The following is a 72089-nucleotide window of genomic DNA, read 5'->3' on the forward strand; positions in this document are numbered from 1 at the left end:
ATCATACACCTCAGCTGCTGCAGAACCTCATACTATACACCTCAGCTGCTGCAGAACCTCATACTATACACCTCAGCTGCTGCAGAACCTCATCATATACACCTCAGCTGCTGCAGAACCTCATCATACACCACAGCTGCTGCAGAACCTCATACTATACACCTCAGCTGCTGCAGAACCTCATACTATACACCTCAGCTGCTGCAGAACGTCATCATACACCTCAGCTGCTGCAGAACCTCATCATATACACCTCAGCTGCTGCAGAACCTCATCATACATCTCAGCTGCTGCAGAACCTCATACTATACACCTCAGCTGCTGCAGAACCTCATCATACACCTCAGCTGCTGCAGAACCTCATCATACACCTCAGCTGCTGCAGAACCTCATCATACACACCTCAGCTGCTGCAGAACCTCATCATACACACCTCAGCTGCTGCAGAACCTCATACTATACCCCTCAGCTGCTGCAGAACCTCATACTATACACCTCAGCTGCTGCAGAACCTCATACTATACACCTCAGCTGCTGCAGAACCTCATCATACCCCTCAGCTGCTGCAGAACCTCATACTATACACCTCAGCTGCTGCAGAACCTCATACTATACACCTCAGCTGCTGCAGAACCTCATACTATACACCTCAGCTGCTGCAGAACCTCATCATACCCCTCAGCTGCTGCAGAACCTCATACTATACACCTCAGCTGCTGCAGAACCTCACACTATACACCTCAGCTGCTGCAGAACCTCATACTATACACCTCAGCTGCTGCAGAACCTCATCATATACACCTCAGCTGCTGCAAAACCTCATACTATACACCTCAGCTGCTGCAGAACCTCATCATACACACCTCAGCTGCTGCAGAACCTCATACTATACACCTCAGCTGCTGCAGAACCTCATCATACCCCTCAGCTGCTGCAGAACCTCATACTATACACCTCAGCTGCTGCAGAACCTCATACTATACACCTCAGCTGCTGCAGAACCTCATACTATACACCTCAGCTGCTGCAGAACCTCATACTATACACCTCAGCTGCTGCAGAACCTCATCATACACCGCAGCTGCTGCAGAACCTCATACTATACCCCTCAGCTGCTGCAGAACCTCATACTATACACCTCAGCTGCTGCAGAACCTCATACTATACACCTCAGCTGCTGCAGAACCTCATCATACACCTCAGCTGCTGCAGAACCTCATACTATACACCTCAGCCGCAGCAGAACCTCATCATACACCTCAGCTGCTGCAAAACCTCATACTATACACCTCAGCCGCAGCAGAACCTCATACTATACACCTCAGCCGCAACAGAACCTCATACTATACACCTCAGCCGCTGCAGAACCTCATACTATACCCCTCAGCTGCTGCAGAACCTCATAGCAAACACCCCAGCTGCTGCAGAACCTCATACTATACACCTCAGCCGCTGCAGAACCTCATACTATACACCTCAGCTAATGCAGAACCTCATCATACACCTCAGCTGCTGCAGAACCTCATCATACACCTCAGCTGCTGCAGAACCTCATACTATACACCTCAGCTGCTGCAGAACCTCATACTATACACCTCAGCTGCTGCAGAACCTCATCATACACCGCAGCTGCTGCAGAACCTCATACTATACCCCTCAGCTGCTGCAGAACCTCATACTATACACCTCAGCTGCTGCAGAACCTCATACTATACACCTCAGCTGCTGCAGAACCTCATCATACACCTCAGCTGCTGCAGAACCTCATACTATACACCTCAGCTGCTGCAGAACCTCATACTATACACCTCAGCTACTGCAGAACCTCATACTATACACCTCAGCCGCAGCAGAACCTCATCATACACCTCAGCTGCTGCAAAACCTCATACTATACACCTCAGCCGCAGCAGAACCTCATACTATACACCTCAGCCGCAACAGAACCTCATACTATACACCTCAGCTGCTGCAGAACCTCATACTATACACCTCAGCTGCTGCAGAACCTCATCATACACCTCAGCTGCTGCAGAACCTCATCATACACCTCAGCTGCTGCAGAACCTCATACTATACACCTCAGCTGCTGCAGAACCTCATACTATACACCTCAGCTGCTGCAGAACCTCATCATACACCTCAGCTGCTGCAGAACCTCATACTATACACCTCAGCTGCTGCAGAACCTCATCATACACCTCAGCTGCTGCAGAACCTCATACTATACCCCTCAGCTGCTGCAGAACCTCATAGCAAACACCCCAGCTGCTGCAGAACCTCATACTATACACCTCAGCCGCTGCAGAACCTCATACTATACACCTCAGCTAATGCAGAACCTCATCATACACCTCAGCTGCTGCAGAACCTCATCATACACCTCAGCTGCTGCAGAACCTCATACTATACCCCTCAGCTGCTGCAGAACCTGATCATACACCACAGCTGCTGCAGAACCTCATCATACACCTTAGCTGCTGCAGAACCTCATCATATACACCTCAGCTGCTGCAGAACCTCATACTATACACCTCAGCTGCTGCAGAACCTGATCATACACCACAGCTGCTGCAGAACCTCATCATACACCTCAGCTGCTGCAGAACCTCATACTATACACCTCAGCTGCTGCAAAACCTCATACTATACACCTCAGCTGCTGCAGAACCTCATCATACACCTCAGCTGCTGCAGAACCTCATCAAATACACCTCAGCTGCTGCAGAACCTCATCATATACACCTCAGCTGCTGCAGAACCTCATACTATACACCTCAGCTGCTGCAGAACCTCATACTATACACCTCAGCTGCTGCAGAACCTCATCATACACCTCAGCTGCTGCAGAACCTCATACTATACACCTCAGCTGCTGCAGAACCTCATACTATACACCTCAGCTGCTGCAGAACCTCATACAATACACCTCAGCCGCTGCAGAACCTCATCATACACCTCAGCCGCTGCAGAACCTCATCATACACCTCAGCCGCTGCAGAACCTCATACTATACACCTCAGCTGCTGCAGAACCTCATACTATACACCTCAGCTGCTGCAGAACCTCATACTATACACCTCAGCTGCTGCAGAACCTCATACTATACACCTCAGCTGCTGCAGAACCTCATCATACACCTCAGCTGCTGCAGAACCTCATACTATACACCTCAGCTGCTGCAGAACCTCATCATACACCTCAGCTGCTGCAGAACCTCATACTATACACCTCAGCTGCTGCAGAACCTCATTATACACCTCAGCCGCTGCAGAACCTCATACTATACACCTCAGCTGCTGCAGAATCTCATCATACACCTCAGCTGCTGCAGAACCTCATCATACACCTCAGCTGCTGCAGAACCTCATACTATACACCTCAGCTGCTGCAGAACCTCATCATACACCTCAGCCGCTGCAGAACCTCATCATACACCTCAGCTGCTGCAGAACCTCATCATAGACCCCAGCTGCTGCAGAACCTCATACTATACACCTCAGCTGCTGCAGAACCTCATCATACACCTCAGCTGCTGCAGAACCTCATACTATACACCTCAGCTGCTGCAGAACCTCATCATACACACCTCAGCTGCTGCAGAACCTCATACTATACACCTCAGCTGCTGCAGAACCTCATCATACACCTCAGCTGCTGCAGAACCTCATACTATACACCTCAGCTGCTGCAGAACCTCATACTATACACCTCAGCCGCTGCAGAACCTCATCATACACCTCAGCTGCTGCAGAACCTCATCATACACCTCAGCTGCTGCAGAACCTCATCATACACCTCAGCTGCTGCAGAACCTCATACTATACACCTCAGCTGCTGAAGAACCTCATCATACACCTCAGCTGCTGCAGAACCTCATACTATACACCTCAGCTGCTGCAGAACCTCATCATACACCTCAGCTGCTGCAGAACCTCATACTATACACCTCAGCTGCTGCAGAACCTCATCATACACCTCAGCTGCTGCAGAACCTCATCATACACCTCAGCTGCTGCAGAACCTCATCATACACCTCAGCTGCTGCAGAACCTCATACTATACACCTCAGCTGCTGCAGAACCTCATCATACACCTCAGCAGCTGCAGAACCTCATCATACACCTCAGCCGCTGCAGAACCTCATACTATACACCTCAGCTGCTGCAGAACCTCATCATACACCTCAGCTGCTGCAGAACCTCATACTATACCCCTCAGCTGCTGCAGAACCTCATACTATACCCCTCAGCTGCTGCAGAACCTCATACTATACACCTCAGCTGCTGCAGAACCTCATCATACACCTCAGCTGCTGCAGAACCTCATACTATACACCTCAGCCGCAACAGAACCTCATACTATACACCTCAGCTGCTGCAGAACCTCATCATACACCTCAGCTGCTGCAGAACCTCATACTATACACCTCAGCTGCTGCAGAACCTCATACAATACACCTCAGCTGCTGCAGAACCTCATCATACACCTCAGCTGCTGCAGAACCTCATCATACACCTCAGCTGCTGCAGAACCTCATACTATACACCTCAGCTGCTGAAGAACCTCATCATACACCTCAGCTGCTGAAGAACCTCATCATACACCTCAGCTGCTGCAGAACCTCATCATACACCTCAGCTGCTGCAGAACCTCATCATACACCTCAGCTGCTGCAGAACCTCATCATACACACCTCAGCTGCTGCAGAACCTCATCATACACCTCAGCTGCTGCAGAACCTCATACTATACACCTCAGCTGCTGCAGAACCTCATACTATACACCTCAGCTGCTGCAGAACCTCATACTATACACCTCAGCTGCTGCAGAACCTCATACTATACACCTCAGCTGCTGCAGAACCTCATCATACCCCTCAGCTGCTGCAGAACCTCATACTATACACCTCAGCTGCTGCAGAACCTCATACTATACACCTCAGCTGCTGCAGAACCTCATACTATACACCTCAGCTGCTGCAGAACCTCATCATACACCTCAGCTGCTGCAGAACCTCATACTATACACCTCAGCTGCTGCAGAACCTCATCATACACCTCAGCTGCTGCAGAACCTCATACTATACACCTCAGCTGCTGCAGAACCTCATCATATACACCTCAGCTGCTGCAGAACCTCATCATACACCTCAGCTGCTGCAGAACCTCATACTATACACCTCAGCTGCTGCACAACCTCATACTATACACCTCAGCTGCTGCAGAACCTCATCATACACCTCAGCTGCTGCAGAACCTCATCATAAACCGCAGCTGCTGCAGAACCTCATCATACACCGCAGCTGCTGCAGAACCTCATACTATACACCTCAGCTGCTGCAGAACCTCATCATACACCTCAGCTGCTGCAGAACCTCATACTATACACCTCAGCTGCTGCAGAACCTCATACTATACACCTCAGCTGCTGCAGAACCTCATCATACACCTCAGCTGCTGCAGAACCTCATACTATACACCTCAGCTGCTGCAGAACCTCATCATACACCTCAGCTGCTGCAGAACCTCATCATACACCTCAGCTGCTGCAGAACCTCATCATACACACCTCAGCTGCTGCAGAACCTCATCATACACCTCAGCTGCTGCAGAACCTCATACTATACACCTCAGCTGCTGCAGAACCTCATCATATACACCTCAGCTGCTGCAGAACCTCATACTATACACCTCAGCTGCCGCAGAACCTCATACTATACACCTCAGCTGCCGCAGAACCTCATACTATACACCTCAGCTGCTGCAGAACCTCATCATACACCGCAGCTGCTGCAGAACCTCATACTATACACCTCAGCTGCTGCAGAACCTCATACTATACCCCTCAGCTGCTGCAGAACCTCATCATACCCCTCAGCTGCTGCAGAACCTCATACTATACACCTCAGCTGCTGCAGAACCTCATCATACACCTCAGCTGCTGCAGAACCTCATCATACACCTCAGCTGCTGCAGAACCTCATACTATACACCTCAGCTGCTGCAGAACCTCATACTATACACCTCAGCTGCTGCAGAACCTCATCATACACCTCAGCTGCTGCAGAACCTCATACTATACACCTCAGCTGCTGCAGAACCTCATACTATACCCCTCAGCCGCAGCAGAACCTCATCATACACCTCAGCTGCTGCAGAACCTCATACTATACACCTCAGCTGCTGCAGAACCTCATCATACACCTCAGCTGCTGCAGAACCTCATCATACACCTCAGCTGCTGCAGAACCTCATCATACACCTCAGCTGCTGCAGAACCTCATCATACACCTCAGCTGCTGCAGAACCTCATACTATACACCTCAGCTGCTGCAGAACCTCATACTATACACCTCAGCTGCTGCAGAACCTCATACTATACACCTCAGCTGCTGCAGAACCTCATACTATACACCTCAGCTGCTGCAGAACCTCATACTATACACCTCAGCTGCTGCAGAACCTCATACTATACCCCTCAGCCGCAGCAGAACCTCATCATATACACCTCAGCTGCTGCAGAACCTCATACTATACACCTCAGCTGCTGCAGAACCTCATACTATACACCTCAGCTGCCGCAGAACCTCATACTATACACCTCAGCTGCTGCAGAACCTCATCATACACCTCAGCTGCTGCAGAACCTCATACTATACACCTCAGCTGCTGCAGAACCTCATACTATACACCTCAGCTGCTGCAGAACCTCATACTATACACCTCAGCCGCTGCAGAACCTCATACTATACCCCTCAGCCGCAGCAGAACCTCATCATACACCTCAGCTGCTGCAGAACCTCATAATACACCTCAGCTGCTGCAGAACCTCATACTATACACCTCAGCTGCTGCAGAACCTCATCATACACCTCAGCTGCTGCAGAACCTCATTATACACCTCAGCTGCTGCAGAACCTCATACTATACACCTCAGCTGCTGCAGAACCTCATCATACACACCTCAGCTGCTGCAGAACCTCATCATACACCTCAGCTGCTGCAGAACCTCATACTATACACTGCAGCTGCTGCAGAACCTCATACTATACACCTCAGCTGCTGCAGAACCTCATCATACACCTCAGCTGCTGCAGAACCTCATACTATACACCTCAGCTGCTGCAGAACCTCATCATACACCTCAGCTGCTGCAGAACCTCATACTATACACCTCAGCTGCTGCAGAACCTCATACTATACCCCTCAGCCGCAGCAGAACCTCATCATACACCTCAGCTGCTGCAGAACCTCATACTATACACCTCAGCTGCTGCAGAACCTCATACTATACACCTCAGCTGCTGCAGAACCTCATACTATACACCTCAGCTGCTGCAGAACCTCATCATACACCTCAGCTGCTGCAGAACCTCATCATACACCTCAGCCGCAGCAGAACCTCATACTATACACCTCAGCCGCAACAGAACCTCATACTATACACCTCAGCTGCTGCAGAACCTCATACTATACACCTCAGCTGCTGCAGAACCTCATCATACACCTCAGCTGCTGCAGAACCTCATCATACACCTCAGCTGCTGCAGAACCTCATACTATACACCTCAGCTGCTGCAGAACCTCATCATACACCTCAGCTAATGCAGAACCTCATACTATACACCTCAGCTGCTGCAGAACCTCATACTATACACCTCAGCTGCTGCAGAACCTCATACTATACACTGCAGCTGCTGCAGAACCTCATCATACACCTCAGCCGCTGCAGAACCTCATACTATACCCCTCAGCCGCAGCAGAACCTCATCATACACCTCAGCTGCTGCAGAACCTCATAATACACCTCAGCTGCTGCAGAACCTCATACTATACACCTCAGCTGCTGCAGAACCTCATCATACACCTCAGCTGCTGCAGAACCTCATTATACACCTCAGCTGCTGCAGAACCTCATACTATACACCTCAGCTGCTGCAGAACCTCATCATACACACCTCAGCTGCTGCAGAACCTCATCATACACCTCAGCTGCTGCAGAACCTCATACTATACACTGCAGCTGCTGCAGAACCTCATACTATACACCTCAGCTGCTGCAGAACCTCATCATACACCTCAGCTGCTGCAGAACCTCATACTATACACCTCAGCTGCTGCAGAACCTCATACTATACCCCTCAGCCGCAGCAGAACCTCATCATACACCTCACCTGCTGCAGAACCTCATACTATACACCTCAGCTGCTGCAGAACCTCATACTATACCCCTCAGCTGCTGCAGAACCTCATCATATACACCTCAGCTGCTGCAGAACCTCATACTATACACCTCAGCTGCTGCAGAACCTCATACTATACACCTCAGCTGCTGCAGAACCTCATACTATACACCTCAGCTGCTGCAGAACCTCATCATACACCTCAGCTGCTGCAGAACCTCATACTATACACCTCAGCTGCTGCAGAACCTCATACTATACACCTCAGCTGCTGCAGAACCTCATCATACACCGCAGCTGCTGCAGAACCTCATACTATACACCTCAGCTGCTGCAGAACCTCATACTATACACCTCAGCCGCTGCAGAACCTCATACTATACACCTCAGCTGCTGCAGAACCTCATACTATACACCTCAGCTGCTGCAGAACCTCATACTATACACCTCAGCCGCTGCAGAACCTCATACTATACACCTCAGCTGCTGCAGAACCTCATACTATACACCTCAGCTGCCGCAGAACCTCATACTATACACCTCAGCTGCCGCAGAACCTCATCATACACCTCAGCTGCTGCAGAACCTCATCATACACCTCAGCTGCTGCAGAACCTCATACTATACACCTCAGCTGCTGCAGAACCTCATACTATACACCTCAGCTGCTGCAGAACCTCATACTATACACCTCAGCTGCTGCAGAACCTCATACTATACACCTCAGCCGCAGCAGAACCTCATCATACACCTCAGCTGCTGCAGAACCTCATACTATACACCTCAGCTGCTGCAGAACCTCATACTATACACCTCAGCTGCTGCAGAACCTCATCATACACCTCAGCTGCTGCAGAACCTCATCATACACCTCAGCCGCAGCAGAACCTCATACTATACACCTCAGCTGCTGCAGAACCTCATACTATACACCTCAGCTGCTGCAGAACCTCATCATACACCTCAGCTGCTGCAGAACCTCATCATACACCTCAGCTGCTGCAGAACCTCATACTATACACCTCAGCTGCTGCAGAACCTCATACTATACACCTCAGCTGCTGCAGAACCTCATCATACACCTCAGCCGCAGCAGAACCTCATACTATACACCTCAGCCGCAGCAGAACCTCATACTATACACCTCAGCTGCTGCAGAACCTCATACTATACACCTCAGCTGCTGCAGAACCTCATACTATACACCTCAGCTGCTGCAGAACCTCATCATACACCTCAGCTGCTGCAGAACCTCATCATACACCTCAGCTGCTGCAGAACCTCATACTATACACCTCAGCTGCTGCAGAACCTCATCATACACCTCAGCTAATGCAGAACCTCATACTATACACCTCAGCTGCTGCAGAACCTCATACTATACACCTCAGCCGCTGCAGAACCTCATACTATACCCCTCAGCCGCAGCAGAACCTCATCATACACCTCAGCTGCTGCAGAACCTCATAATACACCTCAGCTGCTGCAGAACCTCATACTATACACCTCAGCTGCTGCAGAACCTCATCATACACCTCAGCTGCTGCAGAACCTCATTATACACCTCAGCTGCTGCAGAACCTCATACTATACACCTCAGCTGCTGCAGAACCTCATCATACACACCTCAGCTGCTGCAGAACCTCATCATACACCTCAGCTGCTGCAGAACCTCATACTATACACTGCAGCTGCTGCAGAACCTCATACTATACACCTCAGCTGCTGCAGAACCTCATCATACACCTCAGCTGCTGCAGAACCTCATACTATACACCTCAGCTGCTGCAGAACCTCATACTATACCCCTCAGCCGCAGCAGAACCTCATCATACACCTCAGCTGCTGCAGAACCTCATACTATACACCTCAGCTGCTGCAGAACCTCATACTATACACCTCAGCTGCTGCAGAACCTCATACTATACACCTCAGCTGCTGCAGAACCTCATACTATACCCCTCAGCTGCTGCAGAACCTCATCATATACACCTCAGCTGCTGCAGAACCTCATACTATACACCTCAGCTGCTGCAGAACCTCATACTATACACCTCAGCTGCTGCAGAACCTCATACTATACACCTCAGCTGCTGCAGAACCTCATCATACACCTCAGCTGCTGCAGAACCTCATACTATACACCTCAGCTGCTGCAGAACCTCATACTATACACCTCAGCTGCTGCAGAACCTCATCATACACCGCAGCTGCTGCAGAACCTCATACTATACACCTCAGCTGCTGCAGAACCTCATACTATACACCTCAGCCGCTGCAGAACCTCATACTATACACCTCAGCTGCTGCAGAACCTCATACTATACACCTCAGCTGCTGCAGAACCTCATACTATACACCTCAGCTGCCGCAGAACCTCATACTATACACCTCAGCTGCTGCAGAACCTCATCATACACCTCAGCTGCTGCAGAACCTCATCATACACCTCAGCTGCTGCAGAACCTCATACTATACACCTCAGCTGCTGCAGAACCTCATACTATACACCTCAGCTGCTGCAGAACCTCATACTATACACCTCAGCTGCTGCAGAACCTCATACTATACACCTCAGCTGCTGCAGAACCTCATCATACACCTCAGCTGCTGCAGAACCTCATACTATACACCTCAGCTGCTGCAGAACCTCATACTATACACCTCAGCTGCTGCAGAACCTCATACTATACACCTCAGCCGCTGCAGAACCTCATACTATACCCCTCAGCCGCAGCAGAACCTCATCATACACCTCAGCTGCTGCAGAACCTCATAATACACCTCAGCTGCTGCAGAACCTCATACTATACACCTCAGCTGCTGCAGAACCTCATCATACACCTCAGCTGCTGCAGAACCTCATTATACACCTCAGCTGCTGCAGAACCTCATCATACACACCTCAGCTGCTGCAGAACCTCATCATACACCTCAGCTGCTGCAGAACCTCATACTATACACTGCAGCTGCTGCAGAACCTCATACTATACACCTCAGCTGCTGCAGAACCTCATCATACACCTCAGCTGCTGCAGAACCTCATCATACACACCTCAGCTGCTACAGAACCTCATACTATACACCTCAGCTGCTGCAGAACCTCATCATACACCTCAGCTGCTGCAGAACCTCATACTATACACCTCAGCTGCTGCAGAACCTCATACTATACCCCTCAGCCGCAGCAGAACCTCATCATACACCTCAGCTGCTGCAGAACCTCATACTATACACCTCAGCTGCTGCAGAACCTCATACTATACACCTCAGCTGCTGCAGAACCTCATACTATACACCTCAGCTGCTGCAGAACCTCATACTATACCCCTCAGCTGCTGCAGAACCTCATCATATACACCTCAGCTGCTGCAGAACCTCATACTATACACCTCAGCTGCTGCAGAACCTCATACTATACACCTCAGCTGCTGCAGAACCTCATACTATACACCTCAGCTGCTGCAGAACCTCATCATACACCTCAGCTGCTGCAGAACCTCATACTATACACCTCAGCTGCTGCAGAACCTCATACTATACACCTCAGCTGCTGCAGAACCTCATCATACACCGCAGCTGCTGCAGAACCTCATACTATACACCTCAGCTGCTGCAGAACCTCATACTATACACCTCAGCCGCTGCAGAACCTCATACTATACACCTCAGCCGCAGCAGAACCTCATCATACACCTCAGCTGCTGCAGAACCTCATACTATACACCTCAGCTGCTGCAGAACCTCATACTATACACCTCAGCTGCTGCAGAACCTCATAATACACCTCAGCTGCTGCAGAACCTCATACTATACACCTCAGCTGCTGCAGAACCTCATCATACACCTCAGCTGCTGCAGAACCTCATCATACACCTCAGCTGCTGCAGAACCTCATCATACACCTCAGCTGCTGCAGAACCTCATTATACACCTCAGCTACTGCAGAACCTCATCATACACCTCAGCTGCTGCAGAACCTCATACTATACACCTCAGCTGCTGCAGAACCTCATCATACACCTCAGCTGCTGCAGAACCTCATACTATACACTGCAGCTGCTGCAGAACCTCATACTATACACCTCAGCTGCTGCAGAACCTCATACTATACACCTCAGCTGCTGCAGAACCTCATACTATACCCCTCAGCCGCAGCAGAACCTCATCATACACCTCAGCTGCTGCAGAACCTCATACTATACACCTCAGCTGCTGCAGAACCTCATCATACACCTCAGCTGCTGCAGAACCTCATCATACACCTCAGCTGCTGCAGAACCTCATCATACACCTCAGCTGCTGCAGAACCTCATACTATACACCTCAGCTGCTGCAGAACCTCATACTATACACCTCAGCTGCTGCAGAACCTCATACTATACACCTCAGGTGCTGCAGAACCTCATACTATACACCTCAGCTGCTGCAGAACCTCATACTATACACCTCAGCTGCTGCAGAACCTCATACTATACCCCTCAGCCGCAGCAGAACCTCATACTATACACCTCAGCTGCTGCAGAACCTCATACTATACACCTCAGCTGCTGCAGAACCTCATACTATACCCCTCAGCCGCAGCAGAGTATTGTGTAATATAATGCTGTCCTGTTTCTTCTTCTTCTTCTTCCTCAGACGTTGCGATTTCTGGTTATTGGGGATTTGTCACCTATAAGTCAGTGACACCTGCTGGTGAATGGAGTTACTGCAGCCACAGGAGCAGAGACATTAGAAGGGTTTTGGTAAGTTCCCTCTCCTCCGGCCCCATGGGGTACAGCAGCGCCCCCGGCTCCCACATGCACTCATCAGCTAGCGCCACTCACGTCCATAGGCTTAGTCTGGTATTACAGGTCAATCCCAACTAGGGAGCATCAGCTGCAATACCAGGCACCGCCTATGGAGAAGGGAGGCGCTGGTTCTAGCATGGGGATGAAGTGCAGCTGGGTCACATTAGGGACTGAACCCAGAGATTGAGACTTTGGGAATTAAAGGGGCAAATGTACAAGAAGAAGCTCTAGAATTCTCCAATAGACTTTCTGTATCCGCTCCTCACAGTCTTCTAGATCTCGGCTCGCTGTCACTCATTCTGTTACTTCTAGAGGAGAAAACGCGGACCGCGGTCATGTGATCTACAGTCCACAGTCATGTGATCTACACTCCGCGGTCATGTGATCTACAGTCTATGGTCATGTGATTTACAGTCTATGGTCATGTGATCTACACTCCGCGGTCATGTGATCTACAGTCTATGGTCATGTGATTTACAGTCTATGGTCATGTGATCTACGGTCCACGGTCATGTGATTTACAGTCTATGGTCATGTGATCTACGCTCCATGGTCATGTGATTTACAGTCTATGGTCATGTGATCTACAGTCCACGGTCATATGATGAGCACACGTGTACAGCTGATTACCAGGCAGATGTCTGATTATTGTGCTGTGACTGTAACGAGCTGTGCACCTGTGTCCTCATCACATGACCATGGAGGGTGTCACATCAGTCCACAGGTTCTGCCTGGTATTGCACCTTATCTCTACTGCAGTGAATGGGGCTGAGCTGTGCAGCGGAGCAGAACTCCCCCTATAGGGACGGATAACAGGACGCGCGGCGCTCCCCCTATAGAGACGGATAACAGGACGCGCGGCGCTCCCCCTATAGAGACGGATAACAGGACGCGCGGCGCTCCCCCTATAGAGACGGATAACAGGACGCGCGGCGCTCCCCCTATAGAGATATATAACAGGACGCGCGGCGCTCCCCCTATAGAGATATATAACAGGACGCGCGGCGCTCCCCCTATAGAGACGGATAACAGGACGCGCGGCGCTCCCCCTATAGAGATATATAACAGGACACGTGGCGCTCCCCCTATAGAGACGGATAACAGGACGCGCGGCGCTCCCCCTATAGAGATATATAACAGGACGCGCGGCGCTCCCCCTATAGAGACGGATAACAGGACGCGCGGCGCTCCCCCTATAGAGATATATAACAGGACGCACAGCACTCCCCCTATAGAGATATATAACAGGACGCGCGGCGCTCCCCCTATAGAGACGGATAACAGGACGCACAGCACTCCCCCTATAGAGATATATAACAGGACGCGCGGCGCTCCCCCTATAGAGACGGATAACAGGACGCGCGGCGCTCCCCCTATAGAGATATATAACAGGACACGCAGCGCTCCCCCTATAGAGACGGATAACAGGACGCACAGCACTCCCCCTATAGAGATATATAACAGGACGCGCGGCGCTCCCCCTATAGAGACGGATAACAGGACGCGCGGCGCTCCCCCTATAGAGATATATAACAGGACACGTGGCGCTCCCCCTATAGAGACGGATAACAGGACACGCAGCACTCCCCATATAGAGATATATAACAGGACACGCGGCGCTCCCCCTATAGAGACGTATAACAGGACGCGCGGCGCTCCCCCTATAGAGACGGATAACAGGACGCACAGCACTCCCCCTATAGAGATATATAACAGGACACGCGGCGCTCCCCCTATAGAGACGGATAACAGGACGCGCAGCGCTCCCCATGTACAGACGTATAACAGGACGCACAGCACTCCCCATGTACAGATGTATAACAGGACGCGCAGCGCTCCCCCTATAGAGACGTATAACAGGACGCGCGGCGCTCCCCATGTACAGACGTATAACAGGACGCACAGCACTCCCCATGTACAGATGTATAACAGGACGCGCAGCGCCCCCTCTGTACAGATGTATAACAGGACGCACAGCACTCCCCATGTACAGACGTATAACAGAACGCGCAGCACTCCCCATGTACAGACGTATAACAGGACGCGCAGCGCTCCCCCTATAGAGACGGATAACAGGACGCACAGCACTCCCCCTATAGAGACGGATAACAGGACACGCAGCGCTCCCCCTATAGAGACGTATAACAGGACGCGCAGCGCTCCCCCTATAGAGACGGATAACAGGACGCACAGCACTCCCCATGTACAGACGTATAACAGGACACGCAGCGCTCCCCCTATAGAGACGGATAACAGGACGCACAGCACTCCCCATGTACAGACGTATAACAGGACGCGCAGCGCCCCCTCTGTACAGACGTATAACAGGACGCACAGCACTCCCCATGTACAGACGTATAACAGGACACGCAGCACTCCCCATGTACAGACGTATAACAGGACACGCAGCGCTCCCCTATAGAGACGTATAAAAGGACGCACAGCACTCCCCATGTACAGACGTATAAAAGGACGCGCAGCACTCCCCATGTACAGATGTATAACAGTACGCGCAGCGCCCCCTCTGTACAGATGTATAACAGGACGCACAGCACTCCCCATGTACAGATGTATAACAGGACGCACAGCACTCCCCATGTACAGACGTATAACAGGACGCGCAGCGCCCCCTCTGTACAGACGTATAACAGGACGCACAGCACTCCCCATGTACAGATGTATAACAGGACGCACAGCACTCCCCATGTACAGACGAATAACAGGACGCACAGCACTCCCCATGTACAGACGTATAACAGGACGCACAGCGCTCCCCCTATAGAGACGTATAACAGGACGCGCAGCACTCCCCATGTACAGACGTATAACAGGACACGCAGCACTCCCCTATAGAGACGTATAACAGGACGCACAGCACTTCCCATGTACAGATGTATAACAGTACGCGCAGCGCCCACTCTGTACAGATGTATAACAGTACGCGCAGCGCCCCCTCTGTACAGATGTATAACAGGACGCACAGCGCTCCCCTATAGAGACGTATAACAGGACGCACAGCACTCCCCATGTACAGACGTATAACAGGACGCGCAGCGCCCCCTCTGTACAGATGTATAACAGGACACGCAGCACTCCCCATGTACAGATGTATAACAGGACACGCAGCACTCCCCATGTACAGACGTATAACAGGACGCACAGCACTCCCCATGTACAGATGTATAACAGTACGCGCAGTGCCCCCTCTGTACAGACGTATAACAGGACACGCAGCGCCCCCTCTGTACAGACGTATAACAGTACGTGCAGTGCCCCCTCTGTACAGACGTATAACAGTACGCGCAGCGCCCCCTCTGTACAGATGTATAACAGGACACGCAGCACTCCCCATGTACAGACGTATAACAGGACACGCAGCACTCCCCATGTACAGACGTATAACAGGACGCGCAGTGCCCCCTCTGTACAGACGTATAACAGTACGCGCAGCGCCCCCTCTGTACAGACGTATAACAGGACGCGCGGCGCTCCCCCTATAGAGATATATAACAGGACGCGCGGCGCTCCCCCTATAGAGACGGATAACAGGACGCGCGGCGCTCCCCCTATAGAGACGGATAACAGGACGCACAGCACTCCCCCTATAGAGATATATAACAGGACGCGCGGCACTCCCCCTATAGAGACGGATAACAGGACGCGCAGCGCTCCCCCTATAGAGACGGATAACAGGACGCACAGCACTCCCCCCTATAGAGACGTATAACAGGACGCACAGCGCTCCCCCCTATAGAGATATATAACAGGACGCGCGGCGCTCCCCCTATAGAGATATATAACAGGACGCGCGGCGCTCCCCCTATAGAGACGGATAACAGGACGCGCGGCGCTCCCCCTATAGAGACGGATAACAGGACACGCAGCGCTCCCCCTATAGAGACGGATAACAGGACGCACAGCACTCCCCATATACAGACGTATAACAGGACGTGCAGCGCTCCCCCTATAGAGACGTATAACAGGACGCGCAGCGCTCCCCCTATAGAGACGTATAACAGGACGCACAGCACTCCCCATGTACAAACGGATAACAGGACGCACAGCACTCCCCATGTACAGATGTATAACAGGACACGCAGCACTCCCCATGTACAGACGAATAACAGGACGCACAGCACTCCCCATGTACAGACGTATAACAGGACACGCAGCACTCCCCATGTACAGACGTATAACAGGACACGCAGCACTCCCCATGTACAGATGTATAACAGGACACGCAGCACTCCCCATGTACAGATGTATAACAGGACACGCAGCACTCCCCATGTACAGATGTATAACAGTACGCGCAGCGCCCCCTCTGTACAGATGTATAACAGGACACGCAGCACTCCCCATGTACAGATGTATAACAGGACGCACAGCACTCCCCATGTACAGACGTATAACAGGACACGCAGCACTCCCCATGTACAGACGTATAACAGGACACGCAGCACTCCCCATGTACAGATGTATAACAGGACATGCAGCACTCCCCATGTACAGATGTATAACAGGACACGCAGCACTCCCCATGTACAGACGTATAACAGGACACGCAGCACTCCCCATGTACAGACGTATAACAGGACACGCAGCGCTCCCCATGTACAGACGGATAACAGGACGCGCAGCGCTCCCCCTATAGAGACGTATAACAGGACGCACAGCACTCCCCATGTACAGAAGTATAACAGGACACGCAGCGCTCCCCTATAGAGACGTATAAAAGGACGCGCAGCACTCCCCATGTACAGACGTATAACAGGACGCGCAGCGCTCCCCCTATAGAGACGTATAACAGGACGCACAGCACTCCCCATGTACAAACGGATAACAGGACGCACAGCACTCCCCATGTACAGATGTATAACAGGACACGCAGCACTCCCCATGTACAGACGTATAACAGGACACGCAGCACTCCCCATGTACAGACGTATAACAGGACACGCAGCACTCCCCATGTACAGATGTATAACAGGACACGCAGCACTCCCCATGTACAGATGTATAACAGGACATGCAGCACTCCCCATGTACAGATGTATAACAGGACACGCAGCACTCCCCATGTACAGACGTATAACAGGACACGCAGCACTCCCCATGTACAGACGTATAACAGGACACGCAGCGCTCCCCATGTACAGACGGATAACAGGACGCGCAGCGCTCCCCCTATAGAGACGTATAACAGGACGCACAGCACTCCCCATGTACAGACGTATAACAGGACACGCAGCGCTCCCCTATAGAGACGTATAAAAGGACGCGCAGCACTCCCCATGTACAGACGTATAACAGGACACGCAGCACTCCCCATGTACAGACGTATAACAGGACACGCAGCACTCCCCATGTACAGACGTATAACAGGACACGCAGCACTCCCCATGTACAGATGTATAACAGGACGCGCAGCACTCCCCATGTACAGATGTATAATAGGACGCACAGCACTCCCCATGTACAGACGTATAACAGGACGCACAGCACTCCCCATGTACAGATGTATAACAGGACGCACAGCACTCCCCATGTACAGACGTATAACAGGACGCGCAGCGCCCCCTCTGTACAGACGTATAACAGGACGCACAGCACTCCCCATGTACAGATGTATAACAGGACGCACAGCACTCCCCATGTACAGACGAATAACAGGACGCACAGCACTCCCCATGTACAGATGTATAACAGGACACGCAGCACTCCCCATGTACAGACGTATAACAGGACGCACAGCGCTCCCCGTATAGAGACGTATAACAGGACGCGCAGCACTCCCCATGTACAGACGTATAACAGGACACGCAGCACTCCCCTATAGAGACGTATAACAGGACGCACAGCACTTCCCATGTACAGATGTATAACAGTACGCGCAGCGCCCCCTCTGTACAGATGTATAACAGGACGCACAGCGCTCCCCTATAGAGACGTATAACAGGACGCACAGCACTCCCCATGTACAGACGTATAACAGGACGCGCAGCGCCCCCTCTGTACAGATGTATAACAGGACACGCAGCACTCCCCATGTACAGATGTATAACAGGACACGCAGCACTCCCCATGTACAGACGTATAACAGGACGCACAGCACTCCCCATGTACAGATGTATAACAGTATGCGCAGTGCCCCCTCTGTACAGACGTATAACAGGACACGCAGCGCCCCCTCTGTACAGACGTATAACAGTACGTGCAGTGCCCCCTCTGTACAGACGTATAACAGTACGCGCAGCGCCCCCTCTGTACAGATGTATAACAGGACACGCAGCACTCCCCATGTACAGACGTATAACAGGACACGCAGCACTCCCCATGTACAGACGTATAACAGGACGCGCAGTGCCCCCTCTGTACAGACGTATAACAGTACGCGCAGCGCCCCCTCTGTACAGATGTATAACAGGACACGCAGCACTCCCCCTATAGAGACGGATAACAGGACGCGCAGCGCTCCCCCTATAGAGACGGATAACAGGACGCACAGCACTCCCCATGTACAGACGTATAACAGGACGCGCGGCGCTCCCCCTATAGAGATATATAACAGGACGCGCGGCGCTCCCCCTATAGAGACGGATAACAGGACGCGCGGCGCTCCCCCTATAGAGACGGATAACAGGACGCACAGCACTCCCCCTATAGAGATATATAACAGGACGCGCGGCACTCCCCCTATAGAGACGGATAACAGGACGCGCAGCGCTCCCCCTATAGAGACGGATAACAGGACGCACAGCACTCCCCCCTATAGAGACGTATAACAGGACGCACAGCGCTCCCCCCTATAGAGATATATAACAGGACGCGCGGCGCACCCCCTATAGAGATATATAACAGGACGCGCGGCGCTCCCCCTATAGAGACGGATAACAGGACGCGCGGCGCTCCCCCTATAGAGACGGATAACAGGACACGCAGCGCTCCCCCTATAGAGACGGATAACAGGACGCACAGCACTCCCCATATACAGACGTATAACAGGACGTGCAGCGCTCCCCCTATAGAGACGTATAACAGGACGCGCAGCGCTCCCCCTATAGAGACGTATAACAGGACGCACAGCACTCCCCATGTACAGACGTATAACAGGACGTGCAGCGCTCCCCCTATAGAGACGTATAACAGGACACGCAGCACTCCCCATGTACAGACGTATAACAGGACGCACAGCACTCCCCATGTACAAACGGATAACAGGACGCACAGCACTCCCCATGTACAGATGTATAACAGGACACGCAGCACTCCCCATGTACAGACGTATAACAGGACGCACAGCACTCCCCATGTACAGACGTATAACAGGACACGCAGCACTCCCCATGTACAGACGTATAACAGGACACGCAGCACTCCCCATGTACAGATGTATAACAGGACACGCAGCACTCCCCATGTACAGACGTATAACAGGACACGCAGCACTCCCCCTATAGAGACGTATAACAGGACGCACAGCACTCCCCATGTACAGACGTATAACAGGACACGCAGCACTCCCCATGTACAGATGTATAACAGGACACGCAGCACTCCCCATGTACAGATGTATAACAGGACGCACAGCACTCCCCATGTACAGACGTATAACAGGACACGCAGCACTCCCCATGTACAGACGTATAACAGGACACGCAGCACTCCCCATGTACAGACGTATAACAGGACACGCAGCGCTCCCCATGTACAGACGGATAACAGGACGCGCAGCGCTCCCCCTATAGAGACGTATAACAGGACGCACAGCACTCCCCATGTACAGACGTATAACAGGACACGCAGCACTCCCCATGTACAGACGTATAACAGGACACGCAGCGCTCCCCTATAGAGACGTATAAAAGGACGCGCAGCACTCCCCATGTACAGACGTATAACAGGACGCGCAGCGCTCCCCCTATAGAGACGTATAACAGGACACGCAGCACTCCCCATGTACAGACGTATAACAGGACGTGCAGCGCTCCCCCTATAGAGACGTATAACAGGACACGCAGCGCTCCCCTATAGAGACGTATAACAGGACGCACAGCACTCCCCATGTACAGATGTATAACAGTACGCGCAGCGCCCCCTCTGTACAGACGTATAACAGGACACGCAGCGCTCCCCATGTACAGACGGATAACAGGACGCGCAGCGCTCCCCCTATAGAGACGTATAACAGGACGCACAGCACTCCCCATGTACAGAAGTATAACAGGACACGCAGCGCTCCCCTATAGAGACGTATAAAAGGACGCGCAGCACTCCCCATGTACAGACGTATAACAGGACACGCAGCGCTCCCCATGTACAGACGGATAACAGGACGCGCAGCGCTCCCCCTATAGAGACGTATAACAGGACGCACAGCACTCCCCATGTACAGAAGTATAACAGGACACGCAGCGCTCCCCTATAGAGACGTATAAAAGGACGCGCAGCACTCCCCATGTACAGACGTATAACAGGACGCGCAGCGCTCCCCCTATAGAGACGTATAACAGGACGCACAGCACTCCCCATGTACAAACGGATAACAGGACGCACAGCACTCCCCATGTACAGATGTATAACAGGACGCACAGCACTCCCCATGTACAGATGTATAACAGGACACGCAGCACTCCCCATGTACAGACGTATAACAGGACGCACAGCACTCCCCATGTACAGACGTATAACAGGACACGCAGCACTCCCCATGTACAGACGTATAACAGGACACGCAGCACTCCCCATGTACAGATGTATAACAGGACACGCAGCACTCCCCATGTACAGATGTATAACAGGACATGCAGCACTCCCCATGTACAGATGTATAACAGGACACGCAGCACTCCCCATGTACAGACGTATAACAGGACACGCAGCACTCCCCATGTACAGACGTATAACAGGACACGCAGCGCTCCCCATGTACAGACGGATAACAGGACGCGCAGCGCTCCCCCTATAGAGACGTATAACAGGACGCACAGCACTCCCCATGTACAGACGTATAACAGGACACGCAGCGCTCCCCTATAGAGACGTATAAAAGGACGCGCAGCACTCCCCATGTACAGACGTATAACAGGACACGCAGCACTCCCCATGTACAGACGTATAACAGGACACGCAGCACTCCCCATGTACAGACGTATAACAGGACACGCAGCACTCCCCATGTACAGATGTATAACAGGACGCGCAGCACTCCCCATGTACAGATGTATAATAGGACGCACAGCACTCCCCATGTACAGACGTATAACAGGACGCACAGCACTCCCCATGTACAGATGTATAACAGGACGCACAGCACTCCCCATGTACAGACGTATAACAGGACGCGCAGCGCCCCCTCTGTACAGACGTATAACAGGACGCACAGCACTCCCCATGTACAGATGTATAACAGGACGCACAGCACTCCCCATGTACAGACGTATAACAGGACGCGCAGCGCCCCCTCTGTACAGACGTATAACAGTACGCACAGCACTCCCCATGTACAGATGTATAACAGGACGCACAGCACTCCCCATGTACAGACGAATAACAGGACGCACAGCACTCCCCATGTACAGACGTATAACAGGACGCACAGCACTCCCCATGTACAGACGTATAACAGGACACGCAGCACTCCCCTATAGAGACGTATAACAGGACGCACAGCACTTCCCATGTACAGATGTATAACAGGACACGCAGCACTCCCCTATAGAGACGTATAACAGGACGCGCAGCACTCCCCATGTACAGACGTATAACAGGACACGCAGCACTCCCCTATAGAGACGTATAACAGGACGCACAGCACTTCCCATGTACAGATGTATAACAGTACGCGCAGCGCCCCCTCTGTACAGATGTATAACAGTACGCGCAGCGCCCCCTCTGTACAGATGTATAACAGGACGCACAGCGCTCCCCTATAGAGACGTATAACAGGACGCACAGCACTCCCCATGTACAGACGTATAACAGGACGCGCAGCGCCCCCTCTGTACAGATGTATAACAGGACACGCAGCACTCCCCATGTACAGATGTATAACAGGACACGCAGCACTCCCCATGTACAGACGTATAACAGGACGCACAGCACTCCCCATGTACAGATGTATAACAGTATGCGCAGTGCCCCCTCTGTACACACGTATAACAGGACACGCAGCGCCCCCCTCTGTACAGACGTATAACAGTACGTGCAGTGCCCCCTCTGTACAGACGTATAACAGTACGCGCAGCGCCCCCTCTGTACAGATGTATAACAGGACACGCAGCACTCCCCCTATAGAGACGGATAACAGGACGCGCAGCGCTCCCCCTATAGAGACGGATAACAGGACGCACAGCACTCCCCATGTACAGACGTATAACAGGACGCGCGGCGCTCCCCCTATAGAGATATATAACAGGACGCGCGGCGCTCCCCCTATAGAGACGGATAACAGGACGCGCGGCGCTCCCCCTATAGAGACGGATAACAGGACGCACAGCACTCCCCCTATAGAGATATATAACAGGACGCGCGGCACTCCCCCTATAGAGACGGATAACAGGACGCGCAGCGCTCCCCCCTATAGAGACGTATAACAGGACGCACAGCGCTCCCCCCTATAGAGATATATAACAGGACGCGCGGCGCACCCCCTATAGAGATATATAACAGGACGCGCGGCGCTCCCCCTATAGAGACGGATAACAGGACGCGCGGCGCTCCCCCTATAGAGACGGATAACAGGACACGCAGCGCTCCCCCTATAGAGACGGATAACAGGACGCACAGCACTCCCCATATACAGACGTATAACAGGACGTGCAGCGCTCCCCCTATAGAGACGTATAACAGGACGCGCAGCGCTCCCCCTATAGAGACGTATAACAGGACGCACAGCACTCCCCATGTACAGACGTATAACAGGACGTGCAGCGCTCCCCCTATAGAGACGTATAACAGGACACGCAGCACTCCCCATGTACAAACGGATAACAGGACGCACAGCACTCCCCATGTACAGATGTATAACAGGACACGCAGCACTCCCCATGTACAGACGTATAACAGGACGCACAGCACTCCCCATGTACAGACGTATAACAGGACACGCAGCACTCCCCATGTACAGACGTATAACAGGACACGCAGCACTCCCCATGTACAGATGTATAACAGGACACGCAGCACTCCCCATGTACAGACGTATAACAGGACACGCAGCACTCCCCCTATAGAGACGTATAACAGGACGCACAGCACTCCCCATGTACAGACGTATAACAGGACACGCAGCACTCCCCATGTACAGATGTATAACAGGACACGCAGCACTCCCCATGTACAGATGTATAACAGGACGCACAGCACTCCCCATGTACAGACGTATAACAGGACACGCAGCACTCCCCATGTACAGACGTATAACAGGACACGCAGCACTCCCCATGTACAGACGTATAACAGGACACGCAGCGCTCCCCATGTACAGACGGATAACAGGACGCGCAGCGCTCCCCCTATAGAGACGTATAACAGGACGCACAGCACTCCCCATGTACAGACGTATAACAGGACACGCAGCACTCCCCATGTACAGACGTATAACAGGACACGCAGCGCTCCCCTATAGAGACGTATAAAAGGACGCGCAGCACTCCCCATGTACAGACGTATAACAGGACGCGCAGCGCTCCCCCTATAGAGACGTATAACAGGACACGCAGCACTCCCCATGTACAGACGTATAACAGGACGTGCAGCGCTCCCCCTATAGAGACGTATAACAGGACACGCAGCGCTCCCCTATAGAGACGTATAACAGGACGCACAGCACTCCCCATGTACAGATGTATAACAGTACGCGCAGCGCCCCCTCTGTACAGACGTATAACAGGACGCACAGCACTCCCCATGTACAGATGTATAACAGTACGCGCAGCGCCCCCTCTGTACAGATGTATAACAGTACGCACAGCACTCCCCATGTACAGACGTATAAAAGGACGCACAGCACTCCCCATGTACAGATGTATAACAGGACGCACAGCACTCCCCATGTACAGACGTATAACAGGACGTGCAGTGCCCCCTCTGTACAGACGTATAACAGTACGCGCAGCGCCCCCTCTGTACAGATGTATAACAGGACACGCAGCACTCCCCATGTACAGACGTATAACAGGACACGCAGCACTCCCCATGTACAGACGTATAACAGGACGCGCAGTGCCCCCTCTGTACAGACGTATAACAGTACGCGCAGCGCCCCCTCTGTACAGATGTATAACAGGACACGCAGCACTCCCCCTATAGAGACGGATAACAGGACGCGCAGCGCTCCCCCTATAGAGACGGATAACAGGACGCACAGCACTCCCCATGTACAGACGTATAACAGGACGCGCGGCGCTCCCCCTATAGAGATATATAACAGGACGCGCGGCGCTCCCCCTATAGAGACGGATAACAGGACGCGCGGCGCTCCCCCTATAGAGACGGATAACAGGACGCACGGCACTCCCCCCTATAGAGACGTATAACAGGACGCACAGCGCTCCCCCCTATAGAGATATATAACAGGACGCGCGGCGCTCCCCCTATAGAGATATATAACAGGACGCGCGGCGCTCCCCCTATAGAGACGGATAACAGGACGCGCGGCGCTCCCCCTATAGAGACGGATAACAGGACACGCAGCGCTCCCCCTATAGAGACGTATAACAGGACGCGCAGCGCTCCCCCTATAGAGACGTATAACAGGACGCACAGCACTCCCCATGTACAAACGGATAACAGGACGCACAGCACTCCCCATGTACAGATGTATAACAGGACACGCAGCACTCCCCATGTACAGATGTATAACAGGACACGCAGCACTCCCCATGTACAGATGTATAACAGGACGCGCAGCACTCCCCATGTACAGACGTATAACAGGACACGCAGCACTCCCCATGTACAGACGTATAACAGGACACGCAGCACTCCCCATGTACAGATGTATAACAGGACACGCAGCACTCCCCATGTACAGATGTATAACAGGACGCGCAGCACTCCCCATGTACAGACGTATAACAGGACACGCAGCACTCCCCATGTACAGACGTATAACAGGACACGCAGCACTCCCCATGTACAGATGTATAACAGGACATGCAGCACTCCCCATGTACAGATGTATAACAGGACACGCAGCACTCCCCATGTACAGACGTATAACAGGACACGCAGCACTCCCCATGTACAGACGTATAACAGGACACGCAGCACTCCCCATGTACAGACGTATAACAGGACACGCAGCGCTCCCCATGTACAGACGGATAACAGGACGCGCAGCACTCCCCCTATAGAGACGTATAACAGGACGCACAGCACTCCCCATGTACAGACGTATAACAGGACACGCAGCACTCCCCATGTACAGACGTATAACAGGACACGCAGCGCTCCCCTATAGAGACGTATAAAAGGACGCGCAGCACTCCCCATGTACAGACGTATAACAGGACACGCAGCGCTCCCCTATAGAGACGTATAAAAGGACGCGCAGCACTCCCCATGTACAGACGTATAACAGGACGCGCAGCGCTCCCCCTATAGAGACGTATAACAGGACGCACAGCACTCCCCATGTACAGACGTATAACAGGACACGCAGCGCTCCCCTATAGAGACGTATAACAGGACGCGCAGCACTCCCCATGTACAGACGTATAACAGGACACGCAGCGCTCCCCTATAGAGACGTATAACAGGACGCACAGCACTCCCCATGTACAGATGTATAACAGTACGCGCAGCGCCCCCTCTGTACAGACGTATAACAGGACGCACAGCACTCCCCATGTACAGATGTATAACAGTACGCGCAGCGCCCCCTCTGTACAGATGTATAACAGTACGCGCAGCACTCCCCATGTACAGACGTATAACAGGACACGCAGCACTCCCCATGTACAGACGTATAACAGGACGCGCAGTGCCCCCTCTGTACAGACGTATAACAGGACACGCAGCACTCCCCATGTACAGACGTATAACAGGACACGCAGCACTCCCCATGTACAGACGTATAACAGGACGCACAGCACTCCCCATGTACAGATGTATAACAGGACGCACAGCACTCCCCATGTACAGACGTATAACAGGACGCACAGCACTCCCCATGTACAGATGTATAACAGGACGCACAGCACTCCCCATGTACAGACGTATAACAGGACGCGCAGTGCCCCCTCTGTACAGACGTATAACAGGACACGCAGCACTCCCCATGTACAGATGTATAACAGTACGCGCAGCGCCCCCTCTGTACAGATGTATAACAGGACGCACAGCACTCCCCATGTACAGACGTATAACAGGACGCACAGCACTCCCCATGTACAGATGTATAACAGTACGCGCAGCGCCCCCTCTGTACAGATGTATAACAGTACGCGCAGCACTCCCCATGTACAGACGTATAAAAGGACGCACAGCACTCCCCATGTACAGATGTATAACAGTACGCGCAGCGTCCCCTCTGTACAGATGTATAACAGGACGCACAGCACTCCCCATGTACAGACGTATAACAGGACACGCAGCACTCCCCTATAGAGACGTATAACAGGACGCACAGCACTCCCCATGTACAGATGTATAACAGTACGCGCAGCGCCCCCTCTGTACAGATGTATAACAGTACGCGCAGCGCCCCCTCTGTACAGACGTATAACAGGACGCACAGCACTCCCCATGTACAGACGTATAACAGGACGCGCAGCACTCCCCATGTACAGACGTATAACAGGACACACAGCGCTCCCCCTATAGAGACGTATAACAGGACGCGCAGCACTCCCCATGTACAGACGTATAACAGGACACGCAGCGCCCCCTCTGTACAGATGTATAACAGGACGCACAGCGCTCCCCATGTACAGACGTATAACAGGACGTGCAGTGCCCCCTCTGTACAGACGTATAACAGGACACGCAGCACTCCCCATGTACAGACGTATAACAGGACACGCAGCACTCCCCATGTACAGACGTATAACAGGACACGCAGCACTCCCCATGTACAGACGTATAACAGGACGCACAGCACTCCCCATGTACAGACGTATAACAGGACACGCAGCACTCCCCTATAGAGACGTATAAAAGGACGCGCGGCGCTCCCCATGTACAGACGTATAACAGGACACGCAGCACTCCCCATGTACAGACGTATAACAGGACGCAGCACTCCCCATGTACAGACGTATAACAGGACGCGCAGCACTCCCCATGTACAGACGTATAACAGGACACGCAGCACTCCCCATGTACAGACGTATAACAGGACACGCAGCACTCCCCATGTACAGATGTATAACAGGACACGCAGCACTCCCCATGTACAGACGTATAACAGGACACGCAGCACTCCCCATGTACAGACGTATAACAGGACACGCAGCGCTCCCCATGTACAGACGGATAACAGGACGCGCAGCACTCCCCCTATAGAGACGTATAACAGGACGCACAGCACTCCCCATGTACAGACGTATAACAGGACACGCAGCACTCCCCATGTACAGACGTATAACAGGACACGCAGCGCTCCCCTATAGAGACGTATAAAAGGACGCGCAGCACTCCCCATGTACAGACGTATAACAGGACACGCAGCGCTCCCCTATAGAGACGTATAAAAGGACGCGCAGCACTCCCCATGTACAGACGTATAACAGGACGCGCAGCGCTCCCCCTATAGAGACGTATAACAGGACGCACAGCACTCCCCATGTACAGACGTATAACAGGACACGCAGCGCTCCCCTATAGAGACGTATAACAGGACGCGCAGCACTCCCCATGTACAGACGTATAACAGGACACGCAGCGCTCCCCTATAGAGACGTATAACAGGACGCACAGCACTCCCCATGTACAGATGTATAACAGTACGCGCAGCGCCCCCTCTGTACAGACGTATAACAGGACGCACAGCACTCCCCATGTACAGATGTATAACAGTACGCGCAGCGCCCCCTCTGTACAGATGTATAACAGTACGCGCAGCACTCCCCATGTACAGACGTATAACAGGACACGCAGCACTCCCCATGTACAGACGTATAACAGGACGCGCAGTGCCCCCTCTGTACAGACGTATAACAGGACACGCAGCACTCCCCATGTACAGACGTATAACAGGACACGCAGCACTCCCCATGTACAGACGTATAACAGGACGCACAGCACTCCCCATGTACAGATGTATAACAGGACGCACAGCACTCCCCATGTACAGACGTATAACAGGACGCACAGCACTCCCCATGTACAGATGTATAACAGGACGCACAGCACTCCCCATGTACAGACGTATAACAGGACGCGCAGTGCCCCCTCTGTACAGACGTATAACAGGACACGCAGCACTCCCCATGTACAGATGTATAACAGTACGCGCAGCGCCCCCTCTGTACAGATGTATAACAGGACGCACAGCACTCCCCATGTACAGACGTATAACAGGACGCACAGCACTCCCCATGTACAGATGTATAACAGTACGCGCAGCGCCCCCTCTGTACAGATGTATAACAGTACGCGCAGCACTCCCCATGTACAGACGTATAAAAGGACGCACAGCACTCCCCATGTACAGATGTATAACAGTACGCGCAGCGTCCCCTCTGTACAGATGTATAACAGGACGCACAGCACTCCCCATGTACAGACGTATAACAGGACACGCAGCACTCCCCTATAGAGACGTATAACAGGACGCACAGCACTCCCCATGTACAGATGTATAACAGTACGCGCAGCGCCCCCTCTGTACAGATGTATAACAGTACGCGCAGCGCCCCCTCTGTACAGACGTATAACAGGACGCACAGCACTCCCCATGTACAGACGTATAACAGGACGCGCAGCACTCCCCATGTACAGACGTATAACAGGACACACAGCGCTCCCCCTATAGAGACGTATAACAGGACGCGCAGCACTCCCCATGTACAGACGTATAACAGGACACGCAGCGCCCCCTCTGTACAGATGTATAACAGGACGCACAGCGCTCCCCATGTACAGACGTATAACAGGACGTGCAGTGCCCCCTCTGTACAGACGTATAACAGGACACGCAGCACTCCCCATGTACAGACGTATAACAGGACACGCAGCACTCCCCATGTACAGACGTATAACAGGACACGCAGCACTCCCCATGTACAGACGTATAACAGGACGCACAGCACTCCCCATGTACAGACGTATAACAGGACACGCAGCACTCCCCTATAGAGACGTATAAAAGGACGCGCGGCGCTCCCCATGTACAGACGTATAACAGGACACGCAGCACTCCCCATGTACAGACGTATAACAGGACGCAGCACTCCCCATGTACAGACGTATAACAGGACGCGCAGCACTCCCCATGTACAGACGTATAACAGGACACGCAGCACTCCCCCTATAGAGACGTATAACAGGACGCACAGCACTCCCCATGTACAGATGTATAACAGGACACGCAGCGCCCCCTCTGTATAGACATGGTATATTATTAGGCATTTCGCACCGTCCCGCTGTAATAAATCTCGTGACGCTCCAGCTCTTCTGCAATAAATTATATTTTACACGGTGACGACAAACAGAAGCTGCCGATTGGTCACATGATCAGTTCTGGAAATGTCACCAAAAAGAAAAAAAGACCCAAAACTTATAAATACAAATGAGCCGGCCGGAGGACGCCCAATATGGCCGCCATCACCGCCCAGGAAAACCAGTTATCCACAGACCATATAAATAACTGAGGGAATTAAATCCAACCATTAAAGCACCAACAAAAGAAAAAGAAAAACCCTCAAATAATTTTCCACAAATCAGATAAAATGTAAATAGACCTTTATTATAGCAAATACAATCCTGAAAGTGAGTCGCAGCGGGTGGAGCCAACTCATACACTCATGGATAGAGGAAGCCCAGTATATGTGTATATATGTATCATTCAGGCTGGAATCCTAGCAGAAGATGAGAAATACCTGAGGTCATTGTGGCAAATGGATGTAGTCCCAAGTCCTCAACACAAACGGCAAGGACACCTCGACGCGTTTCGCCGTGCGACCGGCTTCCTCAGGTATTTCTCATCTTCTGCTAGGATTCCAGCCTGAATGATACATATATACACATATACTGGGCTTCCTCTATCCATGAGTGTACGAGTGATGCTACATTACTATACGAGTCTCTTACCTTTCGGAAGCTATCCAGGTTGTGATGTGATCTGATCGTTTCTTGCTATTCCGGCTCCGCTAATACCATTGCTCTTATTACTTCTTGCAATGGAATACAATGTGATTTAGGGTTTGTCTAGAGTTTTGCTTTCAGGGTTAAAACTAGTGTTTCTGGCCATTTATATTTGCGCCCTGATACTTAAGCCCTAGGCGTGATCTGTCATTTATATTTAGTCCGAAATCCCCCGTTCTCACTTTGGCTCCACCCTCTGCCCCGCTGCGACTCACTTTCAGGATTGTATTTGCTATAATAAAGGTCTATTTACATTTTATCTGATTTGTGGAAAATTATTTGAGGGTTTTTCTTTTTCTTTTGAAAGCACCATCAGCGCCCACACAGGACGTCACCCAGCTCCCCCTGATTCTCTGTAGGACCATTACTGTAGGATTAGGCAGATCCGGGTCTGGGAAAGCTGGGTGACCACCAATGTAGGAAGAGAAATATCCGCCGGCACCCAGCTTTCCCAGATACTGAACGGATTTACTCGTTTTTCTTAAAGGGGAAGTGTCCTTTAATGAGAATTATTTTGTCGTCATCTTCTCGGACTTCATTATTAGAAATATCATCCCATCATTGAGCAGTTCCTGGTTTAGTCGGCGACTAATCCGCAGTTCAGTAGGTGCACATCTGTTCTTGTGACTCCGCCTCTCCTGGTTTAGTCGGCGACTAATCCGCAGTTCAGTAGGTGCACATCTGTTCTTGTGACTCCGCCTCTCCTGGTTTAGTCGGCGACTAATCCGCAGTTCAGTAGGTGCACATCTGTTCTTGTGACTCCGCCTCTCCTGGTTTAGTCGGCGACTAATCCGCAGTTCAGTAGGTGTACATGTGTTCTTGTGACTCCGCCTCTCCTGGCTGTCCGGCCGATGCAGGAGGAGTGGGAGGTTCCTGATCTGTCTGCTCTGTGGGCGGCTCTTCCTCTGTTGGGGGCGGAGTTTCACCCACAGGTACCGCCCTCCACGTCAGAGGCCCCTCCGTTGCGATCTGCCCTCCCAGCGGAGCGATGGAGTTCACAAAGGTGGTGAGGTTGATGAAGTGGGCGACAGGGTGAGGGCCGGCAGCCTCCGGTGCTGCGGTGATTGCCAGCTCCGCTGGCCGGTTGTGGAGTACGGCGCTGCCGCTGACGGCATCGAAGGTCACAGTCAGGATGGAGCTGTCCAGCTGCAGCTGGCGGTCCGGAGCCGTCAAGTGTCCCACTGCCACCGGCTGCAAACTGGCAAACTGGGCGCCTGCCGTGGTGGTGATGGGAGTGACCGTGATGTTGGTTAAGCCGACGGTGCAGGAGGGGGCGGGGACATTGCCATCGCTGATCGTCACGACAACCTACAATACACCCATCACAGGAAAAACATTAGTGGAAGATTCGGGGGCCACAAAGTAACAACTGCTGCAAATCTGACAAAGCCCCGCCCATTTTATAACCTTGAGGAGTGAGCGCGCTCCTGCCCGGGCACCGGATGAGGTTTATACTCCAGTTCCATCCAGAGCAGCATTCACAACTCGTTGTCCTGCGTCTGCAACACTCAGGCGGGATTTGTAAATGCAGCTCTGGATGTGACTGGAGTAATAAAGGGGATGTAATGCAACTAGTGCAATCCATTAAGGAGGAACTCTGCATTCCTCTGTTACCCCTCCTGAAAAACAAAGGGCTCCCCAAGGGTCACAGATGTTTATAGAGCCGGAGGTCATTTACAAGGTATACGGCCAGAAGAAGCCCGGCGCCTATACAAGTGAATGGGAGCGGTGTGCAGGGCCAGGAGCCGTATACAGTGTGCAGAGCCAGGAGCCGTATATACAGTGTACAGAGCCAGGAGCCGTATACAGTGTACAGAGCCAGGAGCCGTATATAGTGTACAGAACCAGGAGCCGTATACAATGTACAGAGCCAGGAGCCGTATATACAGTGTACAGAGCCAGGAGCCGTATATACAGTGTACAGAGCCAGGAGCCATATACAGTGTACAGAGCCAGGAGCCATATACAGTGTACAGAGCCAGGAGCCGTATATAGTGTACAGAACCAGGAGCCGTATACAATGTACAGAGCCAGGAGCCGTATATACAGTGTACAGAGCCAGGAGCCATATACAGTGTACAGAGCCAGGAGCCATATACAGTGTACAGAGCCAGGAGCCGTATATAGTGTACAGAACCAGGAGCCGTATACAATGTACAGAGCCAGGAGCCGTATATACAGTGTACAGAGCCAGGAGCCGTATATACAGTGTACAGAGCCAGGAGCCGTATATACAGTGTACAGAGCCAGGAGCCGTATATACAGTGTACAGAGCCAGGAGCCGTATACAGTGTGCAGGGCCAGGAGCCGTATACAGTGTGCAGGGCCAGGAGCCGTATACAGTGTACAGAACCAGGAGCCATATATACAGTGTACAGAGCCAGGAGCCGTATACAGTGTACAGAGCCAGGAGCCGTATATACAGTGTACAGAGCCAGGAGCCGTATACAGTGTACAGAGCCAGGAGCCGTATATACAGTGTAAAGAGTCAGGAGCCGTATATACAGTGTACAGAGCCAGGAGCCGTATATAGTGTACAGGGCCATACAGTGTGCAGGGCCAGGAGCCGTATACAGTGTACAGAGCCAGGAGCCGTATACAGTGTACAGAACCAGGAGCCGTATACAGTGTACAGAGCCAGGAGCCGTATATAGTGTACAGAACCAGGAGCCGTATACAGTGTGCAGGGCCAGGAGCCGTATACAGTGTACAGAGCCAGGAGCCGTATATACAGTGTACAGAACCAGGAGCCGTATACAGTGTACAGAGCCAGGAGCCGTATACAATGTACAGAGCCAGGAGCCGTATATAGTGTACAGAACCAGGAGCCGTATACAGTGTGCAGGGTCAGGAGCCGTATACAGTGTACAGAGCCAGGAGCCGTATATACAGTGTACAGAACCAGGAGCCGTATACAGTGTACAGAGCCAGGAGCCGTATACAATGTACAGAGCCAGGAGCCGTATATAGTGTACAGAACCAGGAGCCGTATACAGTGTGCAGGGCCAGGAGCCGTATACAGTGTACAGAGCCAGGAGCCGTATATACAGTGTACAGAACCAGGAGCCGTATACAGTGTACAGAGCAAGGAGCCGTATACAGTGTACAGAGCAAGGAGCCGTATATACAGTGTACAGAGCCAGGAGCCGTATATACAGTGTACAGAGCCAGGAGCCGTATACAGTGTACAGAGCCAGGAGCCGTATATACAGTGTACAGAGCCAGGAGCCGTATATACAGTGTACAGAGCCAGGAGCCGTATATAGTGTACAGAACCAGGAGCCGTACAGTGTGCAGGGCCAGGAGCCGTATACAGTGTACAGAGCCAGGAGCCGTATACAGTGTACAGAGCCAGGAGCCGTATATAGTGTACAGAACCAGGAGCTGTATATACAGTGTATACAGCCAGGAGCCGTATACAATGTACAGAGCAAGGAGCCGTATACACAGTGTACAGAGCCAGGAGCCGTATATACAGTGTACAGAGCCAGGAGCCGTATACAATGTACAGAGCCAGGAGCTGTATATACAGTGTACAGAGCCAGGAGCCGTATATATAGTGTACAGAACCAGGAGCCGTGTACAATGTACAGGGCCAGGAGCCGTATATAGTGTACAGAGCCAGGAGCCGTATACAATGTAAAGAGCAAGGAGCCGTATACAGTGTACAGGGCCAGGAGCCGTATATAGTGTACAGAGCCAGGAGCCATATATACAGTGTACAGAGCCAGGAGCCGTATATACAGTGTACAGAACCAGGAGCCGTATACAATGTACAGAGCCAGGAGCCATATATACAGTGTACAGAGCCAGGAGCCGTATATAAAGTGTACAGAGCCAGGAGTCGTATATACAGTGTACAGAACCAGGAGCCGTATATACAGTGTACAGAGCCAGGAGCCGTATATACAGTGTACAGAGCCAGGAGCCGTATATACAGTGTACAGAGCCAGGAGCCGTATATACAGTGTACAGAACCAGGAGCCGTATACACAGTGTACAGAGCCAGGAGCCGTGTATACAATGTACAGAGCCAGGAGCCATATATACAGTGTACAGAACCAGGAGCCGTATACAATGTACAGAGCAAGGAGCCGTATACACAGTGTAGAGAGCCAGGAGCCGTATACAATGTACAGAGCCAGGAGCCGTATATACAGTGTACAGAGCAAGGAGCCGTATACAATGTACAGAGCCAGGAGCCGTATATACAGTGTACAGAGCCAGGAGCCGTATATACAGTGTACAGAACCAGGAGCCGTATACACAGTGTACAGAGCCAGGAGCCGTGTATACAATGTACAGAGCCAGGAGCCATATATACAGTGTACAGAACCAGGAGCCGTATACAATGTACAGAGCAAGGAGCCGTATACACAGTGTAGAGAGCCAGGAGCCGTATACAATGTACAGAGCCAGGAGCCGTATATACAGTGTACAGAGCCAGGCGCCGTATATACAGTGTACAGAGCCAGGAGCCGTACACAATGTAAAGAGCAAGGAGCCGTATATACAGTGTACAGAGCCAGGAGCCGTATATACAGTGTACAGAACCAGGAGCCGTATATACAGTGTACAGAGCCAGGAGCCGTATACAATGTACAGAGCAAGGAGCCGTATATACAGTGTACAGAGCCAGGAGCCGTATATACAGTGTACAGAACCAGGAGCCATATACAGTGTACAGAGCCAGGAGCCGTATATACAGTGTACAGAGCCAGGAGCCGTATATACAGTGTACAGAGCCAGGAGCCGTATATACAGTGTACAGAACCAGGAGCCGTATATACAGTGTACAGAGCCAGGAGCCGTATATACAGTGTACAGAGCCAGGAGCCGTATATACAGTGTACAGAACCAGGAGCCGTATACACAGTGTACAGAGCCAGGAGCCGTGTATACAATGTACAGAGCCAGGAGCCGTATATACAGTGTACAGAGCCAGGAGCCGTATACAATGTACAGAGCAAGGAGCCGTATATACAGTGTACAGAGCCAGGAGCCGTATATACAGTGTACAGAACCAGGAGCCGTATATACAGTGTACAGAGCCAGGAGCCGTATACAATGTACAGAGCAAGGAGCCGTATATACAGTGTACAGAGCCAGGAGCCGTATATACAGTGTACAGAACCAGGAGCCATATACAGTGTACAGAGCCAGGAGCCGTATATACAGTGTACAGAGCCAGGAGCCGTATATACAGTGTACAGAGCCAGGAGCCGTATATACAGTGTACAGAACCAGGAGCCGTATATACAGTGTACAGAGCCAGGAGCCGTATATACAGTGTACAGAGCCAGGAGCCGTATATACAGTGTACAGAGCCAGGAGCCGTATATACAGTGTACAGAACCAGGAGCCGTATATACAGTGTACAGAGCCAGGAGCCGTATATACAGTGTACAGAGCCAGGAGCCGTATATACAGTGTACAGAGCCAGGAGCCGTATATACAGTGTACAGAACCAGGAGCCGTATATACAGTGTACAGAACCAGGAGCCGTATATACAGTGTACAGAGCCAGGAGCCGTATATACAGTGTACAGAGCCAGGAGCCGTATATACAGTGTACAGAACCAGGAGCCGTATACACAGTGTACAGAGCCAGGAGCCGTGTATACAATGTACAGAGCCAGGAGCCGTATATACAGTGTACAGAACCAGGAGCCGTATACAATGTACAGAGCAAGGAGCCGTATACACAGTGTACAGAGCCAGGAGCCGTATACAATGTAGAGAGCCAGGAGCCGTATATACATGGTACAGAGCAAGGAGCCGTATACAATGTACAGAGCCAGGAGCCATATATACAGTGTACAGAGCCAGGAGCCGTATACAGTGTACAGAGCCGTATATACAGTGTACAGAGCCAGGCGCCGTATATACAGTGTACAGAGCCAGGAGCCGTATATACAGTGTACAGAGCCAGGAGCTGTATACAGTGTACAGAGCCGTATATACAGTGTACAGAGCCAGGCACCGTATATACAGTGTACAGAGCCAGGAGCCGTATATACAGTGTACAGAGCCAGGAGCCGTATATACAGTGTACAGAGCCAGGAGCCGTATACAGTGTACAGAGCCGTATATACAGTGTACAGAGCCAGAAGCCGTATATACAGTGTACAGAGCCGTATATACAGTGTACAGAGCCAGGAGCCGTATATACAGTGTACAGAGCCAGGAGCCGTATACAGTGTACAGAGCCAGGAGCCGTATATACAGTGTACAGAGCCAGGAGCCGTATATACAGTGTACAGAGCCAGGAGCCGTATATAGTGTACAGAACCAGGAGCCGTATATACAGTGTACAGAGCCAGGAGCCATATATACAGTGTACAGAGACAGGAGCCGTATATACAGTGTACAGAACCAGGAGCCGTATATACAGTGTACAGAGCCAGGAGCCGTATATACAGTGTACAGAGCCAGGAGCCGTATACAATGTACAGAGCAAGGAGCCGTATACACAGTGTACAGAGCCAGGAGCCGTGTATACAATGTACAGAGCCAGGAGCCGTATATACAGTGTACAGAGCCAGGAGCCGTATATACAGTGTACAGAGCCAGGAGCCGTATATACAGTGTGCAGGGCCAGGAGCCGTATACAGTGTGCAGGGCCAGGAGCCGTATATACAGTGTACAGAACCAGGAGCCGTATACAATGTACAGAGCAAGGAGCCGTATACACAGTGTACAGAGCCAGGAGCCGTATACAATGTACAGAGCCAGGAACCGTATATACAGTGTACAGAGCAAGGAGCCGTATACAATGTACAGAGCAAGGAGCCGTATATACAGTGTACAGAGCCAGGAGCCGTATACAGTGTACAGAGCCAGGAGCCGTATACAGTTTACAGAGACAGGAGCCGTATATACAGTGTACAGAGCCAGGAGCCGTATATACAGTGTACAGAGCCAGGAGCTGTATATACAGTGTACAGAGCACAGGATACTGACCTGCAGATCTGCTCCTCATCACTGGAATAGCCTACTCTGTGGCACTTTGGGGTGTGTCCCTATTACAGGCTGGACAATGACTATGTAGCTGCATACTGGTAACGTCCAGGTGTCACTTATTCATTTCCAGGAGGAACAACAGAGGGAGAGCACAAGACGTGCTGCAGAAGTAGTGAGGCACTGGAGACTAATGTGAACACGTACATACAGGACCCCCCTGTGCCCCCCGGCTGTCACTGACCTGTTGCAGGGTCTCCACAGCCGATCCGTCTTCCTCTCCGGTGCCGCCGCTGAATTCCACCTCCTTACTGCTATACGCTGCAAACTCTGTGTCCTCGTGTCCCGGCTCCTCCACCCCGCCGCCATCTTTGTCCTGCTCCGTGTGAGCGGCCACCAGTCGCAGCGGTTTACTCCGGGTCAATTCCTCGTCCTCTTCATCCAGCACTGGCTGTGAGGAGACAAAGCCGTCCAGATTACAGGGGAACCCCGCACACCACCCCTCCCCCGCCTCACTGTCTGTTACCCTGCCCCCTGGTGGTAAATGCAAGCTACCAGAGAGGTCATCATTTACCACCAGGGGGCGCCTGGTGGGGGCGGCAGGGTAACTATCAGAGTATGTGCCCCTCTCGGGGGGGGGGGGAGTTTATCGAGAACACAATTTTAGCAGTGAATTTTGAGCAGAGAATATTGGATTTCCTAGGTTTTTAAAGGGGACATTTAAAGGAGAAGTCCAGTCAGTGACCTTCTGATCTGCAGATACAAGAACCCTGCGGTGACGTCTGAGCTCGGACCTCGCGCTACGTTACATCAGATCGACCCAAGAGCAGAGCCAGCAGAAGATCCTCTGACTGAAGTTCCCCTTTAAGGTCTGGTTTTATAGGATTAGTGAAGACGCGCCCCCATTATAAGACGTCTCTCCCTATAGGAGTCTCCTCCAAGACAAGCAAAAGGCTGGAAACGAGAAAGATGGAAAGAGCAAAAACATCAGAAGAGTAAAGTGGCAACAGAGGGGGACACCCGAATAGTGAAGTGAATGGAGGGCCCGGGGTCTGCTGTACAGAGGGTCTCTCACTCTGGAGGACCCGACCTGACCGACATGGACAACCCACTGATCTGAATGGAAACGTGTAATACTTCATATCACCTGTGGGGGCGCTGCAGGGAAATTACACCTATTGTCAGGATCTCCCCACAGAGAATGGGTGGGGGGTCTCAGGAGAGGGACAACGGCCAGAACAACTTATATTCGTCTGACATGAGGGGACATTGGCCAGCGGCGGACCAGATAATGGCCGGAGAAGATCCCAAAACCAGCAGGAACAGAGAGGAGTCCGTGTACGCGGGGTGCCCGATACTGCGCTAGCCAGGGGGGTACACAGAGGCGGCCATAGGACCCCAATACTGAGAGGACCCCGATACTGCACCTCAGCCAGGGGGTACACAGAGGCGGCCATAGGACCCCGATACTGAGAGGACCCCGATACTGCACCTCAGCCAGGGGGTACACAGAGGCGGCCATAGGACCCCAATACTGGGAGGACCCCTATACTGGGAGGACCCCGATACTAAGAGGACCCCGATACTGCGCCTCAGCCAGGGGGTACACAGAGGCGGCCATAGGACCCCGATACTGAGAGGACCCCGATACTGCATCTCAGCCAGGGGGTACACAGAGGCGGCCATAGGACCCCGATACTAAGAGGACCCCGATACTGCGCCTCAGCCAGGGGGTACACAGAGGCGCCCATAGGACCCCGATACTGAGAGGACCCCGATACTGAGAGGACCCCGATACTGAGAGGACCCCGATACTGCGCCTCAGCCAGGGGGGTACACAGAGGCGGCCATAGGACCCCAATAGTGAGAGGACCCCAATACTGCACCTCAGCCAGGGGGTACACAGAGGCGGCCATAGGACCCCAATACTGAGAGGACCCCAATACTGCACCTCAGCCAGGGGGTACACAGAGGCGCCCATAGGACCCCGATACTGAGAGGACCCCGATACTGCACCTCAGCCAGGGGGTACACAGAGGCGCCCATAGGACCCCGATACTGAGAGGACCCCGATACTGCACCTCAGCCAGGGGGTACACAGAGGCGGCCATAGGACCCCGATACTGAGAGGACCCCGATACTGCACCTCAGCCAGGGGGTACACAGAGGCGGCCATAGGACCCCAATACTGAGAGGACCCCGATACTGCGCCTCAGCCAGGGGGTACACAGAGGCGCCCATAGGACCCCGATACTGAGAGGACCCCGATACTGCGCCTCAGCCAGGGGGGTACACAGAGGCGGCCATAGGACCCCAATAGTGAGAGGACCCCAATACTGAGAGGACCCTAAACTGCGCCTCAGCCAGGGGGGTACACAGAGGCGGCCATAGGACCCCAATAGTGAGAGGACCCCGATACTGCACCTCAGCCAGGGGGTACACAGAGGCGCCCATAGGACCCCGATACTGAGAGGACCCCGATACTGAGAGGACCCCGATACTGCGCCTCAGCCAGGGGGGTACACAGAGGCGGCCATAGGACCCCAATAGTGAGAGGACCCCCAATACTGCGCCTCAGCTAGGGGGTACACAGAGGCGCCCATAGGACCCCGATACTGAGAGGACCCCGATACTAAGAGGACCCCGATACTGCGCCTCAGCCAGGGGGGTACACAGAGGCGGCCATAGGACCCCAATAGTGAGAGGACCCCAATACTGCACCTCAGCCAGGGGGTACACAGAGGCGGCCATAGGACCCCAATACTGAGAGGACCCCGATACTGCACCTCAGCCAGGGGGGTACACAGAGGCGGCCATAGGACCCCAATACTGAGAGGACCCCAATACTGAGAGGACCCCAATACTGCACCTCAGCCAGGGGGTACACAGAGGCGGCCATAGGACCCCAATACTGAGAGGACCCCGATACTGCACCTCAGCCAGGGGGGTACACAGAGGCGGCCATAGGACCCCAATACTGAGAGGACCCCAATACTGAGAGGACCCCAATACTGCACCTCAGCCAGGGGGTACACAGAGGCGGCCATAGGACCCCAATACTGAGAGGACCCCGATACTGCGCCTCAGCCAGGGGGGTACACAGAGGCGGCCATAGGACCCCAATACTGAGAGGACCCCGATACTGAGAGGACCCCGATACTGCGCCTCAGCCAGGGGGGTACACAGAGGCGGCCATAGGACCCCGATACTGAGAGGACCCCTATACTGCATCTCAGCCAGGGGGTACACAGAGGCGGCCATAGGACCCCGATACTAAGAGGACCCCGATACTGCGCCTCAGCCAGGGGGTACACAGAGGCGGCCATAGGACCCCAATACTGAGAGGACCCCAATACTAAGAGGACCCCGATACTGCGCCTCAGCCAGGGGGTACACAGAGGCGGCCATAGGACCCCAATACTGAGAGGACCCCGATACTGCACCTCAGCCAGGGGGTACACAGAGGCGGCCATAGGACCCCAATACTGAGAGGACCCCAATACTGAGAGGACCCCGATACTGCGCCTCAGCCAGGGGGTACACAGAGGCGGCCATAGGACCCCAATACTAAGAGGACCCCTATACTGCATCTCAGCCAGGGGGTACACAGAGGGCCCCAGTGCCGGTTTGCACCGAGCCCTTTTATTTGGTGGTAAGGACGCCCCCTGCAGGGCATCTAGTAATGAGGTAGAGACGACGCTTCAGACCCCATGAGAGCGGGCAGTATGACGGACACCTATAGGACCTGCCTGAGCTATGGCCCCGGGCTCAGACCCAGCAGTGTGTACAGGACCAGAACCCTAAATACACGACTAACACTCTGACAACTCCAAGGGGGAGAGAAAGGGGCAAAACCCAAGAGCAGAACGGCCTCCATTTTGGTCTTTGCCATTGTCCCCCCCCCCCCCCCCAGATCACTCAGTGATGGGCTAATGTAGAGGACGTACTAATAGACCATCAGGGGGGTGGCCCAACGGGGCCCTTCTAATACAAAGCCTCTAATGGGGTTTGTGGTGTTTACTATGGACGACCGATCGGTATCTGACACCTCGGACCCACCACAGATCAGCAGGGTGAACAGCGCCATATACTGGATAGTGGTTGTACTAGGTATTGCAGCTCAGCCCAATTCGCTTGAATGAGACTGAGCTGCTGTTGTACCATGTGACCCCTCTTGTACCCCCACCAATAGACTCATCTCTAATATCCTGGAGCCGGCCCATGACCTCACTATGACAGAGCCTTCTGATTGGTTAGTCGCCCCCGCCACCCCCGTACAGGAGGTGTATTTGCCCCAGGTGGGCACAGAGCCTTGTACTGGTTACCTGAACGACTGAGGTTTCGTCAATGGCGGTCTGCTCGTGTAGATCGTCCAAATCTTGTATCCGCAAAGAAAGGACCTGATGTGGATTAGGGTCATCTTATTAGAGCGTTACATGGCAGGTCTAGTATAAGGAGCATTGGGGGGAGGGGGGGCTGGGGCCCCCTACACTGCACTAGAATGGCGGGGCCCGCTGCACACACAGCACAGTACATGGACCGCTCCATTCTAATGTGGGGGAGTCCAAGCTCAACGTCTGCCTGTAGCATGGAAGTGTAAGATAATTATCAGAAAGCGTTGAGTCTTGGAATGTTCTGGTTACAATGGCAGAGACTACGTATAAAGTTATATCACAATTCTATATCATCATCATCATCTTCATCATCATCACATACATTGGTCAGGGCTCCATCGTTCTGATCCAGACCCCAAAGCCTCTGCTTAGAGGACACAAATCTCTTCTGCCTTCAGTCACCACCAGGGGGAGCTCCGGAGCTGAGTGAATACAAATACACACAGGCGCCCTCTAGTGGTGACGGCAGACACAAGGGTCAGTGTTACCTCTATGCAGGGGGTTTGGAGCAATGTGTCAGAAGTCACATGAAGCTGCACTGCTATACAAAACATATGAAAAATCCTAAAACACTGGACGTTCACCTTAAAGGGGTTTTCCAGATTAATCGGGTAATAAGTCATGACTAGTAAGTCAGTGGGGGGTCTGACACCTAGGACCCCACTGATCAGAGGTTAGAAGAGACCGCAGCGTCACACACACTGTAGTGGCTGCACTGGGTACTGCGGCTTAGCCCCATGAAATCGAGTGTAACAATAACCAGTATACACTGGTCAATACGTTGCGAGATTATCAATGCGCCTGCTTTGCCCTTGTTTCCCGCAGCATGCGGAGGGTTAAGCAGAGATGTGCAGCAGTAGTAATATGGCCGCTGCAGGTCCCCTGTGGACTCCCGGACCATACTATCACTATATGAGCAGGGCGGTGGCGACCTACCTCGGGGTGCTTGCGCCTCAGGTGGCGGCTCATGGACGCGCGGGTGGACACTTTGGTTCCGCAGAGATGGCAGCTCTGAGCCTCCACCTTGTCATGGGTCAGCTGGATGTGTTTCTGCAGCATGTACTCCGTCACGTACTTCTTATCACACACCATGCACGTCCACTTCTTCCCCACTACAGCGGAGACACAGCAGAGCCGGACATGTTATACAGACATACAGTGTATAGGGGGCGCTCTGAGCACTACTATGGCCCTGCTCATATGGGGATGGGGGTCTATGTAGACTTGGGCTAAGCCAATGGACAGACCGGGGGCCATTCCCAGTGCGGTCGGGTCCTCACCCCTGTCCCACGTCCCTTTCCTTTGGTTACTCATTGACCTCAGCAGTCACATGACCACTAGAGCCAATCATCAGTCTAAGGACAAGACGCGGGGCGTCACTGGCGGCAGAGGAGCGGACCGCGCTGGGGGCCCCGGGGACAGGGCTGTTTGCTTTGTTTCCGACCCCAGAGGAGACAACCCGACCCCAAGACCCCAGAGGAGATACCCTGACCCCAGAGGAGGCACCAACACCCCAACCCCAGAGAAGACACCCTGACCCCAGAGGAGGCACCCTGACCCCAAGACCCCAGAGGAGACACCCCAACCCCAGAGGAGGCACCCTGACCCCAAGACCCCAGAGGAGACACCCCGACCCCAGAGGAGGCACCCTGACCCCAAGACCCCAGAGGAGACACCCCGACCCCAGAGGAGGCACCCGAGGTGTGAATATGCTCATATATCAGGTGCAAACTTGGAGGGATTATCAAGACCGGCCAGGAAAGCAACCCCAAAGAGACCTAAGTGCGCCCGGACAGCGGGAACAAGGAGAGAACACTGATCCTATATAACAACATTACCTATACACTGACCCTATATAATAACATTACCTATACACTGACCCTATATAATAACATTACCTATACACTGACCCTATATAACAACATTACCTATACACTGAGCCTATATAACAACATTACCTATACACTGACCCTATATAATAACATTACCTATACACTGACCCTATATAATAACATTACCTATACACTGACCCTATATAATAACATTACCTATACACTGACCCTATATAATAACATTACCTATACACTAACCCTATATAATAACATTACCTATACACTGACCCTATATAATAACATTACCTATACACTGACCCTATATAATAACATTACCTATACACTGATCCTATATAATAACAATACCTATACACTGACCCTATATAATAACATTACCTATACACTGACCCTATATAACAACATTACCTATACACTGACCCTATATAATAATAACATTACCTATACACTGACCCTATATAATAAAATTACCTATACACTGAGCCAATATAATAACATTACCTATACACTTACCTTATATAATAACATTACCTATACACTGACCCTATATAACAATACCTATACACTGACCCTATATAATAACATTACCTATACACTGAGCCTATATAATAACATTACCTATACACTGATCCTATATAATAACAATACCTATACACTGACCCTATATAATAACATTACCTATACACTGACCCTATATAACAACAATACCTATACAATGACCCTATATAATAATAACATTACCTATACACTGACCCTATATAATAAAATTACCTATACACTGAGCCAATATAATAACATTACCTATACACTGACCTTATATAATAACATTACCTATACACTGACCCTATATAAAAACATTACCTATACACTGATCCTATATAATAACATTACCTATACACTGACCCTATATAACAACATTACCTATACACTGAGCCTATATAATAATACCTATACACTGACCCTATATAATAACATTACCTATACACTGACCCTATATAATAACATTACCTATACACTGACCTATATAATAATACCTATACACTGACCCTATATAATAACATTACCTATACACTGACCCTATATAATAACATTACCTATACACTGACCCTATATAACAACAATACCTATACACTGACCCTATATAATAACATTACCTATACACTGACCCTATATAATAACATTACCTATACACTGACCCTATATAATAACAACATTACCTATACACTGACCCTATATAATAACATTACCTATACACTGAGCCTATATAATAACATTACCTATACACTGATCCTATATAATAACATTACCTATACACTGATCCTATATAACAACATTACCTATACACTGACCCTATATAATAATAACATTACCTATACACTGACCCTATATAATAATAACATTACCTATACACTGACCCTATATAATAACATTACCTATACACTGACCCTATATAATAACATTACCTATACACTGACCCTATATAACAACATTACCTATACACTGAGCCTATATAATAACATTACCTATACACTGACCCTATATAATAACATTACCTATACACTGACCCTATATAACAACAATACCTATACACTGACCCTATATAATAACATTACCTATACACTGAGCCTATATAATAACATTACCTATACACTGATCCTATATAATAACATTACCTATACACTGAGCCTATATAATAACATTACCTATACACTGATCCTATATAATAACAATACCTATACACTGACCCTATATAATAACATTACCTATACACTGACCCTATATAATAATAACATTACCTATACACTGACCCTATATAATAACATTACCTATACACTGAGCCAATATAATAACATTACCTATACACTGACCTTATATAATAACATTACCTATACACTGACCCTATATAACAACAATACCTATACACTGACCCTATATAATAATAACATTACCTATACACTGAGCCTATATAATAACATTACCTATACACTGAGCCTATATAATAACATTACCTATACACTGATCCTATATAATAACATTACCTATACACTGAGCCTATATAATAACATTACCTATACACTGATCCTATATAATAACAATACCTATACACTGACCCTATATAATAATAACATTACCTATACACTGAGCCTATATAATAACATTACCTATACACTGAGCCTATATAATAACATTACCTATACACTGATCCTATATAATAACATTACCTATACACTGAGCCTATATAATAACATTACCTATACACTGAGCCTATATAATAACATTACCTATACACTGACCCTATATAATAATAACATTACCTATACACTGACCCTATATAATAACATTACCTATACACTGACCCTATATAATAATAACATTACCTATACACTGACCCTATATAATAACATTACCTATACACTGACCCTATATAACAACAATACCTATACAATGACCCTATATAATAATAACATTACCTATACACTGACCCTATATAATAAAATTACCTATACACTGAGCCAATATAATAACATTACCTATACACTTACCTTATATAATAACATTACCTATACACTGACCCTATATAACAATACCTATACACTGACCCTATATAATAACATTACCTATACACTGAGCCTATATAATAACATTACCTATACACTGACCCTATATAATAACATTACCTATACACTGAGCCTATATAACAACAATACCTATACACTGACCCTATATAATAACATTACCTATACACTGTCCTATATAATAACATTCCCTATACACTGACCCTATATAATAACATTACCTATACACTGAGCCTATATAACAACATTACCTATACACTGAGCCTATATAATAATACCTATACACTGACCCTATATAATAACATTACCTATACACTGACCCTATATAATAACATTACCTATACACTGACCCTATATAATAATACCTATACACTGACCCTATATAATAACATTACCTATACACTGACCCTATATAATAACATTACCTATACACTGACCCTATATAACAACAATACCTATACACTGATCCTATATAATAATAACATTACCTATACACTGACCCTATATAATAATAACATTACCTATACACTGACCCTATATAATAACATTACCTATACACTGACCCTATATAACAACAATACCTATACAATGACCCTATATAATAATAACATTACCTATACACTGACCCTATATAACAACAATACCTATACACTGACCCTATATAATAATAACATTACCTATACACTGACCCTATATAATAATAACATTACCTATACACTGACCCTATATAATAACATTACCTATACACTGACCCTATATAATAACATTACCTATACACTGACCCTATATAACAACATTACCTATACACTGAGCCTATATAATAACATTACCTATACACTGACCCTATATAATAACATTACCTATACACTGACCCTATATAACAACAATACCTATACACTGACCCTATATAATAACATTACCTATACACTGACCCTATATAATAACATTACCTATACACTGAGCCTATATAATAACATTACCTATACACTGATCCTATATAATAACAATACCTATACACTGACCCTATATAATAACATTACCTATACACTGACCCTATATAATAATAACATTACCTATACACTGACCCTATATAATAACATTACCTATACACTGAGCCAATATAATAACATTACCTATACACTGACCTTATATAATAACATTACCTATACACTGACCCTATATAACAACAATACCTATACACTGACCCTATATAATAATAACATTACCTATACACTGAGCCTATATAATAACATTACCTATACACTGAGCCTATATAATAACATTACCTATACACTGATCCTATATAATAACATTACCTATACACTGAGCCTATATAATAACATTACCTATACACTGACCCTATATAATAACATTACCTATACACTGATCCTATATAATAACAATACCTATACACTGACCCTATATAATAACATTACCTATACACTGACCCTATATAATAATAACATTACCTATACACTGACCCTATATAATAACATTACCTATACACTGACCCTATATAACAACAATACCTATACAATGACCCTATATAATAATAACATTACCTATACACTGACCCTATATAATAAAATTACCTATACACTGAGCCAATATAATAACATTACCTATACACTTACCTTATATAATAACATTACCTATACACTGACCCTATATAACAATACCTATACACTGACCCTATATAATAACATTACCTATACACTGAGCCTATATAATAACATTACCTATACACTGAGCCTATATAATAACATTACCTATACACTGACCCTATATAATAACATTACCTATACACTGACCCCATATAATAACATTACCTATACACTGAGCCTATATAATAACATTACCTATACACTGACCCTATATAATAACATTACCTATACACTGAGCCTATATAACAATACCTATACACTGACCCTATATAATAACATTACCTATACACTGTCCTATATAATAACATTCCCTATACACTGACCCTATATAATAACATTCCCTATACACTGACCCTATATAATAACATTACCTATACACTGACCCTATATAATAACATTACCTATACACTGACCCTATATAATAACATTACCTATACACTGACCCTATATAATAACATTACCTATACACTGACCCTATATAATAACATTACCTATACACTGACCCTATATAATAACATTACCTATACACTGACCCTATATAATAACATTACCTATACACTGACCCTATATAATAACATTACCTATACACTGACCCTATATAATAACATTCCCTATACACTGACCCTATAGGACACCTTGCACCTACTCACCAGTATGGACCAGTTTATGGGTCTCCATTGTGTTCTTTTCACTGAATGTTTTCCCACATAACTCGCACATGAAATCCTTAATACCTGAGAGAAGAAGCCACAAAAGGTTCAGAATACAGAACTGTACACATGGGGTATATACAGAGACATCATATACACACACAACAGGATGACAGACAGACAGCACAGTGACTATATACACAGTATCCAGATTGTATGGTGTATAGTGTAGATGTTATATACATTATACACCCATATACATTATACACCCATATACATTATACACCCATATATACCATACACCCATATACATTATACACCCAAATATACACTCCCTGGCCACTTTATTAGGTACACCATGCTAGTAACGGGTTGGACCCCCTTTTGCCTTCAGAACTGCCTCAATTCTTGGTGGCATAGATACAACAAGGTGCTGGAAGCATTCCTCAGAGATTTTGCTCCATATTGACATGATGGCGGCATCACACAGTTGCAGTCGCAGATTTGTCGGCTGCACATCCATGATGCGAATCTCCCGTTCCACCACATCCCAAAGATGCTCCTCTATTGGATTGAGATCTGGTGACTGTGGAGGCCATTGGAGTACAGTGAACTCATTGTCATGTTCAAGAAACCAGTCTGAGATGATTCCAGCTTTATGACATGGCATTGCATTATCCTGCTGAAAGGAGCCATCAGATGTTGGGCACATTGTGGTCAGAAAGGGATGGACATGGTCAGCAACAATACTCAGGTAGGCTTTGGCGTTGCAACGATGCTCAATTGGTACCAAGGGGCCCAAAGAGTGCCAAGAAAATATTCCCCACACCATGACACCACCACCACCAGCCTGAACCGTTACCGATACAAGGCAGGATGGATCCATGCTTTCATGTTGTTGACGCCAAATTCTGACCCTACCATCCGAATGTCTCAGCAGAAATCGAGACTCATCAGACCAGGCAACGTTTTTCCAATCTTCAATTGTCCAATTTCGATGAGCTTGTGCAAATTGTAGTCTCAGTTTCCTGTTCTTAGCTGAAAGGAGTGGCCCCCGGTGTGGTCTTCTGCTGCTGTAGCCCATCTGTAGCCTCAAAGTTGGACGTCCTGTGCGGCGTTCAGAGATGCTCTTCTGGCTACCTTGGTTGTAACGGGTGGCTATTTGAGTCACTGTTGCCTTTCTATCAGCTGGAACCAGTCTGGCCATTCTCCTCTGACCTCTGGCATCAACAACGCATTTCCGCCCCCCACAGAACTGCCGCTCACTGGATGTTTTTTCTTTTTCGGACCATTCTCTGTAAACCCTAGAGATGGTTGTGCGTGAAAATCCCAGTAGATCAGCAGTTTCTGAAATACTCAGACCAGCCCTTCTGGCACCAACAACCATGCCACGTTCAAAGGCACTCAAATCACCTTTCTTCCCCCCCATACTGATGCTCGGTTTGAACTGCAGGAGATTGTCTTGACCATGTCTACATGCCGAAATGCACTGAGTTGCCGCCATGTGATTGGCTGATTAGAAATTAAGTGTTAATGAGCAGTTGGACAGGTGTACCTAATAAAGTGGCCGGTGAGTGTATATGGACTATCAAACGCCCCACCCAAAAGACCCCACAGACTGTTATACCCCAAATGTTGGGGTATTTGGCTTGGCAGATGGCTGGTGCTTGGTTGGGGGGTATTAGTTTTTCTCGGGGGTCTGTGGCTTAGCCAGGCTTGGTGGTGGTAAGAGCTGCTGCCCTGTATGTTTGCCTGGAAAGCTAGCGCCCTCTTCTGTATGGTGAGCCATAGGGGGAGTCTGCCTAGCTCTGCCCTGCAGGCTATGTTGGTGGTGTTGCGATGGACATGTAGCAGGTATTTGCAGAACTCCAGGTGGAAGTTCTCTGTTGGGCTGGAATCCCACCTTGACTGGTCTGGGTAGGTGGCTGGGCCCCAAACCTCACTGCCATAGAGAAGGATCGGGGTGATGACTGCGTCAAATATCTTCATCCAGACCCTCACCGGTGGTTTGAGGTGGTACAGTTGTCTTCTGATGGCGTAGAAGGTTCTGCAGGCTTTTGCTTTCAGGGTTTCTATTGCTGCTTTGAAGCTTCCTGATTGGCTGAGCTCCAGCCCCAGGTCGGTGTAGCTGTTGGTTTTCTCCAGTGTGGAGCCGTTCAGTGTGAATTGTGGGGTGGTGGAGGCTTTATTGTGGCCCTTCTTCTGGAATACCATGACTTTGGTCTTCTTCTGGTTGATGGGTAGGGCCCATGTGGTGCTGAATTTTTCCAGCACTGACAGGCTTTCTTGGAGGTCTTTCTCGGTGGGGGCCAGGAGTAGGAGGTCATCGGCGTATAGCAGGAACTTCACCTCCCGGTCGTTCAGGGTGAGGCCTGGGGTTGGTGAGGCCTCCAGGGCTGTAGCCAGTTCATTGATATAGATGTTGAAGAGCGTTGGGCTCAGGCTACAGCCTTGTCTGACCCCTCGGGCCTGTTGGAAGTATGCTGTCCTTTTCCCATTCACCTTCACACTGCACTGGTTTCCGGTGTAGGAGCTCTTGATGACGTCGTACGTTCTTCCTCCTATTCCATTCTCTAGGAGTTTTAGAAGTAGGCCTGGGTGCCATACTGAATCAAACGCCTTCTTAAAGTCCACGAAGCAGGTGAATATCTTGCCTCTTCTGGTGTTGTGGACGTGCGTCTTGATGAGGCTGTGCAGGGTGTAGATATGGTCTGTGGTGCGGTGGTTTGGCATGAACCCTGCTTGGCTCTTGCTGAGGACCCCGTGTTGTGTGAGGAAGGTGAGGATTCTGTTATTGATGATGCTGTTGAACAGTTTCCCCAGCTATGTGCTGCTGACGCAGATCCCTCTGTAGTTGTTGGGGTCATATTGGTCCCCATTCTTGTAGATGGGGGTTATGAGGCCTTTGTTCCAGTCTTCGGGGAAGTGTCCAGCATTGAGCACGAGGGTGAATAGCTTTGCCAGTGCCGCGTGTATTGCTGGAGGGCTGTATTTGATCATCTCTGGTAGGATGCCGTCAGGGCCACTGGCCTTTTTGCCTTTCAGCAGGACAATTCTTTCCTGTATATCTTTTATGGTGATTGGCGAGTCCAGAGGGTTCTGGAAGTCTTTGATGACTTTCTCCATGTCCCTCAGTTTGGTGATTATCTGTTGCTGTTCTGGAGTTAGTTCTTCTTACACCCATATATATATATATATCATACACCTGTATATATTAGACACCCAGATATATCATACACCCAGATATATCATACACACATATAGTATATGCACATGACAGGACGATAGACACACAGTACATAGACTATAGACAGTACACAGACTATATAAGGACTGTATACGCACCGCTCGCCTCACCTGTGTGCCGCTTGTAATGCTTCAGCATGTTCACCTTCTGTGCGAACTTGCGGTGACACTCCGCGCACTCGTACTCCTTGATCCCCTTGTGCAGCTTCATGTGATGGCGCAGAGCGTGCTTGGTCTTCATACCTGAGGAGAGAAGGGCGAGGACTAGAGAGGAGAACCTATATACAGGGGGTGGCCATGAAGGACCTTTATATACGCTGCTCCTGCCATGTTTACATACATCACATATACTGGTATACACTATACTAGCCAGGTAGGTTGATGTATATGGGGACTGACCCTATGGCAGGGTACTGTATACACCACATACATCCATATACACTATATATGGCAGGGTACTGTATACACCACATACATCCATATACACTATATATGGCAGGGTACTGTATACATCACATACATCCATATACACTATATATGGCAGGGTACTGTATACACCACATATATTCATATACACTATATATGGCAGGGTACTGTATACATCACATACATCCATATACACTATATATGGCAGGGTACTGTATACACCACATACATCCATATACACTATATATGGCAGGGTACTGTATACATCACATACATCCATATACACTATATATGGCAGGGTACTGTATACACCACATATATTCATATACACTATATATGGCAGGGTACTGTATACACCACATACATCCATATACACTATATATGGCAGGGTACTGTATACACCACATACATCCATATACACTATATATGGCAGGGTACTGTATACACCACATATATCCATATACACTATATATGGCAGGGTACTGTATACATCACATACATCCATATACACTATATATGGCAGGGTACTGTATACACCACATATATCCATATACACTATATATGGCAGGGTACTGTATACACCACATACACTATATATGGCAGGGTACTGTATACATCACATACATCCATATACACCATATATGGCAGGGTACTGTATACACCACATACATCCATATACGCTATATATGGCAGGGTACTGTATACACCACATACACTATATATGGCAGGGTACTGTATACATCACATACATCCATATACACTATATATGGCAGGGTACTGTATACACCACATATATCCATATACACTATATCTGGCAGGGTACTGTATACATCACATATATCCATATACACTATATATGGCAGGGTACTGTATACACCACATATATCCATATACACTATATATGGCAGGGTACTGTATACACCACATACATCCATATACACTATATATGGCAGGGTACTGTATACACCACATACATCCATATACACTATATATGGCAGGGTACTGTATACACCACATATATCCATATACACTATATATGGCAGGGTACTGTATACATCACATACATCCATATACACTATATATGGCAGGGTACTGTATACACCACATACACTATATATGGCAGGGTACTGTATACATCACATACATCCATATACACTATATATGGCAGGGTACTGTATACACCACATACATCCATATACACTATATATGGCAGGGTACTGTATACACCACATACATCCATATACACTATATATGGCAGGGTACTGTATACACCACATACATCCATATACACTATATATGGCAGGGTACTGTATACACCACATATATCCATATACACTATATATGGCAGGGTACTGTATACACCACATACACTATATATGGCAGGGTACTGTATACACCACATATATCCATATACACTATATATGGCAGGGTACTGTATACACCACATACACTATATATGGCAGGGTACTGTATCCACCACATACATCCATATACACTATATATGGCAGGGTACTGTATACACCACATACACTATATATGGCAGGGTACTGTATACACCACATACATCCATATACACTATATATGGCAGGGTACTGTATACACCACATACATCCATATACACTATATATGGCAGGGTACTGTATACACCACATATATCCATATACACTATATATGGCAGGGTACTGTATCCACCACATACATCCATATACACTATATATGGCAGGGTACTGTATACACCACATACACTATATATGGCAGGGTACTGTATACACCACATACATCCATATACACTATATATGGCAGGGTACTGTATACACCACATACATCCATATACACTATATATGGCAGGGTACTGTATACACCACATACATCCATATACACTATATATGGCAGGGTACTGTATACACCACATATATCCATATACACTATATATGGCAGGGTACTGTATACACCACATATATCCATATACACTATATATGGCAGGGTACTGTATACACCACATACACTATATATGGCAGGGTACTGTATACACCACATATATCCATATACACTATATATGGCAGGGTACTGTATACACCACATACATCCATATACACTATATATGGCAGGGTACTGTATACACCACATATATCCATATACACTATATATGGCAGGGTACTGTATACACCACATATATCCATATACACTATATATGGCAGGGTACTGTATACACCACATATATCCATATACACTATATATGGCAGGGTACTGTATACACCACATACACTATATATGGCAGGGTACTGTATACACCACATATATCCATATACACTATATATGGCAGGGTACTGTATACACCACATACATCCATATACACTATATATGGCAGGGTACTGTATACACCACATATATCCATATACACTATATATGGCAGGGTACTGTATACACCACATACATCCATATACACTATATATGGCAGGGTACTGTATACACCACATATATCCATATACACTATATATGGCAGGGTACTGTATACACCACATACATCCATATACACTATATATGGCAGGGTACTGTATACACCACATACATCCATATACACTATATATGGCAGGGTACTGTATACACCACATATACACTATATATGGCAGGGTACTGTATACACCACATACATCCATATACACTATATATGGCAGGGTACTGTATACACCACATATATCCATATACACTATATATGGCAGGGTACTGTATACACCACATATATCCATATACACTATATATGGCAGGGTACTGTATACACCACATACACTATATATGGCAGGGTACTGTATACATCACATACATCCATATACACTATATATGGCAGGGTACTGTATACACCACATACATCCATATACACTATATATGGCAGGGTACTGTATACACCACATACACTATATATGGCAGGGTACTGTATACACCACATACACTATATATGGCAGGGTACTGTATACATCACATATATCCATATACACTATATATGGCAGGGTACTGTATACACCACATACACTATATATGGCAGGGTACTGTATACACCACATACATCCATATACACTATATATGGCAGGGTACTGTATACACCACATACATCCATATACACTATATATGGCAGGGTACTGTATACACCACATACACTATATATGGCAGGGTACTGTATACACCACATACATCCATATACACTATATATGGCAGGGTACTGTATACACCACATACATCCATATACACTATATATGGCAGGGTACTGTATACACCACATACATCCATATACACTATATATGGCAGGGTACTGTATACACCACATATATCCATATACACTATATATGGCAGGGTACTGTATACACCACATATATCCATATACACTATATATGGCAGGGTACTGTATACACCACATACACTATATATGGCAGGGTACTGTATACACCACATATATCCATATACACTATATATGGCAGGGTACTGTATACACCACATACATCCATATACACTATATATGGCAGGGTACTGTATACACCACATATATCCATATACACTATATATGGCAGGGTACTGTATACACCACATATATCCATATACACTATATATGGCAGGGTACTGTATACACCACATATATCCATATACACTATATATGGCAGGGTACTGTATACACCACATACACTATATATGGCAGGGTACTGTATACACCACATATATCCATATACACTATATATGGCAGGGTACTGTATACACCACATACATCCATATACACTATATATGGCAGGGTACTGTATACACCACATATATCCATATACACTATATATGGCAGGGTACTGTATACACCACATACATCCATATACACTATATATGGCAGGGTACTGTATACACCACATATATCCATATACACTATATATGGCAGGGTACTGTATACACCACATACATCCATATACACTATATATGGCAGGGTACTGTATACACCACATACATCCATATACACTATATATGGCAGGGTACTGTATACACCACATATACACTATATATGGCAGGGTACTGTATACACCACATACATCCATATACACTATATATGGCAGGGTACTGTATACACCACATATATCCATATACACTATATATGGCAGGGTACTGTATACACCACATATATCCATATACACTATATATGGCAGGGTACTGTATACACCACATACACTATATATGGCAGGGTACTGTATACATCACATACATCCATATACACTATATATGGCAGGGTACTGTATACACCACATACATCCATATACACTATATATGGCAGGGTACTGTATACACCACATACACTATATATGGCAGGGTACTGTATACACCACATACACTATATATGGCAGGGTACTGTATACATCACATATATCCATATACACTATATATGGCAGGGTACTGTATACACCACATACATCCATATACACTATATATGGCAGGGTACTGTATACACCACATACATCCATATACACTATATATGGCAGGGTACTGTATACACCACATACACTATATATGGCAGGGTACTGTATACACCACATACACTATATATGGCAGGGTACTGTATACACCACATACATCCATATACACTATATATGGCAGGGTACTGTATACACCACATACACTATATATGGCAGGGTACTGTATACACCACATACACTATATATGGCAGGGTACTGTATACATCACATACATCCATATACACTATATATGGCAGGGTACTGTATACACCACATATATCCATATACACTATATATGGCAGGGTACTGTATACACCACATACATCCATATACACTATATATGGCAGGGTACTGTATACATCACATATATCCATATACACTATATATGGCAGGGTACTGTATACACCACATATATCCATATACACTATATATGGCAGGGTACTGTATACACCACATATATCCATATACACTATATATGGCAGGGTACTGTATACAATCCATATACACTATATAGGGCAGGGTACTGTATACATCACATACATCCATATACACTATATATGGCAGGGTACTGTATACACCACATACATCCATATACACTATGTATGGCAGGGTACTGTATACAATCCATATACACTATATATGGCAGGGTACTGTATACATCACATACATCCATATACACTATATATGGCAGGGTACTGTATACACCACATACATCCATATACACTATATATGGCAGGGTACTGTATACATCACATATATCCATATACACTATATATGGCAGGGTACTGTATACACCACATATATCCATATACACTATATATGGCAGGGTACTGTATACACCACATATATCCATATACACTATATATGGCAGGGTACTGTATACACCACATACATCCATATACACTATATATGGCAGGGTACTGTATACACCACATACATCCATATACACTATATATGGCAGGGTACTGTATACACCACATACATCCATATACACTATATATGGCAGGGTACTGTATACACCACATATATCCATATACACTATATATGGCAGGGTACTGTATACACCACATATATCCATATACACTATATATGGCAGGGTACTGTATACACCACATATATCCATATACACTATATATGGCAGGGTACTGTATACACCACATATATCATATACACTATATATGGCAGGGTACTGTATACACCACATATATCCATATACACTATATATGGCAGGGTACTGTATACACCACATACATCCATATACACTATATATGGCAGGGTACTGTATACACCACATACATCCATATACACTATATATGGCAGGGTACTGTATACACCACATACATCCATATACACTATATATGGCAGGGTACTGTATACACCACATACATCCATATACACTATATATGGCAGGGTACTGTATACACCACATATATCCATATACACTATATATAGCAGGGTACTGTATACACCACATATATCCATATACACTATATATGGCAGGGTACTGTATACACCACATACACTATATATGGCAGGGTACTGTATACACCACATACATCCATATACACTATATATGGCAGGGTACTGTATACACCACATACATCCATATACACTATATATGGCAGGGTACTGTATACACCACATATATCCATATACACTATATATGGCAGGGTACTGTATACACCACATACATCCATATACACTATATATGGCAGGGTACTGTATACACCACATACACTATATATGGCAGGGTACTGTATACACCACATACATCCATATACACTATATATGGCAGGGTACTGTATACACCACATACACTATATATGGCAGGGTACTGTATACACCACATACATCCATATACACTATATATGGCAGGGTACTGTATACACCACATACATCCATATACACTATATATGGCAGGGTACTGTATACACCACATATATCCATATACACTATATATGGCAGGGTACTGTATACATCACATACATCCATATACACTATATATGGCAGGGTACTGTATACACCACATATACACTATATATGGCAGGGTACTGTATACACCACATATATCCATATACACTATATATGGCAGGGTACTGTATACATCACATACATCCATATACACTATATATGGCAGGGTACTGTATACACCACATACATCCATATACACTATATATGGCAGGGTACTGTATACACCACATACATCCATATACACTATATATGGCAGGGTACTGTATACATCACATACATCCATATACACTATATATGGCAGGGTACTGTATACACCACATACATCCATATACACTATATATGGCAGGGTACTGTATACACCACATACATCCATATACACTATATATGGCAGGGTACTGTATACACCACATATACACTATATATGGCAGGGTACTGTATACATCACATACATCCATATACACTATATATGGCAGGGTACTGTATACACCACATACATCCATATACACTATATATGGCAGGGTACTGTATACACCACATATATCCATATACACTATATATGGCAGGGTACTGTATACACCACATACATCCATATACACTATATATGGCAGGGTACTGTATACACCACATACATCCATATACACTATATATGGCAGGGTACTGTATACACCAACATATACACTGTATATGGCAGGGTACTGTATACACCACATAATACACTGTATATGGCAGGGTACTGTATACACCACATACATCCATATACACTATATATGGCAGGGTACTGTATACACCACATAAATCCATATACACTATATATGGCAGGGTACTGTATACACCACATACATCCATATACACTATATATGGCAGGGTACTGTATACACCACATACATCCATATACACTATATATGGCAGGGTACTGTATACACCACATACATCCATATACACTATATATGGCAGGGTACTGTATACACCACATACATCCAATACACTATATATGGCAGGGTACTGTATACACCACATACATCCATATACACTATATATGGCAGGGTACTGTATACACCACATACATCCATATACACTATATATGGCAGGGTACTGTATACACCACATATATCCATATACACTATATATGGCAGGGTACTGTATACACCACATATATCCATATACACTATATATGGCAGGGTACTGTATACACCACATACATCCATATACACTATATATGGCAGGGTACTGTATACACCACATATATCCATATACACTATATATGGCAGGGTACTGTATACACCACATACATCCATATACACTATATATGGCAGGGTACTGTATACACCACAAACATCCATATACACTATATATGGCAGGGTACTGTATACACCACATACATCCATATACACTGTTTATGGCAGGGTACTGTATACACCACATATATCCATATACACTATATATGGCAGGGTACTGTATACACCACATACATCCATATACACTATATATGGCAGGGTACTGTATACACCACATACATCCATATACACTATATATGGCAGGGTACTGTATACACCACATACATCCATATACACTATATATGGCAGGGTACTGTATACACCACATACATCCATATACACTATATATGGCAGGGTACTGTATACACCACATACATCCATATACACTATATATGGCAGGGTACTGTATACACCACATATATCCATATACACTATATATGGCAGGGTACTGTATACATCCATATACACTATATAGGGCAGGGTACTGTATACATCACATACATCCATATACACTATATATGGCAGGGTACTGTATACACCACATACATCCATATACACTATGTATGGCAGGGTACTGTATACATCCATATACACTATATATGGCAGGGTACTGTATACATCACATACATCCATATACACTATATATGGCAGGGTACTGTATACACCACATACATCCATATACACTATATATGGCAGGGTACTGTATACATCACATATATCCATATACACTATATATGGCAGGGTACTGTATACACCACATATATCCATATACACTATATATGGCAGGGTACAGTATACACCACATATATCCATATACACTATATATGGCAGGGTACTGTATACACCACATACATCCATATACACTATATATGGCAGGGTACTGTATACACCACATACATCCATATACACTATATATGGCAGGGTACTGTATACACCACATACATCCATATACACTATATATGGCAGGGTACTGTATACACCACATATATCCATATACACTATATATGGCAGGGTACTGTATACACCACATATATCCATATACACTATATATGGCAGGGTACTGTATACACCACATATATCCATATACACTATATATGGCAGGGTACTGTATACACCACATATATTCATATACACTATATATGGCAGGGTACAGTATACACCACATATATCCATATACACTATATATGGCAGGGTACTGTATACACCACATACATCCATATACACTATATATGGCAGGGTACTGTATACACCACATACATCCATATACACTATATATGGCAGGGTACTGTATACACCACATACATCCATATACACTATATATGGCAGGGTACTGTATACACCACATACATCCATATACACTATATATGGCAGGGTACTGTATACACCACATATATCCATATACACTATATATAGCAGGGTACTGTATACACCACATATATCCATATACACTATATATGGCAGGGTACTGTATACACCACAATACACTATATATGGCAGGGTACTGTATACACCACATACATCCATATACACTATATATGGCAGGGTACTGTATACACCACATACATCCATATACACTATTATATGGCAGGGTACTGTATACACCACATACATCCATATACACTATATATGGCAGGGTACTGTATACACCACATATATCCATATACACTATATATGGCAGGGTACAGTATACACCACATATATCCATATACACTATATATGGCAGGGTACTGTATACACCACATACATCCATATACACTATATATGGCAGGGTACTGTATACACCACATACATCCATATACACTATATATGGCAGGGTACTGTATACACCACATACATCCATATACACTATATATGGCAGGGTACTGTATACACCACATATATCCATATACACTATATATGGCAGGGTACTGTATACACCACATATATCCATATACACTATATATGGCAGGGTACTGTATACACCACATATATCCATATACACTATATATGGCAGGGGTACTGTATACACCACATATATTCATATACACTATATATGGCAGGGTACTGTATACACCACATATATCCATATACACTATATATGGCAGGGTACTGTATACACCACATACATCCATATACACTATATATGGCAGGGTACTGTATACACCACATACATCCATATACACTATATATGGCAGGGTACTGTATACACCACATACATCCATATACACTATATATGGCAGGGTACTGTATACACCACATACATCCATATACACTATATATGGCAGGGTACTGTATACACCACATATATCCATATACACTATATATGGCAGGGTACTGTATACACCACATACATCCATATACACTATATATGGCAGGGTACTGTATACACCACATATATCCATATACACTATATATGGCAGGGTACTGTATACACCACATATATCCATATACACTATATATGGCAGGGTACTGTATACACCACATATATCCATATACACTATATATGGCAGGGTACTGTATACACCACATATATCCATATACACTATAATATGGCAGGGTACTGTATACACCACATATATCCATATACACTATATATGGCAGGGGTACTGTATACACCACATACATCCATATACACTATATATGGCAGGGTACTGTATACACCACATACATCCATATACACTATATATGGCAGGGTACTGTATACACCACATACATCCATATACACTATATTATGGCAGGGTACTGTATACACCACATACATCCATATACACTATATATGGCAGGGTACTGTATACACCACATATATCCATATACACTATATATAGGCAGGGTACTGTATACACCACATATATCCATATACACTATATATGGCAGGGTACTGTATACACCACATAACACTATATATGGCAGGGTACTGTATACACCACATACATCCATATACACTATATATGGCAGGGTACTGTATACACCACATACATCCATATACACTATATATGGCAGGGTACTGTATACACCACATACATCCATATACACTATATATGGCAGGGTACTGTATACACCACATATATCCATATACACTATATATGGCAGGGTACAGTATACACCACATATATCCATATACACTTATATATGGCAGGGTACTGTATACACCACATACATCCATATACACTATATATGGCAGGGTACTGTATACACCACATACATCCATATACACTATATATGGCAGGGTACTGTATACACCACATACATCCATATACACTATATATGGCAGGGTACTGTATACACCACATATATCCATATACACTATATATGGCAGGGTACTGTATACACCACATATATCCATATACACTATATATGGCAGGGTACTGTATACACCACATATATCCATATACACTATATATGGCAGGGTACTGTATACACCACATATATTCCATATACACTATATATGGCAGGGTACTGTATACACCACATATATCCATATACACTATATATGGCAGGGTACTGTATACACCACATACATCCATATACACTATATATGGCAGGGTACTGTATACACCACATACACTATCCATATACACTATATATGGCAGGGTACTGTATACACCACATACATCCATATACACGTATATATGGCAGGGTACTGTATACACCACATACATCCATATACACTATATATGGCAGGGTACTGTATACACCACATACATCCATATACACTATATATGGCAGGGTACTGTATACACCACATATAATCCATATACACTATATATGGCAGGGTACTGTATACACCACATATATCCATATACACTATATATGGCAGGGTACTGTATACACCACTATACACTATATATGGCAGGGTAACTGTATACACCACATACATCCATATACACTATATATGGCAGGGTACTGTATACACCACATACATCCATATACACTATATATGGCAGGGTACTGTATACACCACATACATCCATATACACTATATATGGCAGGGTACTGTATACACCACATACATCCATATACACTAATAGCAGGGTACTGTAACACATACAATATATGGCAGGGTACTGTATACACCACATATATCCATATACACTATATATGGCAGGGTACTGTATACACACATACATCCATATACACTATATATGGCAGGGTACTGTATACACCACATACATCCATATACACTATATATGGCAGGGTACTGTATACACCACATACTATCCATATACACTATATATGGCAGGGTACTGTATACACCACATATATCCATATACACTATATATGGCAGGGTACTGTATACACCACATATATCCATATACACTATATATGGCAGGGTACTGTATACACCACATACATCCATATACACTATATATGGCAGGGTACTGTATACACCACATACATCCATATACACTATATATGGCAGGGTACTGTATACACCACATACCATCCATATACACTATATATGGCAGGGTACTGTATACACCACATAAATCCATATACACTATATATGGCAGGGTACTGTATACACCACATACATCCATATACACTATATATGGCAGGGTACTGTATACACCACATACATCCATATACACTATATATGGCAGGGTACTGTATACACCACATATATCCATATACACTATATATGGCAGGGTACTGTATACACCACATACACTATATATGGCAGGGTACTGTATACACACATAATCCATATACACTATATATGGCAGGGTACTGTATACACCACATACATCCATATACAACTATATATGGCAGGGTACTGTATACACCACATACATCCATATACACTATATATGGCAGGGTACTGTATACACCACATACATCCATATACACTATATATGGCAGGGTACTGTATACACCACATATATCCATATACACTATATATGGCAGGGTACTGTATACACCACATACATCCATATACACTATATATGGCAGGGTACTGTATACACCACATACATCCATATACACTATATATGGCAGGGTACTGTATACACCACATACATCCATATACACTATATATGGCAGGGTACTGTATACACCACATACATCCATATACACTATATATGGCAGGGTACTGTATACACCACATATATCCATATACACTATATATGGCAGGGTACTGTATACACCACATATATCCATATACACTATATATGGCAGGGTACTGTATACACCACATATATCCATATACACTATATATGGCAGGGTACTGTATACACCACATATATCCATATACACTATATATGGCAGGGTACTGTATACACCACATACATCCATATACACTATATATGGCAGGGTACTGTATACACCACATACTATCCATATACCTAGGCAGGGTATGTAACCACATACATCCATATACACTATATATGGCAGGGTACTGTATACACCACATACATCCATATACACTATATATGGCAGGGTACTGTATACACCACATACATCCATATACACTATATATGCAGGGTACTGTATTACACCACATACATCCATATACACTATATATGGCAGGGTACTGTATACAACCACATACTATCCATATACACTATATATGGCAGGGTACTGTATACACCACATACATCCATATACACTATATATGGCAGGGTACTGTATACACCACATACATCCATATACACTATATATGGCAGGGTACTGTATACACCACATAAATCCATATACACTATAATATGGCAGGGTACTGTATACACCACATATATCCATATTACACTATATATGGCAGGGTACTGTATACACCACATATATCCATATACACTATATATGGCAGGGTACTGTATACACCACATATAATCCATATACACTATATATGGCAGGGTACTGTATACACCACATACATCCATATACACTATATAATGGCAGGGTACTGTATACACCACATACATCCATATACACTATATATGGCAGGGTACTGTATACACCACATACATCCATATACACTATATATGGCAGGGTACTGTATACACCACATAAATCCATATACACTATATATGCAGGGTACTGTATACACCACATATATCCATATACACTATATATGGCAGGGTACTGTATACACCACATATATCCACCTATATATGGCAGGGTACTGTATACACCACATACATCCATATACACTATATATGGCAGGGTACTGTATACACCACATACATCCATATACACTATATATGGCAGGGTACTGTATACCACCACATACATCCATATACACTATATATGGCAGGGTACTGTATACACCACATATATCCATATACACTATTATATGGCAGGGTACTGTATACACCACATACTATCCATATACACTATATATGGCAGGGTACTGTATACACCACATACATCCATATACACTATATATGGCAGGGTACTGTATACACCACATACATCCAATATACACTATATATGGCAGGGTACTGTATACACCACATACATCCATATACACTATATATGGCAGGGTACTGTATACACCACATATCCATATACACTATATATGGCAGGGTACTGTATACACCACATACATCCATATACACTATATATGGCAGGGTACTGTATACACCACATATATCCATATACACTATATATGGCAGGGTACTGTATACACCACATATATCCATATACACTATATATGGCAGGGTACTGTATACACCACATATATCATATACACTATATATGGCAGGGTACTGTATACACCACATACATCCATATACACTATATATGGCAGGGTACTGTATACACCACATACATCCATATACACTATATATGGCAGGGTTACTGTATACACCACATACATCCATATACACTATATATGGCAGGGTACTGTATACACCACATACATCCATATACACTATATATGGCAGGGTACTGTATACACCACATACTATCCATATACACTATATATGGCAGGGTACTGTATACACCACATATACATCTATATAGGGCAGGGTACTGTATACATCCACATACATCCATATACACTATAATATGGCAGGGTACTGTATACACCACAACATCCTATACACTATGTATGGCAGGGTACTGTATACCCACTATCCATATACACTATATATGGCAGGGTACTGTATACACCACATACATCCATATACACTATATATGGCAGGGTACTGTATACACCACATAAATCCATATACACTATATATGGCAGGGTACTGTATACATCACATATATCCATATACACTATATATGGGCAGGGTACTGTATACACCACATATATCCATATACACTATATATGGCAGGGTAACTGTATAACACCACATACATCCATATACACTATATATGGCAGGGTACTGTATACACCACATACATCCATATACACTATATATGGCAGGGTACTGTATACACCACATACATCCATATACACTATATATGGCAGGGTACTGTATACACCACATACATCCATATACACTATATATGGCAGGGTACTGTATACACCACATATATCCATATACACTATATATGGCAGGGTACTGTATACACCACATATATCCATATACACTATATATGGCAGGGTACTGTATACACCACATAAATCCATATACACTATATATGGCAGGGTACTGTATACACCACATATATCCATATACACTATATATGGCAGGGTACAGTATACACCACATATATCCATATACACTATATATGGCAGGGTACTGTATACACCACATACATCCATATACACTATATATGGCAGGGTACTGTATACACCACATACATCCATATACACTATATATGGCAGGGTACTGTATTACACCACATACATCCATATACACTATATATGGCAGGGTACTGTATACACCACATACATCCATATACACTATATATGGCAGGGTACTGTATACACCACATATATCCATATACACTATATATGGCAGGGTACTGTATACACCACATACTATCCATATACACTATATATGGCAGGGTACTGTATACACCACAACATCCATATACACTATATATGGCAGGGTACTGTATACACCACATACATCCATATACACTATATATGGCAGGGTACTGTATACACCACATACATCCATATACACTATATATGGCAGGGTACTGTATACACCACATACATCCATATACACTATATATGGCAGGGTACTGTATACACCACATACATCCATATACACTATATATGGCAGGGTACTGTATACACCACAAACATCCATATACACTATATATGGCAGGGTAGCTGTATACACCACATACATCCATATACACTATATATGGCAGGGTACTGTATACACCACATACTATCCATATACACTATATATGGCAGGGTACTGTATACACCACATACATCCATATACACTATATATGGCAGGGTACTGTATACACCACATACATCCATATACACTATATATGGCAGGGTACTGTATACACCACATACATCCATATACACTATATATGGCAGGGTACTGTATACACCACATACATCCATATACACTGATATATGGCAGGGTACTGTATACACCACATACATCCATATACACTATATATGGCAGGGTACAGTATACACCACATATATCCATATACACTATATATGGCAGGGTACTGTATCACCACATACATCCATATACACTATATATGGGCAGGGTACTGTATACATCCACATACATCCATATACACTATATATGGCAGGGTACTGTATACACCACATACATCCATATACACTATAGTATGGCAGGGTACTGTATACACCACATACATCCATATACACTATATATGGCAGGGTACTGTATACATCCACATACATCCATATACACTATATATGGCAGAGGGTACTGTATACACCACATACATCCATATACACTATATATGGCAGGGTACTGTATACACACATATATCCATATACACTATATATGGGCAGGGTACTGTATACACCACATATATCCATATACACTATATATGGCAGGGTACTGTATACACCACATATATCCATATACACTATATATGGCAGGGTACTGTATACACCACATACATCGCATATACACTATATATGGCAGGGTACTGTATACACCACATACATCCATATACACTATATATGGCAGGGTACTGTATACACCACATACATCCATATACACTATATATGGCAGGGTACTGTATACACCACATACATCCATATACACTATATATGGCAGGGTACTGTATACACCACATACATCCATATACACTATATATGGCAGGGTACTGTATACACCACATATATCCATATACACTATATATGGCAGGGTACTGTATACACCACATACATCCATATACACTATATATGGCAGGGTACTGTATACACCACATACACCTATACACTTATGGCAGGGTACTGTATACACCACATACATCCATATACACTATATATGGCAGGGTACTGTATACACCACATACATCCATATACACTATATATGGCAGGGTACTGTATACACCACATACATCCATATACACTATATATGGCAGGGTACTGTATACACCACATAAATCCATATACACTATATATGGGCAGGGTACAGTATACACCACATATATCCATATACACTATATATGGCAGGGTACTGTATACACCACATACATCCATATACACCTATATATGGCAGGGTACTGTATACATCCACATACATCCATATACACTATATATGGCAGGGTACTGTATACACCACATACATCCATATACACTATATATGGCAGGGTACTGTATACACCACATATATCCATATACACTATATATGGCAGGGTACTGTATACACCACATATATCCATATACACTATATATGGCAGGGTACTGTATACACCACATATATCCATATACACTATATATGGCAGGGTACTGTATACACCACATACATCCATATACACTATATATGGCAGGGTACTGTATACACCACATACATCCATATACACTATATATGGCAGGGTACTGTATACACCACATACATCCATATACACTATATATGGCAGGGGTACTGTATACACCACATACATCCATATACACTATATATGGCAGGGTACTGTATACACCACATACATCCATATACACTATATATGGCAGGGTACTGTATACACCACATACATCCATATACACTATATATAGGCAGGGTACTGTATACACCACATATATCCATATACACTATATATGGCAGGGTACTGTATACACCACATATCATTCATATACACTATATATGGCAGGGTACTGTATACACCACATACTATCCATATACACTATATATGGCAGGGTACTGTATACACCACATACATCCATATACACTATATATGGCAGGGTACTGTATACACCACATACATCCATATACACTATATATGGCAGGGTACTGTATACACCACATATATCCATATACACTATATATGGCAGGGTACTGTATACACCACATATATTCCATATACACTATATATGGCAGGGTACTGTATACACCACATACATCCATATACACTATTATATGGCAGGGTACTGTATACACCACATATATCCATATACACTATATATGGCAGGGTACTGTATACACCACATACATCCATATACACTATATATGGCAGGGTACTGTATACACCACATACATCTATATATATGGCAGGGTACTGTATACACCACATACATCCATATACACTATATATGGCAGGGTACTGTATACACCACATACATCCATATACACTATATATGGCAGGGTACTGTATACACCACATATATCCATATACACTATATATGGCAGGGTACAGGGGGGGGTGGGGGGGGGCGGTGGGGGGGTCATAGGGGGACACGGGGGGGGGGGGGGGGGGGAGGGGGGGGGGGGGGGGGGGGTGGGGGGAGTTGGGGCGAGGGGGGGGGGGGGGGGGGGGGGGGGGGGGGGGTGGGGGGGGGGGGAGGGGGGGGGGGTGGGGGGGGGGGGGGGGGAGGGGGTGGGGGGGGGGGGGGGGGGGGGGGGGGGGGGGGGGGGTGGGGGGGGGGGGGGGGGGGGGGGGGGGGGGGGGGGGGGGGGGGGGGGGGGGGGGGGGGGGGGGTGGGGGGGGGGGGGGTGGGGGGGGGGGGGGGGGGGGGGGGTGGGGGGGGGGGGGGGGGGGGGGGGGGCGGGGGGGGGGGGGGGTGGGGGGGGGGGGGGGGGGGGGGGGGTGGGGGGGGGGGGGGGGGGGGGGGGGGGGGGGGGTGGGGGGGGGGGGGGGGGGGGTGGGGGGGGGGGGGAGGGGGGGGGGGGGGGGGGGGGGGGGGGGGGGGGGGGGGCGGGGGGGGGGGGGGCGAGGGGGAGGAGGGGGGGGGGTGGGGGGGGGGGGGGGGGGGGTGGGGAGGGGGGGGGAGGGGTGGGG

The 72089-nt window shown here is 47.1% G+C and overlaps 1 protein-coding gene across 3 annotated transcripts; it reads right to left on the bottom strand.

Annotated features, from left to right (window-relative positions):
• Positions 1 to 31812: 31812 nt before the first annotated feature.
• LOC142188573 (PR domain zinc finger protein 15-like) lies at positions 31813 to 52866 on the bottom strand. 3 transcript variants are annotated; one of them, XM_075261862.1, is made up of 6 exons: positions 52739 to 52866; positions 49382 to 49465; positions 43578 to 43753; positions 42573 to 42647; positions 38492 to 38698; positions 31813 to 32595 (listed from the first exon to the last, which is right to left on the bottom strand). In XM_075261862.1, exons 1-6 carry the CDS (start codon positions 52836 to 52838, stop codon positions 32086 to 32088), a joined length of 1152 nt encoding a protein of 383 aa, XP_075117963.1. In that variant the 5' UTR covers positions 52839 to 52866; the 3' UTR covers positions 31813 to 32085. The 3 variants fall into 3 exon arrangements, with proteins under 3 accessions (XP_075117963.1, XP_075117962.1, XP_075117966.1); XM_075261861.1 differs by having other exon boundaries at positions 52727 to 52866; XM_075261865.1 differs by lacking the exon at positions 42573 to 42647 and having other exon boundaries at positions 52727 to 52866.
• Positions 52867 to 72089: the final 19223 nt, after the last annotated feature.

Source organism: Leptodactylus fuscus, unplaced genomic scaffold, assembly GCF_031893055.1.
Source record: "Leptodactylus fuscus isolate aLepFus1 unplaced genomic scaffold, aLepFus1.hap2 HAP2_SCAFFOLD_518, whole genome shotgun sequence".
NCBI classification, from domain to species: domain Eukaryota; kingdom Metazoa; phylum Chordata; class Amphibia; order Anura; family Leptodactylidae; genus Leptodactylus; species Leptodactylus fuscus.

Coding starts and splice junctions, on each gene's coding strand:
- LOC142188573 (XM_075261861.1), bottom strand. CDS start 52,838: ATGAAGCTGCACAAGGGGATCAAGGAGTACGAGTGCGCGGAGTGTCAC. Junction 49,466..52,726: donor GCACACAGGTGAGGCGAGCG/GTGCGTATACAG, acceptor TTCTTCTCTCAG/GTATTAAGGATTTCATGTGC. Junction 42,648..43,577: donor TGAGGCGCAAGCACCCCGAG/GTAGGTCGCCAC, acceptor AATCCACATCAG/GTCCTTTCTTTGCGGATACA.